The sequence below is a fragment of the Nicotiana sylvestris genome, chromosome 12 (genome assembly GCF_000393655.2).
Source record: "Nicotiana sylvestris chromosome 12, ASM39365v2, whole genome shotgun sequence".
NCBI classification, from domain to species: Eukaryota; Viridiplantae; Streptophyta; class Magnoliopsida; order Solanales; family Solanaceae; genus Nicotiana; species Nicotiana sylvestris.
In genome coordinates, this window is record NC_091068.1 from 96,743,695 (window position 1) to 96,815,783 (window position 72,089).

Here is a 72,089-nt window from a genome sequence, read left to right on the forward strand (position 1 = left end):
CTCGATTCGGGATTCAACCAGTGACTTGGGACACCATAAATCTCCCAAGTGGCGACTCTGAATCTTTTAACAATAAACCCCATTTCGATTGTCCTTTAATTGGAAAAACTCCTTTATATTATAGCCTTTTACAGGGTGTAGATGAAAAAAGGAGGTGTGACAGCTCTGGCGACTCTGCTGGGGATCGAACCCAGAATCTCTGGTTCAGGGTTCAAGAATTCGAGCTTAGAATAATTGTTATAGTTGGCTTTATCCATTATCTGATTTTGTTACATGATTTGAGCCTAATGTGCTAATTGATTGCTTTTACCGCTTTGATATTCCGTGAACTGTATATAAATTGTTGTGAAATCCCTCTTCTCTTTGAGTCTTCTAAATCATGAAGAATTGTGCACTTCGTGTGACTTCTTTTCTGTTAGAGTCATATTCCAAATTTAGAACGAGGTTCGGACAAGTTGCAAAACCGGCGAAACTTCTATATTCCCGGTATGCTGCCCCCTCCCCTCGGCTCGAACTGTCCGCTCGGGTAAGCCAGGTCTAGAATAATAAACCCAGGTTTTGAACCTAGAATAACTCAGCCTCATGTCGGATCCCTAGTAGGCACGTTTGTTGGCATCATGTGTATTTGACTTTGGGGACTCAACACAGGGGTTGGGTCCGTCTAGGACAGGTATACCCCAAAAATAAAAAACCATCCTGATGCATCTTATGTGCTACATGTTGCATTTATTCAAGGGTAAAAGGATCATTTGGCAGACCAATGATAGCTGAGGGTAAATGAAGAAATGAAAAAAAAACAATGAAAAAAAGAAAGAAGAAAAAAAAAAAAAAAGAGGTTGAAGTGTGAGGATGAAGCGAGTAGGGCCCAATTATATTTTTGTTATATTTTTGCATGTTTCATCATTTTTCAAGAAAAAGCAAGAAAAATGTGATTTCTATGAATTAGTGGTTTTTTTATTATTCTTGCCCGTATCCAATTTGCCCGAACTACGCGAACCTGATTCTCGTCTCTCGGGGCGGGATACGTAGGAAACCCACATAGGGTCCGGTCTTCCTAGTAAATCTTAAGTTCTTGGCTTTGCGGGGTCTTAGCCAAATTTTGCACTTCTAGCCATCTTTTGGCCAAATAAGTCATTTTACAAAAATAACCTCAATTATGTCTTGCATGTGTCTAATAGGGAGTGTTATTGTCTCACATAGTGTTGATTTAAAGTTTTTTCATGAGGTGTGGATTTATTTACAGAAGTTTGAACATGACAGATACCCCAGGATCACTACATTCAGGAGTTGCTCGAGCAGCCATTTTATGTTTTTGAGTAAATTCTTTTTGTTTTATTTTTCTAGTCCTGTATAGTAGTATTTAGTCTTTTAGGTGATATTAGAGTTTGTATTGTCTAGTTAAGTTTGTATAGTCTTTTGTTACTGTATTTCTTATTTTACATTTGGAAATGTGTTACAAGTAAAAATCCAAAAAAAAAAGATGTTGCATTTTATATTTCGTTATAAATTTTCTTTAGAATACTAATTCTAGAAATGAAAAAAAATTCTTTTAGTACTTTTTTAAAAGCTTTCTTTAAGGTGTTAATTCCAAAATCCAAAAAGATTTTCTTTTGAGGTGATTCTTCGGGAAATTAGTGAAAAATGAAAAAAAAATCTTTTATTTTCATTAGAACTTTAGGATATTGTACATAAAAAAATACTTTATCTTTTGTTTATCATTGGAATTTTTCCTTTAGGCAATCAAAATTGAAATCCAAAAACATTCTGTTTTATCTTTTTCATTGCTTGCTTCGAGATCTTGCGTCGGGATATCAAATGAGGATTCAAAATGTCTTTCTGTGGTTTATTCCTTAGATTTCCTTCAAAAATAAAAAAGAACCAAAAAAATATTTTTTCTCTTTTAGGGTTTTTCCTTGATAATTTCTCATAGAGTACCTATTTTAAAAAAGAAAAGAAAAAAAAAGAAAGAAAAGAAAAGAAAAATGGAAACGTTAGTTTGTTTACTTTATTCCCGATCTTCCAGAACTACGCAAAAGATCTGATTCATGCGGCGTCATGATACGTAGGCAACCTACATAGGGTTCAATCGAATCATTTTTTTTACTGTTAAAAGAAAAGAAAAAAAGGAAAAAGGAAAAAAGAAGGAAACAAAAAAAAGGTGAAATTGTGGGATGTGAGATATGAAAGAAAGAAAAGAGCGATGATAAAAAAAAGAAATGAAGGAAAATGGGCAAGCCAAGAGGTGCTAGAAAGGCAAAGAAAAGAAAGGATTGAAATGAATAAATTGGGATGATGTCAACTAACCGTTGTACCCTCGAAGTCATTTTAGAACCGATAACTGTGGCTAGGTGCATTGCACATAAAGTGAGATTATCTTATGTTAAATGCCATAACGCTAACGTGATGGCTTCATTTTGTTATATTCATCACAGAAGGGTGGTTGGTTTGTGGTTTTAAAGTGGTAACTCTTCTCTACAACACAAAGTCAAAAGGCACTGGCAGACAACAACAGAACTGAGTTGGTTGATACCGGGGCCCGAAAGCAGTTGGTTGAACAGGACAATGGGTTTGTTGAAGAGGTAAAGATGTTAAGACAACACATGGCGGACATGTATCAAGCTTGGATGACTGGGAAGGCACCACCCCCGTCACCACCTAGCTTCCTAAATACTACCCTTACCCAAACACCGGTCACAGTGCCAGATGATCCTCCATACTCTCCAAATCCACCCGCTTATCATGGATTTCCCAACCACCCTAGTAGCTCCATCACTCATCTTCCAATTACCTTTCCCAAAAATTGCCCTCCGGTCTTATCCACCATCCCCAACAATGAACACCCACTCAAAGCTCATGATGCCCAATATTACCCCTCAAAGGTTGCCCACAAGGTTCCTAACTCATACAAGCAGGGCCCGCGGGATGAACCTCATGTTGAAAATGAAAAGTTCACAGGAAGAAAAGGACGAGATGGGATACCCAGGAGGCCAAAAGGCATAGAACAGTCCTTAAAGAACAAGCAAGGAATGGGAGACTAGGGTAGCATGTCTTACAAAGAATTGTCTATGTCCCCCGACGTTCGTCTGTCTGCGGGGTTTAAAGTGCCAAAGTGTAACTTATATGATGGGTGTGGGGATCTGGTAGCCCATTTGAGGGATTATTACAGTAAAATGAGAAGTGTCCGCGAGAAAGATGATTTGTTGATGGCGTACTTCAGTGAGAGCCTGACTGGAGCAGCTTTGGAATGGCATAATTGTCAAGATGTTGGTAAGTGGCCTACATTGGGTGACATGGCTCAAGATTTTGTTCGATACTTTCAATACAGATCAGATGTTGTCCCAGACCGCTCCTCTCTATCTCAAATGGAAAAGAAACCCAAGAAAAGTTTTAGGGATTTTTGGCTCAGATGGAACGAACAAATTGCTCGGGATAGTCCTCCCATTGATAGAAAAGATGTTGGTGAGCCCCGCCGACGACAGGGCCCAGTGGTCATTCTTGCTAAACGTTTTCAGCCTCAATGTCGACCTCGTGGATATGCTTGTAATCCTCCCCAATGCTACTTCTCCCCACAGAACTCCCAAAGTCGTACATCACTTTCCTAGTACCCTGTCCACAATGCACCACCATATTCTCCACACCCACAAGGCCCCCGATGGCCCACACCACTTCCCCAAATGTCTTACCTGCCCCCATGAGCCTGCCAAAAACTCCCTGGATCAGGTTTTCGGCCCAATCAAGCATTTAAGAATGAGAGGTTGCTGAAAAAAGAAAAGGCCTTCACCCCATTGGGAGTGTCATACGCCAGTTTGTTCCAAAAGTTGAAGCAATTAGACATGTTGAAGCCGATCCAGATAAAAATGCCAAACCCTCTTCCAAAGAAGTTTGATTTTTCTCAAAGGTGCGCATATTGCTCAGATGCCCCGGGGCATGACATAGAGAAGTGTTGGAATCTGAAGAAAGCAATTCAGAAACTTATTGATGTAGGTGACATTGTCGTGCAAAATCCAGATGCAGCAGACACTAGCCAAAGTCCATCGCCTGAGACGCATATGGTGAGTATGATTTGTTTTGAAAAGGAATATGAAAATTCTTTTGAGATCCTCGAAGGCCCACGCACTGCAAAGTTTCAGTGCTATCAGAGGTTGATCTTAAGAACGAGCCAGCAAAGGGAACCCAAAAGTAATTTGTTAAGAACAATGTGATGGAAGTTTGTGAAGGTCCTAGTAATGTTGATGCAGAATTCAGTGGCTAAGATGCCGAGCTTGGAAATTGGAAAGACGCTCCTGTCTTGGTTAGCCAGGGAGGAGTTTTGGTGGTTTATTTTGTTGTCATTTCTGTTGTCCGAATTATTTCAGGGTTGTAATCCAGATATTGTCTTGTGACTCAAACCCTTCTATCCTCTTATTTTGCCTAGTTTGTTTAGTCTAGTAGCCTGTTTAGTGTTGTCTAGGTTTGTTCTAGGTTTGTAGCCCCAGTTTAGTTTGTTTGTTTTGTTGTCCAAACCCGGTCACCATCTGTCTAATGCAATTTTCTTTTTTCTGTGATTTCTAGTCATTTTCGTTTAGTTCTCTTTTCTTTTATAGTTCTTTTCCTGTTGACTCTAGTGATGTGACATGTACGCGTAATTCTCAGCCTGGTTTTAAAAGTCAGTTTAATCACAAAGCAATGAAATAATGTTGAAGATGTAGGGTTATTGGAGGGAAATAAGTGAAGGCATTTTGAGATCACTTCAAGCCCGAATTGTGTGAAATTGGGGCAAGTAGAACATAAAAAATACACTATTGAAATGCATCATGCTGCATCGGGTGAAGATAATGGAAAGTTTGCCCCAAATATGTAGGGGCGTTCGTGGTAATGAGAGTGAGAGTCTTGTCTAATGGTGCTTTGTATGTAACAGATGTAGAAGGCAAATGTGTGGATATGGTCATCAAGTCTAGCGCAATCAAAAGATGTTACGAATGTTTTTCTTGGTTTGTTTAATTATGTTGTTTGTACTTGGCATGTTTTGAATATTGGAATGACGAAGGCATTTTGTTCTGCTTCTAAACGCCTTATCCTTCGTTACCCCTTTGAGCTTTGTTTATTTTCTTTCATACCCCCTTTCGGGATCAGTAGCAAAGATCAGAAACACAAATGTGAAAGATAAGTAAAGGAAAAGGAGAAAAGAATAGAACGAAAAGGGGAGAAGAAAAATGAAAATTGAACAAAAAAAAGAAGAGAAAAGAAGAAAAGAAAAAAAAAAGAGGAAAAAGAAGAAAGAAAAAACAACAAAACAACAAAAAGAGAAAAAGGAAGAAAGAAAACAAAAGAAAAATCACAACAACAGAGCAATTCCTATGTCATGAATTACGTTCGACCTAATTCCGTTTAAGGATACGTAGGCAGCCTCACGGTTTGGTCTCATCAAAATAAAAATCCAAAAGTCCCCAAGCAAGAAACTGGGGCAGAAGTTGTGGTTGTTGTAAGAAATCTGATTCCGAAAGTTGTAATTTTGAACCCATGAGAATTGTTTTTGAGCCTTTGACATCCTTTCTTTTTAACCCTATCCAAAAGCCCGCGTTACGGTCCAAAGAAAGACCTTCCGATCAGTCTTCGAGAGATGCTAAGTTAAGCAAGAGGAGGTAATTCATATCAGGGGCAATACTCTAGCCCAAGTAGAAAAATAATGAAAATGAGAGAGTCTTATTGGTGAAAACCCTCACGGGCACCGTAGGGCGACAGGAGCTGAGAGAAATCCAAAAATGAGAGAGTCTTATCGGTGAAAACCCTCGCGGGCATAGTAAGGCGATGGTAAGTTGAGAGAAAGAATAGAATGAGAGAGGCTTGATGGTGGAAATCCTTCGGGCACTACAAGTCGAATAAGGATTGTGAATCAGATCGGATAATCGGAGCATTGAAGTCCAGTTTCATGGTTCAGGGGTATAACAAGAGTCGAACATCAGAATTGTTTGACAGATTAGGCCACTTAATCAACATGTGCATGTCATGGTCATTAGAGTTGGTATCCACATCTGATAGGTTTCTACTTTGTAGTTTTCTTGTTAGGAATCATCTCTTTCCCTTGTCCTTTACTCTCTTCCTTTTATCTTGTTTACCTCCGCATTCCGAGTCTGTTTGGTCAGAACAAATGAGAAATGACTTCAAAATTCGCCACCAGCTTTTCAATTGCACAAAACGGGATCTGGCCAGTACATCAAAGTGTCATAAGTCAAGAAAGAACAACAAGCGCATTGAGCTGGTAATAATCAACATGCTTTGGGATCCTTATGAAATACAAAGGTTTGGTACACATAAATTCAGGAACAATGCAACAAATGGAGGGTGTTAGGTGAACGGATCAAAGGTATTTTCGGTGAAACACGACGGTTTGGTACATATCAATTCATAAACCATGCAACAAGATGTAGGGGTTTGGTGAATGGATCAAAGGTATTTTCTGTGGTAAGATCGACAAAAGGTGTTTAATCAGTGACAAGCGAGGTCCTCCGAGAAAAAATCAAAGTTATCGTGGCAAGTGAAGGAGCAACAGACCTCAAGGCCAGGGCTAGTGGTTTAAGTCAAGAAAAAACAACATGCGCGATGAGTGGGTGGCAATTGTCGTGCTTTGAGATTCATGAGAAACACAAAGGTTTAGTACATGTCAATGCAAGAGCACAATGCAATAGATGAAGGGTATTTGGCTTTGAACGGAGAAGGGGTATTTTCTGTGATAAGGATGACAGAGAAAGTGGTTAGTCCATAAGCAAGCAAGGTCCTCGAGTGGAAATCAGTTATCATGGGAAGTGAAGGAGCAATCGCCCTCAAAGTCAAGGCCACAAACCAACCACCACATTTTAAACTGACAAAATTTTTCTTTGATTAAAACAGGGGTAAGAAATTTCGGTTGTTTCGGAGAAACCCTCCGTGGAGAAAGGCAGTCACCAAACAGATTTGATTTTTGATTTTCAGGACCCTCCTAGAAAATGGGACCTAGTTTAAAGTTCAGAAATAGCATAATCTAGCATAAATGTATCCCAAAGGAATATAAGTTGGTTTAGAAGTTTGCATGTTCGAGATAGGATTCAATTAGGAGTTTCTAGGACCCTCCTGAATAATGGGACTTAGCTTTAAGATTTCGATTAGATAACTACATTTAGCGTAAACTCTGATGTAGGGTAGTATAATTCAGACATGAAAGTTGTCACCCTTAAGATAAAATTTGACCTTTGATTTTCAGGACCCTCCTGGATATTGGGGAGTAGTTTAAAGATTCTCTTAGATAGCAAGATTTAGCAGAAGTCACACCTATAGAAGATATAACTTAGATTTAAAATTGTCGTTCAGTTAAGAGTTGTCAAGAACCCCTCTGCATAATGAGACTTAGCTTTCAAATTCTTAGTAATATTTGGTAATATGATTCAGTTTAACACTCACATATGTGCCCAGTTACCAAACTGGGGTAGGAAAATTTTCTTTGTTTTTGTCTATTTTGTTGAAATCAGGTACCCGCTTGGAGAATAGGGAGAAGACATCCAAGTTCAGCAGTCAGGAGCCCGCCTGGAGAACAAGGGAGTACAATTTAAGTTTTAGCTTTCAAATTCTTTGTTTTGTCTATGTTGAAGTCAGGATCCCGCCTGGAGAGCAGGGAATACATTTCAAGTTGAAGTCAGGAGCCCGCCTAGAGAGCAGGGAATACATTTCTAGTTGAAGTCAGGAGCCCGCCTGGAGAGCAGGGAATACTTTCAAGCGAAGCAGTCAGGAGCCCGCCTGGAGAACAAGGGAGTACAATTTAAAGTTTTAGTTTTCAAATTCTTTGCTTTGTTTATTTTGAAGTCAGGAGCCCACCTGGAGAGCAGGGAATACATTTCAAGTTGAAGTCAGGAGCCCGCCTGGAGAGCAGGGAATACTTTCAAACGCAGCAGTCAGGACCCCGCCTGGAGAACAAGGGAGTACAATTTAAGTTTTAGCTTTCAAACTCTTTGTTTTGTCTATGTTGAAGTCAGGAGCCCGCCTGGAGAGCAGGGAAGACATTTCAAGTTGAAGTCAGGAGCCCGCCTGGAGAGCAGGGAATACTCTCAAGCATAGCAGTCAGGGCCTGCCTGGAGAACAAGGGAGTACAATTTAAATTTTAGCTTTCAAATTCTTTGTTTTGTCTATCTTGAAGTCAGGAGCCCGCCTAGAGAGCAGGGAATACATTTCAAGTTAGAAGTCAGGAGCCCCCTGGAGAGCAGGGAATACAGTTCAAGTCCAGTAATCAGGAGCGGGAATACATTTCAAGTCAGCAGTCAGGAGCCCGCCTGAAGAGCAGGGAATACATTTCACGTCAGCAGTCAGGAGCTCGCCTGGAGAGCAGGGAATACATTTCGCAGTCAGGGAGCCCCGCCTGGAGAATAGGGTCAGTTTTTACTTTAGTCAAGCTTAGTTTATAGTTCTCCTAGTCTATTTTTTAGTTTACTTTCATCAGTGCATCGATAGTACAAGTGGTTTACAATTTGCTAACAACTCACAAATCTTCCTAGTGCAAACTGGGGCAAAAATATTTCTTTGTGTTGTCTGTTTTGTTGTAATCAGGTGCCCACCTGGAGAACAAGGGGAGACAACTCAAATTTTTAGGGAAAGCAGTGTCGAAGGAAGACAACTCGAGTTTCAAGGGAAAGCAGTTTCGAAGGAAGACAGTTCAAGTTTCAGGGGAAAATGGTTCGAGGTGCAAGGGAAAACAGTGTCAAGTAACAAGAGAAGACGGTTCGAGTTCAACAGTCAGGCGTCCACCTGAAGAAAAGGAAAAGCATCTCAGATTGTAATTCAAGTCAGCAACCAAAGAATCTCGCGGCAAGAATGCGAGTCAACAGTCCGAGGTTATCAACAGAAGTTAGTCACAATAAAGAAAAAGAGAGAAAGGCAAGAAGTGAATCCAAATACAGAAGTTGATGAAAGATGTGAACTGCTTAAGTCATGATGGAAGTCACAAGCACTACATGTCCGGTCTTGGTCCGAAAATCTGAAGAAGAACAAGCTAGCACCTGCAACTAGCAAGCGTTAAGGTTCAAATCTAAAGTCTTCATGAAGAACCACTCAAGACTCAAGATCAAGCTTCAGAAGACTTATAGATAGGAATCTTGTAACTCGTAGTTGATAGGCTTAGCTAGTCTTTTTCATGTTTTGATTTTGATGTAATAGCAGGACTGTGGACCGGAACCTCGATGGAACGGCACCTCGACCGGATCTCCACCTTGGCATACTCCGTCATCTCACTCATTTCTGAACTACACGTGGCCTGATTCCTTTATAGCCAAGGATATGTAGGCATCCCAGATACCAGGGCTCGGTCACATTCCCTTTCTCTCTCAATTTTAGTCTCTCCAAATAAGGATCGGATCAAAAAACCTATCTAGTCAGTCTTTGTCTAAAAACTCTGTACGTTTCCAGTCAAAGAGGGGCAGCTGTAAACATGTGATTTTTGACCCTCCCCAAGATTTTTCATATTTTACCGCGTACATATTTAATTTAGGCATAATATAGATATTTTAAGTAATTTTGACACTTTTACTTTATTTTATTACAAGAACAAAAATCACAAAAATAGGTTCATTAATGCTTTGTAGTCATTTTAATCCTAAAAAAAATCTTAAAAAAATATATAAAAATAGTATCGTATTTTTATTTTAATATGATATTTGAAAATGCCAAAAATAGGTTTGTTTTAATGGTTAACCTTATTTTAATAATTATTTGAATAGTAGGAATAATTAACAAATGGGCCCGTATTTTTAATCTCATTCGCAGCGAAAGAATAGAGCTTGGGCTCGAGCAACCCAAAAAAACCTAGACTATAAATAAAAGGAACGAAAAAAGAATTAAAAAAACCAACAAAAAAAGGCTAAAAAGAAAAAAGCTGCGCACAGCCCCCCCCCCCCGGATCGGATCTCTTTCTTCATCAACAAAGAAAGCTTCTTCGTTAAACAAGCTGGAACGAAAAGCAGCAAAAAGCTGCGCATGAGAAGAACGAAGAAGGCTGGACAAAAAAAATACGCAGAAGCTGCGCATAACAGACCCCCCCCCCACCCACCCCCTTTCATGCCTTCTTCTTCAACCTCCCCCTTTCTGAAACTTCTCCAACGAACAAGACGACCAACCCCCCCCCCAGCTTCATCTTCTTCATGACCTGGACACGAGAAAACCCCATAAACCCAACGAATGAACCATTGCTGAAGTCAAAACTCTTCTTCGCTCGCTGGATCTGGTAGCCGGCGGTGGCTTGGCAACGACGATCTCCGAGAGGCCATGAAAACTGGTCAAAATTTTCGATAAAAGCTCAAAAATCCAGCTCTTTTGACCAACCACTCACCTTCAAACAGCATCTGAAATAGCTAAAGTGTCTTAATCGAGTCGAGTTTCTCGTTGGTTCAAAGTCGAGTTGAATCTGTTCAGGTCGCCGTGTCCGATCCGTCAAGTTTTTTGTTGATATGTTGTCCGAGCTTCCATCTGTTTTGAGTTCCTGTCGAGGCCGAAGAGTCGAGTTTATTTCGTTGAGGTTCCCGGTCAGGTCTGTCCGTGTTTAGCTTCATAGGCTTGAGTTTCTTTGTAAACGGGCAACATGTTCTTACAAATTCGAAGGTAATTCACGCCCTTGTGCATGGATATTCTGGTTTGTTTTAAGCGTGTATGTGTTCTATGTTTTGGTTGATTTGCGTGCCAAGCCACATTGTTTACCTAGAGTCGTCGTGTTGTTCGATGAAATTCCTGTAAAGAACACTGCTGTGAATTGCTTGACAATGCAAAACCATTTGTAAAGCTTTGTTAAAGAGTATGTCAGCAGTGAGCGAGGGAAAGAGATAGGTTCTAGAACTGGATTCGAGTTCGACTGGGGTGAGATTTATTGAGGCGTTCGAGTCCGAGTTTCCGGTGCTAATTCGAATCCCGTCCACGGCTCGTCACATTTTTGAGTTCAAAATAATGAACCGGCTATATTGAGGTTCACCTCTTTCACCCTCTATTCATTTTATGCAAGTTTGGTATTAATTATTTGTTTAATGACATGATCCCGTTGATTCTGTAATTGATCTCCGTGGTTTTGAATTTGCTCGCTCGGTTATCTGCTAGTGTTTACTTGAATTGGTTATAGCTGAACGTGATTTTGTCATAGTATAGAAACTGGATTGCTGAACTATGTCAATTAGATTAAATGGGCTCGGGTGTGCATTTCATGTGACCCTTCCATAATTTCGAATAATAATAATGAAATAAGCATGTTAAAATCCAGAGGTGCATTTCATGTGACCCGGTTCTAATTTCCAACAAGGTTAAATAGAGTGTGTCGTGAATCACGGGTGCATTTCCTGTGGTGTGGCTTGCGATATGTTTTAAATGACCTTGAATTAATTCTTTAAATAAGTTAAAAGTGGTTAAAAGGCTAAATTTGCACATAGGTTCAAAATGTTCTAAAATCAGATTATTAAGCCGAATATAACAGTTGAGCGACCATGCTAGAACCACGGAACTCGGGAGTGCCTAACACCTTATCCCGGGTTAATAGAATTCCTTACCCGGATTTTTGGTTCATGGACTGTTAAACAGAGTCAGTGTTTTCCTCGATTCGGGATTCAACCGGTGACTTGGGATACCATAAATCTCCCAAGTAGTGACTCTGAATCTTTTAACAATAAATCCTGTTTCGATTGTCCTTTAATTGGAAAAACTCCTTTATATTATAGCCCTTTATGGGGTGTAGATGAAAAAAGGAGGTGTGACAACAGTCATCCTGTTGTTTTACATTTCTCTACTTCCAATTTGAACCTCTATATTTCCTCAAAATTCATGAAAACACTTGACCACTTGAACTCCCACTAACACCTTATTTCTCGTTTTGAATCATGCTATTTCTGGTATGCTTTCACCGTATTTTGCTTTGTGTAATTGAAAGTTGCTAATAAGCTTTGAAATCTTTTCTTGCTTGCTTAATAAGGCTAACATTGAAAAAGACTTAGAGAAGTAGAGCCAAAAGAAAACAAAGCAAAGGTGACTTCGAGAAATAAAAACAAAGAGGAAATTTTAGATAGAGATGACTATTTGAGGTGGAGTGGAAAAGAGACTTATCTGAGTGAAGCAGCTAGCTCCAATGATCATGACATGCATTTCGGATTAATCAGCCCAGACCGTTCACCTAATCCTATTTCCTTTTGTGCCCCATCTTCATATTTCGAAACCGGGATTTTCCATAATCCAATCTCTCTGCAAAGTCACGAACCTCATTCGGCTTGTAGTGCCCTGGTGGATTTTCACCAACAAGCCTCTCTAATTTGTTCATCTCTCAACTCACTATCTCCTTACGGTGCCCGCGAGGGTTTTCACCAATAAGACTCTCTCATTTTAGTTTTCTCTCAGCTTTCCATCGCCTTACGATGCCCGTGAGGGTTTTCACCAATAAGACTCTCTTATTTATTCATTTTTCCTTGTGCTCCTGAACAAAAGTGATATCCATGATGTGACTCATACCTCTAGCTCGCTTGACTCGGCATTTTATTGATCGGAAGGTCTTTCTTTGGACCGTAGTGTAGGCTTTTTGATAGGGTTAGAAAGAAAAGGCGGCATGCAGGCTCAAAACAACTTTAACAAAAAATGAAAGGGTTCAGAGTTACAACTTTTGGAATCAGATTTTTTACAAAACCACAACTTCTGCCGTAGTTTCTTTGAGTCTGGGAAATTTTGAATTTTTATTTTGATGGGACTGAACCGTGAGGCTGCCTACGTATCCTTAAAAAGGAATCAAGTCGGACATAGTTCATGACATAGGAATTGCTTTGTTTTTGTTACTTTTCTCTTTTTTCTTTTCTTTTTTTTCTTTTCTTTTCTTTTATTTCTTTTCTTTTTCTTTTCCTTCTTTTGCTTTACTCTTTTTCCATTTTTATCTTTCTCTTTTTCTCTTCTATTTTTCCTCATTTCTCTTTTTTTATTTATATTTTCTGTATCTGTATTTCTAAACTCTGCTTCTGATTTTAAAAGAGGGGTATGAAAGAAAATAAATAAGGCTCAAAAGGGGTAACAAAGGATAAAGTGTTTAGATAGAAGAATAAAATGTCTTCGTCATTCCAATCTTCAAAACATGCCAAGTACAAACAACATAATTAGACAAACCAAAGAAATCATACATAATATCTTTTGACTGCATCAGAAACGATAGCCATATATACACATTTGCCTTTTATATCTGTTAAATACAAAGCATCATTGGACAACACTCTTGTTACAACGAACGGCCCCTGGCAATTTGGGGCAAACTTTCCTTTAGCTCCATCCTCATGTGGAAGGATGCGTTTCAATACTTGCTGACCCGCTTCAAATTTTTGGGGACGCACCTTTTTATTATATGCTCTTACCATTCTCTTTTGATACAATTAACCATGACATACTGGCGCCAGTCTTTTCTCATCGATCAGATTTAACTGCTCCAAATGAGTTTTGACCCACTCATCATCATCAAATTCAGCTTCAACAACAATCCAAAGGGATGGAATTTCAACTTTCGCGAGTATAACTGCTTCAGTACCATATACCAACAAATAAGGAGTTGTATCTACTAAAGTGCGAATAGTAGTGCGGTAACACAACAACGCAAAAGGCAACTTTTTATGTCATTGTCTAGAACCTTGCACCATCTTTTGAAGTATCTTCTTTATGTTCTTGTTAGCCGCCTCAACATCTCCATTTTCCTTGGAGCGATACGGAGTGGAATTTCGATGCATAATCTTGAACTGTTGGCATACTTCTTTCATCAGATGGCTGTTAAGATTAGCACCATTGTCCGTGATGATTACCTTGGGGATTCCAAACTGGCAAATAAGGTTTGAATGAACAAAATTGACCACTGCCTTCTTGGTCACAGATTTGAAAGTCATGGCTTTAACCCACTTAGTGAATAGTCGATGGCTACCAGGATAAACCCGTGCCCATTTGATGTCGCTGGCTCAATTGGTCCAATGACATCCATTCCCCAAGCAACAAAGGGCAAAGGTGCAGACATTATATGTAACTCAGATGGCGGAGAATGAATCAAATCACCGTGTACCTGGCATTGATGACACTTGTGCATAAAGCTGATGCAATCTCGTTCCATAGTGAGCCAATAATACCCTACTCGAAGAATTTTCTTTGCCAAAACATACCCACTCATATGCGGCCTGCAAACTCCGGAATGCACTTTGGTCATGATAGTTGTGGCTTGTTTAGCATCTATGCACCTCAGAGATCTGGAGTTCTCTTGTACAAAATTCCCCCGCTTAAGAAAAATCCACTAGCCAAACGTCGAATTGTTCTTTTGATCACCTGTGTCCTGTATCGGATACACCCCCATCTTGATGTATTCCCGGATATCATGGAACTATAGTTCACCATCAAGTTCCTCCTCAACCACATTACAGTAGGCATGCTGATCACGAACTTGAATATACATAGGTTCAACATAAGCCCTATCCGGATGGTGTAACATTGACGCCAAGGTAGCCAAGGCATTGGCAGCCTCATTATGGATCCTAGGTATATACCTGAACTATACTGATCTGAATCGTTGACAAAGATCATGCAAACATTGTCGATACGGTATGAGCTTTAAATCCCGAGTCTCCCATTCTCCCTGAATCTGGTGCAACAACAGATTCGAATCTCCCAAGACAAGACTTCCTGGACTCCCATATCTACAGCTAACCTCAAACCTAGAATGCATGCCTCGTACTCAGCCATGTTGTTGGTACAATAGAAACGCAGTTACGCTGTAACAGGGTAGTGGCGCCCTATTTCAGAAATGAGCACAACCCCTATTCCAACACCTTTCATATTAGCAGCTCCGTCAAAGAGAAGTTTCCAACTTGGCTTTTCATCCTACTCCACTTTGTCAATATGCATCACCTATTCATCAGGAAAATAAGTCATCAATGGCTCATACTCTTCATCCACCGGGTTTTCAGCCAAATGATCGGCCAATGCTTGGGCTTTCATTGCAGTCCGAGTCACATAGATGATGTCAAACTCTGTGAGCAAAATCTGCCACTTTACATGTCTTCCTGTGGGCGTAGGCTTCTGAAAGATATACTTTAGAGGGTTCAGGCGAGAAATAAGGTAAGTAGTGTAGGAAGACAAATAATGCTTCAACTTTTGTACCACCTAAGTCGGGGTGCAACATGTCCTTTCAAGGGGACAATACTTAACCTCATAGGATGTAAACTTCTTGCTGAGATAATAGATGGCTTGCTCCTTCCTGCCAGTGATGTCATGTTGACCCAACACACAACCAAATGAATTATCCAGGACTATCAAATAGAGAATTGAAGGTCTCCTAGGTTCCGGCGGGACCAACACAGGTGGGTTTGACCGGTACCCCTTGATCTTATCAAATGCCTCCTGGCACTCGTCAGTCCATTTGACCGCAGCATCCTTCTTCAGCAACTTAAAGATGGGCTCACAAGTTGTTGTGAGTTGAGCAATAAACCTGCTGATGTAGTTTAAATGCCCGAGCAAACTCATCACCTCAGTCTTATTCCTTAGCATAGGCAATTCTTGGATAGCTTTGATCTTTGACGGATCTAACTCAATGCCTCACCGATTGACTATGAACCCCAACAGTTTCCCAGACGGAACACCAAATGCACACTTTGCAGGGTTGAGCTTAAGATTGTACCTGCGGAGCCTTTGGAAAAACTTCCTCAAGTCTCTGACATGGTCGGACTGCTGTTTTGACTTTATGATCACATCATCTACATAAATTTCAATCTCCTTATGTATCATGTCATGAAACACAGTAGGCATTGCCCTCATGTAAGTTTCCCCAACATTTTTCAAACCAAATGGCATTACCCGATAGCAGTATGTTCCCTATGGTGTGATGAACGTTGTCTTTTCTACATCTTCCTCATCCATCAATATCTAGTGGTACCCCATATAGCAATCCATAAAAGACCCGGTAATCAACGCACACCCTGGTCTTACCATCCTTCTTTGGTACTGGCACAACATTAGCTAACCAAGTGGGGTATCGCGTGACTCGAATGACCTTTGCATCTAACTATTTTGTGATTTCTTCCTTGATCTTCACACTCATGTCAGTCTTCAACTTCTTTAACTTCTGTTTGACAGGAGGGAATGCTGGATCAATTGGCAATTTGTGAACTATCAAGTCAGTACTCAAACTCGGCATGTCGCCATATAACCATGCAAAAATGTCTTTATATTCAAACAGTGCTTTGATTATTTATTCCTTCATTTTTTGTTCCAAGTGTACACTTATCTTGGTTTCCCAGATATTATTTGGATCCCCTAAATTGATTGTTTTCGTTTCATTCAAATTAGGCTTGGGTTTCTCTTCAAAATGATTTAGTTCTTTACTAATTTCCTCAAATGCTGCTTCTTTATCATATTTTGTTTCATCATCACACTCTATTTCTTGGATTATTATTTCAGAGTTAGATTGGTTTTTAAGACTTGGCCGAGGATTCCTCATGCAGGTCATGTCATTGAAACCAACATAAAAAGAACTGTACAAAGAAAGACAAAAATGACACTATCAGGAGTAATGGAAAAAGGGAAATTGCATTTTATTGAAAATAAAGGATAGAAGGGTTTGTGCATCAAAACAAGCGAAAAATAAAAATCTAGATTACAACTCTAGAATAATCCAGATAACAGAAAGGAAAACAAAGCAACTACCAAAACTCCTTTCGAGTAGGGAGAGGAGTAGCATTCCAATTGTTAAGCTTCACTTTTGGCCCAATAAACTGCACGTCTGCTTTGCTGGAACCTTCCCCAATTTCTACCATATTCACCTCATCAAATAGACTCTGGAACCTTTCAATCAACTCTTCATCAAAGTCAACCACAGGCTTTGGAACCGCTGACACCGGATGCTTCACGACCCCTGACTTGACGAAAGACATGGAGAGGTGTGGGACAAGCTTAGGGAGCGACCATGCCTTCTTTTTCAACTTTTTAGCCTTCTTCACATCATACCTTGTGGGCTTGAACCCCAAACCAAACGTACCCAGATTTTCACGTAGAGACACTGGTTGCACGATACCTTGCAAAGATGCGCCCAGACCCTTGCCCGGCATAAAACCATTCTTTAACATTTCATTTGCTACCATGATGGTCACAAAAGCTAGATTTGGACTTAGAATACACTCCACTTCTGGAACCTTCTCAACTGACATTGTTTTGGAAACTTGGTACACCCAAGGCCAATTATCATCTTCTGCTTCAATAAATGGGACGGACGTATCATTGTAAGCACATAAGTTCTCGTCACCATCCACACCAATTTCCTGTCTGTCATACTCGAACTTTACCATCTGGTGCAAAGAAGACGGGATTGCTTTGGCAACATGTATCTAGGGCCTACCCAATAGCAGATTGTAAGAGACGGCCACATCTAGTACCTAGAACTCCATGGTAAATTCAACTGGTCATATTGTCAGTTCGAGCACGATATCGCCAACAGAGTCTTTTCCCCCTCCGTCAAAACTTCGGACGCATATACTATTCTTGTGGATCCTCTTAGCATCAATTTGCAGCGTGTGCAGAGTGGAGAGAGGACAAATGTTTGCACTGGAACCATTGTCCACTAGCACCCTAGTGACCACAGAATCTTCGCATTTCACTGTGAATAAAGAGCTCGATTATGTTCCGTACCCTCCAGAGACAGCTCATTATCCGAGAAGGTGATCATGTCTACCTTGAATATCTTGTTGGAAATCTTCTCCAAATGGTTCACTGTGATCTTATCAGGGACATGAGCTTCATTCATAATCTTCATGAGGGCCCAGTGGTGCTCGTCCGAATGTATCAACAATGATAGAAGAGAAATCTAAGCGGGTGTCTTCCTCAACTGTTCCATGATGGAGTAATCTTGCACCTTCATTTTTCTCAAAAATTCTTCTGTCTCCTCTTCGGTGACTGGTTTCTTCACTAGAATTGGACTATCTTTCGATGGCTTAGCTTTCCTTAATTTCTCTAGGGCAAAGCATCTTCCCGAATGAGTCAAACCCTGGGTTTCATTAACTTCCTCTTCCACTTCCTTCCCTTTATAACTTACTATCACTCGCTTGTAATTTCATGGAATAGCCTTGGTGTTATCTATCGGCAGCTGGGTCACAGGTTTAATAATAACAGGGGCAATGCGAGCCCCTTCCACGATAATGACGGGCTTACTTGCTACCCCCGGCAAGACCACTTTCGGTTTTCCTTGCTTTGTTTTAACATCATCTGGGAACCCCTTCACGACTACCACAGGCGGCTTATCATTGGGTATGCTTAGCTTGTCTGTCAGCCCTTCAGCTATCAAAGATGTTGCCTTTGTAACAATTGGAGTTTTGACTGGCTTACTTTCACTGGCACGGATTATCATAACAGACTTTGAAGGCTTCTTGGGTTCCCCCTCCTTATGCACTATCTCAATCATGTGCATTTCGGCATGGGCTAGCAATGGATTTTGATTGATATTTGGTGGTTTCAGGCTCTGGACCATAATTTGGTTTGTATCAATAAGCTCCTGGATGGCACTCTTCAAATGCCAACACTTTTCTATGTCATGCCCCGGAGCATCAGAGCAATATGCACATCTGAGGGAATAATCCAAGTTTTTTAGAGGGGGATTTGGTAATTTCGACTCAATCGGCCTTAGGACGCCTAATTGCCTCAACCTCTGGAACAGTCTAGCGTAAGATTCTCCAAGCGGGGTGAAAGTTTATTTCTACTGCTGCCTTTCCCTTTTGTACTCCGGCCTGGGTCTAAAGCTGGGACCAATAGGTTTTTGATATGTTTGTAGATGTGGGTAAGGGTTTTGTGGAGCTGGGGCACGCCATTGCGAGTAAGGAGGGGGTTGAGCATATGATTGTGCGTGATCGACATGGTATTGGGGTGGCCTGACTGAATACTAAGGTTCTGGTGATGGGAAGAAGTGTTGGGGTGGATTATATGGAGTTTGGGTATAGGTTTTAGGCTGGGGTCGAGGCTGGGTGTAATGGTGAGGGGAGCCTCTTAGGCCATGCCTCAATCCTGAGACGACCATAGCAACATCTTCTTTCTTCTTTTTCCCTAAAAAGCCCCCAGTACCATTCTGGATTGCTTGTGTAGTTGCTTTGAAGGTAGAGTAACTCATGATATTGCTTGATTTGAGTCATTCCTCCCATTTTTACCACTTCATCGAAAGACCTACCTATGGCCGAGATCAGATGACCAAAGTAAGTAGGTTCCAAGGCTTGAAGAAAGTACTCTGCCATTTCATCTTCCTCAATTGGAGGGTTAACTCGTGCCACCTATTCTCTCCATCGGAAACCATACTCCCTGAAACTCTCACTGGGTTTTTTCTCTATTTTAGTCAAAGACAAGCGATCTGGGGCAATCTCTACGTTGTGCTGGAAATGTCGCGCGAAAGCCTGGGCCAGATCATCCCAAGTGTACCACCTGTTGTTGTCCTGGCGGGTGTACCACTCCAATGTTGCACCACTCAGACTTTGGCTAAAATATGCCATCAACAGTTCATCTTTCCCATCGGCTCCCCTCATTTTGCTACAAAATCCTCTCAAGTGGACCACGGGGTCTCCGTGCCGTCATACAAGTCAAACTTGGGCATTTTGAATCCGCCAAGTAGCTGGACATCAAGAAACAAGCATAGATCCTTATAAGCCACACTCACTTGGCCCCCTAACCCTTGCATATTTCTCAGTGACTGCTCCAAGCTATTTACCTTCCTAATTATCTCCTCTTGCTCCGTGTTTTTGGGTGTCTTCTCAGTTTCGATAGGAAGTTCGAAGTGGAAAGTGTAGGAGTAGTGATGTGGGACTTTGAAGGTGGGCTCTGAGGCATAGTACTAATTATCTTGGGCTTGGAATACCGGCTCACTGGAAGATCGATGGATTGTAGCTGGTAGAGGTGCTACGAAGACAGGGGTAGCTGGCGGAGGGGGGTATGTGGTTGTTTTGGCTGGTGGAGCTTGGATGGTTTGGGAAGTGGTGACATGATAGTGGTGGTAAGGGGTGAAGCTTGGTGCATGTTGTGGGGATAAATAAATAGTGGGGGGCTCTTGAGATTGAGCCAGTGGTGGGACGAAAGCAGGGTTGGCGGGTTATGATGGTGGAGGATGCCCTTTCATCCATGCCTGGTACATTTCGGCCATTTGGTGCTTCAGCTTATGCAACTCCTTGTTCAAACCAAGCTTAGATTCATCCTCCTCTCTCGGCGGGTCAATAACACTCGCGTCCAATTCTTTGCTAGCCATGATCGCCTTGTGTTTAGACCTGGTATTATACGGGTGACTTGCCAGAATACCAAAAAAACTAACCACCTTCCTGTACTCAATGCTAACAGCAAATTTGTTAGTGTTTAAGATTTTAATAGATAGGCAACCGCACGTTTGGGATGCAATGCACCTGAACAATTAGAAGTTTCTACTATGTATTTGAACGGTTGCATGTTTCCTCCCGGCTTTAACTAACTCTTTTCACTTTGCACTTTCTCTTCTCTCTTTTTCCTTTATTTTTCACTCCTGCCTTTCTTTAGTCACTACTGATTTTCCCATTGGGTTCTTGTCACTCCCCTTTATTTTTGCAATCGCTTTTGTTCTCTCGTTTTGCCATTTTTTCTTTCCACTCAATTTTTCTCCTCTTTTCATTTTATGGTTATGATCGAATCCTATGGGGATTACCTACGTATCATGACGCCACATGAATCAGATCATTACGTAGTTCAGAGGATAAATGCAAAATAAAAGAAATATTTTTTTGGGTTTTGAAATTTTCATTAAATAAAACATTCTGATTTTCCTCTATTACAACGACTCTGTTCTACAGACTTAAGCATTAAAAACTAAAAACAAGACTCAAAGTGGACTAACAGACTCTAAAAGAAACTGAAATACAGACTCGAAAATAAAATCAAGAATACATAAGTTCCTCCAATACTGCTCCAGGGGACCGCGGGACATCAGTCGGTCTCGTCACGGGCCTACGTGCCATATATTCTTGGAGGCGATATAGGTCGTCCATTATCTGACGGACAAAAATCATAACTGCAGCAAAGAACATGGACCTGGTCATGTCCTCGCATTCGTTGCACTTCATCACAATATACTCAGCAATCCTCCTAATCCTATCCCTGATGACGCCCTTCTCTTGTAGCAGACGTCCAATTTGTTGAGATCTATCCTCCAAAACTTGTGTGGCCGTATCATTTTGCTCTTGAAATTGTTGCAGGTCATCTTCTAGTTGTACATCAATGCATATCAGAGCTCTCTTTCTTCTTTGAAGTACTTTACTTGCTTGGTCATTTCACTCTCAAGGGTATTGAGCTCTTTCTTTAGACCCGTGATTCCTTTATCGTACTTTTCCTTCAACCGCCGAACGAAACTTGCCCGCTCTTCCGCATTCCTGTCCAACTTTGCTCAGGCCTTTGCTAGTGCGCCCTCAGTCGTTTCCAAGTCAGGCCCCAAGTCACACACTTTTCGCCTAAGACCATTTTTATGTTTTTCATCTGTTATGCTCCTGACCAGATTCTCAGCTGCTATTGTCATTTTCTGGATTTGGGCTCGGATGGCTTCATTTTCTTTCGCCAATCTTTTCTTTTCACCCTCATCCGCAGCGGCTTGCAAACCACTATCAAATTGAAGACCTCTGACTTGCTTTTCCAACTTGCTTATGGTGTCCCCTGTATTCATTTTCCTTGGTTAACCAAGCCCATTGTTCCTGCGACGCTTCAACAAATTCTTGGATGTGAGGCCTTTTGTTTGGCCTTTTAGGTTCATCCCTTGCAGTGACTTTCTTTCTATACCAAGCAAGATAACCAAGCGAGACCTCGCCTCTGGACAAGTCACGTACTCGGGTGTTTGCCGTCAAATATTGGTACTCATTCCAAATATGATGCACTACTTCTTCATGAAATTGGCCATCAGAGCAGACTTCAACTGCATGAACACTAAGATCTTCATCTTGGGGAACTACCTGGCATCTTCCCAATTGTCTCAAAACCCAGTATGGGGCATAGGGTTGCTTCGAAGACCCATTAGGAGGAAGTAAGGATCAGTGGCAGGCATGTACACAATTTCCTTAACAGGAAGCCAACCCAGTGTCCACTCTATCTGCCCTGCATCTATGGAACAAAGGTGGGATATCCAATCTCCGACCCCTTCTGGCATTGTGAACCCCGAGACCCTTGTGCCAAACTCCTCAATGCAGCTTTTCCCTGTAAATCTGTAATTCATATATCGAGGATGATGACATAAGTGCTCAATCATCCACATTTGTAGTAACAAATTGCACCCTTCGAAACAATCTTCTCCGGTTTTGCAAGCTGTGAGAGCTTGGAATATCTCAGATACTATCATAGGGGCGAGGGTGCTCTTGGCATTGGTAATTAAAACATTGACGACTCCAGCTACCTGTAGATCAATATTCCTATCCTTCTGGGGAAACACTAGGAGACCTAATAATGGTACCATGAAAGCGAAGCACCTATGCTCTTCCCACTTTGATCGGTTCCTTTTGCTACAGATTCCACTTTCCGGGTTGTCAAATCCTATTACATGCCCGTACCGCTGGTATATGAAGTGTAGAGTGGAAAACCCAGCTGCCAAATCTGCATACTGGACCTGCCTGCTTATTTTTAGCAAATGTTTTTTTCTTTGATTTTTCTTACCTAATCAAGAAGTCGGTCAACATGCAAGCCTAAACAAATGAATGCACAGGTAGCATATAAAAATGCATCGGGTTGATATTTTTGTTTACGGGTATACCTGTCCTAGACGGACCCAACCCCTATGTTGAGTCCCTAAAGTCAAATGCACATGATGTAAACAAACGTTCCTACTATGGATCCGACCCTCTAGAAATGTGAAGTGAACTGAGGGCCTCTATCTGATATGATGGAAACGGGCATATTGTGCAACCGAACTATCTCTCGAATATAAATCTGGGCCAACTTCTCTGAAGTATACGTAGTCACAACCAGAATGAAGTGTGTCGACTTGGTCAACCTGTCGACAATGACCCAAACTGCATCAAACTTCCGCAAAGTTCGCGGCAACTCAACTACGAATTCCATAGAATGCGCTCCCATTTCCACTCAGGTATAGTCATCTGCTGAAGTAGGCCACCTATCCTCTGGTGCTCATACTTGACCTGCTAGCAGTTAGGCACCTAGCTACATGCTCCACTATGTCTTTCTTCATCCGCCGCCACCAATAATGTTGTCTCAGGTCATGATACATCTTTGTAGCACCTGGATGAATAGAATACTGTGAACTATGTGCCTCTTCTAGAATCCTCTCCCTCACGCCATCGATATTAGGAACACATAAGCGACCCTGGAGTCACAGAACACCATCTTCTCCAATAGAAACCTCTTTGGCACCACCCTGTAGTGTCGTCTCTCTAAGAACTGCCAAATACGGATCATCACACTATCGAGCCTTGATCTACCCCAATAATAAAGACTGGGCAACAACACATGCAAGAACTTGGCTTGGCTCGAAAATATCCAACTTTACAAGTCTGTTAGCCAAGGACTGAATGTCCAAAGCTAGTGGCCTCTCCTCTGCTGAAATGAATGTCAAGCTACCCATACTCTCTACCTTCTTGCTTAAGGCATACGCGACCACATTTTCCTTGCCCGGATAATAAAGAATGGCGATGTCACAATCCTTTAGTAACTCAAGCCATCTACGCTACCTAAAATTGAGATCTATTTGCTTGAACAAATGATATAAGTTGCAATGATCAGTGTAAAACTCACATGACACCCCATAAAGGTAATGCCTCCAGATCTTAAGAGTATGAACAATCGCGGCTAACTCTAAATCGTGTACAGGGTAATTCTTCTCATGAATTTTTAGCTGATGTGAAGCATATGCAATAACTCGCCCCTCCTGCATCAATACACAACCCAAGCCAACGCGTGAAGCGTCGCAATACACCATATACATCCCCGAACCGAAAGGAAACACTAGAACCGGTGTTATAGTCAAAACTGTCTTTAGCTTCTGAAAGCTCGCCTCACAATCATCAAACCAATGGAACGGAGCACCCTTCTGGGTCACTCTAGTCAAAGGTGATTCAATAGATGAAAAACCCTGAACAAACCGACGATAATAACCTGGTAACCCCAGGAAACTCCTGATCTCAATCACCAAAGTGGGACGTGGCCAACACTGAACTGCCTCAATCTTCTTAGGATACACCTTAATACCCTCTCCTAATACAACATGCCCCAAGAATGCCATAGATTCTAGCCAAAACTCACACTTGGAGAACTTAGCATATAGCTTCTATTCTCGCAACGTCTGAAGCACTACTCTCAAATGTTGCTCGTGCTCCCCCAGGCTACGTAAGTAAATCAAGATGTCATCAATGAAGATGATAACAAAAAAATCAATATAAGGCCTAAACACTCGGTTCATCAAATCCATAAATGCCGCTACAGCATTAGTCAAACTGAAGGACATCACTAGAAACTCATAATGGTCATATCTAGTACGGAAAGCAGTCTTCGGAACATCTGAGTCCCAAATCTTCAACTGATGGTACCCCGATCTCAAGTCGATCTTAGAAAACACCCTAGCACCCTACAACTGGTCAAACAAATCATCGATACGCGGGAATGGGTGCTTGTTCTTGATGGTAACTTTGTTCAACTGGCAGTAATCAATGCTCATCCGCATAGTCCCATCTTTCTTGTTCACAAATAACACTGGTGCACCCCAAGTTGATACATTTGGTCTGACAAACCCCTTTGTTACTAACTCCTCAAGCTGCTCCTGTCACACCTCCTTTTTCTACCCGGAAGGGGGTACAAGGGAGTTTTTCCAATTAAAGTGACAAAAACCGAAACGGGATTGTTTATATCAAATTCAGAGTCGCCAATTGGGATAATTTATGGTTTCCCAAGTCACCGGTTTAAAATCCCGAATCGAGGAAGGTTGAATCTGTTTTATAGTCCACAAAACACAGAAATCCGGGTAAGGAATTATGTTAACCCGGGAGAAGGTGTTAGGCACTCTCGGGTTCTGTAATTTTAGCACGATCGCTCAACTATTATTAATGGCATATTTATCTGATTAATTACATATTTTTTATACATATTGTACATTTTTAACCTTTGACTACTTGTAATTATTTATGGAATTATTCTGGAACAAGTTATGATTGTCGTACACTTGTTTGTTTGGTACACATTGCAAATTATGTCACGGGAACTGTACCCACAATCTACAACATGTTTAATTTTATTCACATTATTAGAAGTTGTGGTCGGGTCACATAAATGTATCCCCGGATTTGGAAAATTATGTATCACAACTACGTCACGGGAACCGTACTCGTAGCTATGATAATTTGTTATAACACGCGTAAAGCAAGCTACAAATACTCAAGTTTAATCTAAGTTAAAGTTCAATCAAAAGCTACTGATTGTAAAACATACGTTGGATAATACATTAGGCTCTTAATTATTTGAGAAAAAATGGGCCAGCAATAGGCCCAGCACCTTATCTAAGAAATTTTTAAAGACAAAACAAGGCTGGTGGAACTGGGCTCAAAATTGAGCCCAAGAATGCGGGTAAGAGGACAAACAGCCTGGTATGACCTGGCAGTTTCGATTGGGCCAATACCAGGCCCAGCTTTCCACGGTAAACCTCCAGTATTAGAAACTCATTTCTATTATACCAAACAAAAAAACTTAATGAATTAAAATTGTTGAATGTAACAGGGCTCGAAATTGAGCTCAAAAAGAGAAAGAAAACAAGAACAACATACGTTGAACCTAGTTTCAACCAGGCTACCTCATTTGGGCCAAAGTTAGGCCCAATTGCTTCTAACAGGAAGGCCTTCAATATTAATGCCCTCTTAGGCTTGGTTCCAAATAACAAACATTACATAAATTCTGAAAGAATCAAAGTGTTGAACAAACATATTATGGGCCTTAATTTATCACCACCATTAGCACTAACAATAAAAGATTGAACCCTAAACTTATTCATGAATCATCTTGAACTAAAATATACAAATGCTTTAACAGCTGCTAGAATTTGAGATGCTATAACACTATCACTTATAGTACACATCCACCCCCAAACGTTTCTAGCAAGAATGCCTTCAACATTAAGACCCTAATGAGGTCCGTCTCCCTCTAATTCACATATGGCAAAACAATACATAAATTCTGAAAATCAAGGTACATAAACAACTACATTATAAACTTTACTTCACTGTCCTACTATTAGTAATAACAGTATGAACCTAGATTTTAAACTACTCATTGATCATACTAATTTTACATATGTAACTACTCTAACAATGTTGAGATACTAAACAATTAAGCTGAATGTATTCAGCAGCCAGACAATGCCTCTTCGAACATGTATGATACATAAGTCAACATTCTTTAACACAAATAAGCTACTAGAGTTGTCTACCAACTTGAAATTCTGAACAGTTCATGAAAAGATGAACTAATTTGAACATTCATATATGAAATTCCCCCACTAAGCTATTGACTATCAAACAGATCCCAAAACAATTATAATAAAAAAAAAGCTAAGGAAACTAAACTAACAAAAAGCTATATAACTCAGAAGAAACACATGTAAAAAAAACTGAAATTCAACATTTCAAATATTAACTTCATATTTCAAATACATATTTTAAAAGAAAAGGCATGCTTGCACTTCAATGATCAACATAGTCCAAGAGATACCTGGTGACAAATAGCAAAACAAAGCAGTAAGTTGAAATCGACAGAGAACAACAATCAGAAAATGGAATCAACAGCAAGGACACAACAGTAGCACAGCTCCAAACTTAAACCATGTTTAAACCTTTGAAAAATCAGAAATTCCAAGAGAACTTGTTCTAATTTTAGTGAAAATCAGATAAATAGATCAGCTACTAATGGAATAGTAGAGCTGAACCTTTTGGATATTTTTTAAGGTCTGAAATCTCTATATGCGGTTGTGAGTGAATATCCAACCATTTTTCTTTTTTTTATCTCTTAGACCTCTACCCCAGGAATGAGGGAAATGAGCCTCTTATAGAAAGATTCTAGGTTCATTCACTATTACCTCTCTTCAATTCCCTTTTATTCGCTTCAATCCCAAAGCTTTAAACCCATTTGTTAATCCACCCATTTCCCACTATCCTAGAACCTTCCCAGATAGTTAGGAAAGATTCCTCCCATTCAAATCTCCTAACTACCCCTTAAAAGATTGGCTAATTACTTTTCGACTACACCAAGCATTTGAGCCAATATGCCCAATATTTCTTTGGGCTTCTGCACTAGCAAGCTTCAGTATTCTCTTTGGGCCTTTGCACTAACAAACCCAATTTTGAATCTAAACCAAACAAATTCACAAGAAATCTAAACAAACAAGGCTCTGAACAACTGAAAACAAACCTTCCAAAGAAGAAAAGATAGAAAAAGAAAAAGGAACAAAAGGAAAAGAAAATGAAAAGATGTCAGTGCATTAACATAGGCAATTAATCGTACTACTAAGCTATTATTGCTGACTTAGTCAACTATGAACTACACATACTTTATACCTAAATGTGAGATGAATAGTTGTAAAAAGAGGAAGAGAGTTATACCAGTTGGTCTAACAAAGAGATCGATGACCAGCGAGTTGATATCCAGTGAAAATATTTCAGCTAATGGTGGGAATTGTAACATGAGCACTGGCCGGAATTTCTTCAACGGCTAGTGCTCCATGTCACAATCCTCAACACATACCAAGAAGAAGATGAAGCAGAAGCTCATAGTATTGGCTCATCAATGGTTGTTTAACCAAAAATCGGTTACCATGAAACGAATCAAAATCACAGCCAATTGACTAGCCAATTCACGCATGTTATTATCAAGAAGAGGCCAGATTAGGAGGAAGCCAGGAAAAGGACTTTATTGTTTTTTTGGATGTCTAATTCAATGAGGATGAGTGATTTTTGGAATGGAATAATGATGGATTTGGAGTGGAGAGACGATGGGGATTCTGTGGTCAAAATTTGAGGGGATTCGGAGAAGTGGCCGCCGGCCGGTAGGGGTAAGGATTTAGGGGAGGCTAGGGTTAAGATGGTGGTGAAGGAGATGAAAACAAACAATGGTCTCTATGGTTGAAGAGAGATTCAGACAGATATAAGGAGGATAGAGGTTAGTTCCCAGCCGTTGGATCACACAAGATCAACGGCTGGGATTCAATTAAAAGAAACGGTGTCGTTTTGTGCCTAAGGGGAAACTGGACCGGGTAAAGGGGATTGGGCCTGGCAGGTGGGGGAAAGAAAATTTGGGCTCAGGGTGAAATCGAGCCCAAACACTAATACAGCCCCCTTTTTCTGTTTATTGATTTATTTAAAAACTTCTAAGATTAAACTAAATCCTAAATAAAATCTAACATGTAAAATTTAAAATAATTATCTATTTTCAGCACTAAATAATTAATTAACCTAAAATTAATGAAAGAAAAAAAAATTAATTGTAATTAAACTAAAGTGTAAGAATAAACCCATATTTTTTTATTTTTGTTTATATATTAAATGCAATTGAGACCTAAAATGCAATGCATGTTGTATTTTTTGTATTTTTATTGGGGTATTTTCTATGCTTTTAATATATGCAAAAATGTAACTAAAGTGCAAACATTTAAGCAAACATTCCTAAAAATTCTATAAAATTGAAATGAACTACAAAAATCTATCATGTTGTTTTGTAGGAGTATTTTGGGTCGCGCAAAAATCACGTGCTTACAGCTCCTTCAGCTCTTTCGGAGCCATATGATACAGTAGGATAGATATAGGCTGGGTAACTAGAGCCAAATCAATACAGAAGTCAATATCACGATCTGGTGGCATGCTTGGAATGATAGAAGGAAACACATCGGCGAACTCCCAGACAACTGGCACTGTATCAATCGTCGGAGACTTTACGGTGGTGTCGCGAACATAATCTAGATAAGCCAAACAACCCTTCTCAACCATATGTCGAGCCTTCAGAAAAGAGATAACCTGACTAGATGTACTAATAGAGGAACCCTTCCACTCCAATCACAGCAACTTTGGCATAGCTAAAGTAACAGTCTTGGCATGGCAATCAAGGATGGCGTGATATGGGGATAACCAGTCCATGCCCAGGATGACCTCAAAGTCGATCATATCAAGTAACAGAAGGTCAGCTATAGTCTTGTAACCATAAGATGTAACCATACAGGACCGGTAGATCTGATCCATAACCACAGAATCGCCCATAGGAGTGGACACATAAATAGGTGTACCCAAAGACTCACGAGGAATATCCAAAAAATGAGCAAACAGAGATAACACATATGAATAGGTAAACCCTGGATCAAATAATATCAAAGTATCTCTACCGCAGATAGAAATAATACTTGTGATCACGACATCTGAGGCCACTGCATCTGGTCTGGAGCGTCGGCTGGCTGGCCTCCGCCTTGCTGAACAATAGTTGACTGGCCTCTCCCTACCTGGCCTCCACCTCTAGGATGGCCCCTACTAGCCTATCCTCCGCCTCTGGGCGGCTAGACAGCTGGTGTTATAATCATGGGTTGTTGGCCCTGCTGCACTACCTTGCCCTGAAGTCTGGGGCAGGTCATCTTCATGTGACTCGGATCTCCACACTCATAGCAACCTCTCGGTACCATAGACTGTTGTCTCGAAGTCTGACCCTGATAGCCTGAATACCCACTAAAAGAACCCTGAATGGCTGGTGGGTGGTATGAACTCTCTAGTATAGCACTGAAATAGACACTGGAAGAACCTTGATGAACTGGTGGGCGATAAGACCTCTCTGGCATGACGCAAAAGTGGGGTCACACTGGAGCATCCCGAGGAGGTGGTGGTGCTAAATAAATGGGCCTGTTAGGATGACCCCTCCCAAGCTGACCTCTGCCCCTAAACGGGGCACCTCTAAACTCTCTAAAGAAACGGGCCCTCTTTTCCTGCTGCATCTGCTCTCTACCCTTTTAACGGTAGCCCTCAATCCTTCGAGCAATCTCCACTACCAACTGATAAGAAGTCCCTATATCAACCTCTCGGGCCATATTGGCCCTAATACCAGAGTGCATCCCCGCAACAAACCTCTGCACTCTCTCTGCGTTAGTGGAAGTATCATGAGTGCATAACGAGACAACTCAGAAAACCATGCCTCATAGTCGGTCACTGACATCTGACCTTGCTCAAACTGATACCGCAACTCTTCCCTCTTGAAGGGTGGAATATACCTATCCAAGAAAAGTTGTGTGAACTGGCCCCAAGTCATGGGAGGAAAACCCGTTGGTCTGTCAAGAATATAAGACTGCCACCATCTACGGGCCCTACCCTCCAGCTGGAAAGTAGTGAAGTCACCCCCATGAGACTCCAATATCCTCATATTGTGCAGTCTGTCCCTGTACCTATCAATGAAATCTTGGCATCCTCATGACACTCGCCTCCGAAGACAAGAGGGTGCAGCCTAGTCCATCTGTCCAATAACCTCTATGGATCACCGTCCGCAGCTGGTCTAGGCTCAGGTGCCACTGCTGCAATTGGCTGGGGCCCATTCGTAGGTAGTGCACCCGAAGTCTGATACACTGTAGCTGCATTCCCAGGAGTCTGGGCAGCCCCTCCCGCTTGAGATGTGGCTGGGTCTGCTGGAAATAAACCAGCCTGGATAATAGAGTCCATGAACCATAGCATACGGCCCATGACCTCCTGAAAGCCCGATTCTGTTATGAAATCCGCCAGGGCAGGCTTTGCTATGGGCACCTCAATGATGGGATCCTCTACCAGATCAGCTGGCGGTGCAACTGGGGAAACTCTGGGATGTCCTCATCCCTTACCTCGGGTCGGTGCCCTCCTCTGGCCTCTGCCTCGGCCTCTAGCAATGGGGTGAGCAGCTCCTCCCGGGTCCAAAACGTTGACAGCGCGCATTCTCACCATCTGTGAGGGAATAAAATAGGGAATTTAGTATACCATCAACTTCACGATAGAAGATGAATAAAGAGTATTTTCCTAACAACCCATTGCCTCTCAAAGATAAGTACAGACGTCTCTGTACCGATTCGCAAGGCTCTATTAGGTCTGCACATCACTGGTGAGACCTACGTGAACGTAGAGCTTTGATACCATGTTATCACGGCCTAACTCCATGTCAGGTCATGATGGCGTCCAGCACTATTGCTAGACAAGCCACAGTGAACAACTTAGTGATTTCCTATTTATTAAGCAGTCCCAACATTTAACTGTACTTAAATTTAAAGAATTTGATAAATAACGGATTTTTAAACAACAAAACAGAAGCAACTAAAAGAAATGATAATTATAGTGATACAACCATAAAAAATCAAAGTCTATTGATATGTGCCTAGACCTAGTGTCACAAGTGTGTGGGCAACTAGTAGAATATATAAAAGATGACCACCCTACTATCTGAAATAAAGTAGACAGATACAAGAAAAAGAGAAACTCTGGTATACTGCTGAATATCTAGTGTGGGGGAAGCTCACCGTAAGTCTCAGTCCGAATCAAGTATGCACGCCTGGTGAATAACCAGATGCACCTGCCTCAGATCCTGTACAATTAAGTACATAAGCGTAGTGTGAGTACATAAACAATATGTACCCAGTAAGTATTCAGTCTAACCTCGAAGAAGTAGTGACGAGGGGTCGACTTGACACTTACTAGGGCCAACAATAATATAATTAAAGTGTTATGCTAAGCATGGATATCATGAATAATACCGACAGTTAACAACAGAAAGTGACACGTTCTTCTTTCATAAATAGAATTTCAAATTCCATCATATCATTTAACAATTTACATTTCAAGGCATTAAAGCAGTACAAATCATTGAAAATTCCAAATAAATAACATGCACAAATTATGTCGAGGTCGTACGGTCCGATCCAACATAATATTAAAATGTGCATTGTTGGAGGGTCGAACTGCACGAACCATAGATGCATCTATTCACCCCGCTCACGAATCATTCATGCGACGCAGTCAAATAAAATTTAATCATTTAAATCAATTTTTTTCTTAAATTCTTTTCTTTAAAAGAAAAAGGCAATTCAACTTGAAGCTTTAAATCCTTAGAAATTCTCAAATTAATTCCATTTATTACAATTAGCAAGTACCATCAAATAACGGTGTTCACAAAGCATGGTGTAAACCTAAACTACCCGGACATACAGGAATAGCAGCTATGTACGGACTTTCGTCACTTCGTGCGTATGTAGCCCCCAAAAATACTAACATTTTTTAATAGAATTCACCTATGGGGAGATTTCCCTCTTACAAGGTTAGAAAGGAGACTTACCTTGTCCCAAAGCCTACTTCCCAATTCAAGAATGCACTCAAACCTCCAAAGTTGACGCTAAACGACTCGAAGCTAGTCAAACATTATATAAACTAATCAATCTATGCTCAAAAGTTCATAATTCCACCATTCAAGTGATTACCATCCTAAATTGCAAGATTCCTAAAATTCACCCTCGGGCCCACATGCTCGGATTCCGAAAATTTTTAAAGAAAATTATTACCCATAACTTTAGGAACATAAATATATAATTTCTACTAAATTCTATAACAAATTTCATCATCAAACCTCATTTTATCAAAACCTTAGGTTTTCACCTAAACCCATGATTTTCATTAATTTGCATGTTATAATCTACCCATATTAAACTCAAATTATGTGGAAATTACTTACCTCAAAGTGCTAAGTGAAATCCCCTCTCTAAGAGCTCCAACAATCGCACCACAATGGAAGAAATGAGCTAAAATGGCCTAAGTCCCGTTTTTAAAAGTCACTGCCCAGATCTGCCTTCTTCGCGATCGCGGAAGAGGCCTTGCGATCGCGAAGGCAAACGGTCCAGGCCCAGGGAGGGTTACTCTATGCGAATGCGACAGGAGCCTCGTGAATGTGAAGGCTCACATGGCCTACCCTACGTGAACACGAGGGCTACTTCACGAACGCGAAGAGTCAACAACGGCCACCAGCTCAGCCCCTTCTACATGAACGCGAGCCAGGCCATGCGAATGCGAAGGATAGAGGGCCTAGACCTCTGTGAACGCGATCCTTAGCACGCGAACGCGAAGGGCAAAAACTTCCCTGCCCACAGCACCCCAAATCCTTCATCATGAATGCGAAGGTGCCACCGCGTTCGCGAAGAAGGAAACTAGAAGCAGAAAATCTAGTGTGCTCAACTCAACTCTGGACGGTCCGAAACGCACCCGAGCCCCTCGGGACATCTTCCGACTACTCCAACAAGTCTATAAACATAATATGTACTTGCTCGAATTCTCGAAATGCGAAAAACAACAATGAAACCAAGAATCATGCCCCAAAACCAAATTGAATCAAACTTTAAACTTCAAGTTTTCCAAATTCTCTGAATGCGCCGAATCATACTTAGATTACTCGAAATGACACTAAATTTTGCGTGCAAGTCTTAAATGACATTATGGAACTATTCCCAGTCTCGAATTTCAATTCGGACCTCGATATTACCAAATCCCGCTCCAAACCAAACTTCAAATAACTTTAAAGTTCTTCAAAAACCAATTTTCCCTATTAGGTGCCAAAAAGCTCCCGGGTTATCCAAAATCCAATCCGGATATATGCCTAAGTCTGAAATCATCATACGAACCTATTGGAACAGTCAAATCTCGATTCTGAGGTCGTTTACTCAAAACGTTGACTGAAGTCAAACTTGGCCTTTTAAGCCAACCTTAAGGAACCAAGTGTTTCGATTTTAACCCAAACTCTTCCAAATCCCAAACCAACCATCCCCACAAATCATAAATCAGTAAAAGCAAGTACAGGAAGTTTTATTTAGGGGAATGGGGTTCTAGAAGGCAATACGACCGGTCGGGTCGTTACACACTCCATTGGACCTTATATTGAAGAAGATATGTTGGTTTCAATAATTGGAAATAGTGCACATTTTTAAATACGAAGTCCATGGAAATTTCATAATTAATCTAAAAAATCTAGCAACCTAATTATTTATAAAATGACCATAAACTCCTCATCTGATGTCTAAATTCAATGATTCTTTTTGCTATGGCTCCGTAATTACGATACAGATCTAATGTTTCAATAAAAATAGAAATTGGAGCTCATTTGCTTAATGTAGTACCATTTATGCTTGAAGAAATAACGTCGAAACATTAAAAAAACGAGCGCAATATAATCCAAACCTATCTGAAACTCACCCGAGCCCCTCGGGACCACATCCAAACATACCAACAAGTCCCAATAACATAACACGAACTTACTCAAGGCCTCAAAACACACATAACAACATTAAAACGACAAATCAAACCTTAATCCAAAAATCAATGAACTTGAAACTTCAAACTTCCACAACCGATGTCGAAACCCATCAAACACGTCCGATTGACCTCAAATTTTGCACACAAGTCACATTTGATATTATGGGCCTATTTCAACTTTCAGAATTGAAATTTGACCCCGATATCAAAAAGTTAACTCTCGGTCAAACTTTCCAAAAAATCTAACTATCGCCATTTCGAGCCAAATTCAACTACAGACTTCCATATCACAATCTGGACATGCTTTTAAGTCCAAAATCACCCAACGGAGCTAACGGAACCATCAAAATTCCAATCTGAGGTTAAATACTAAAAATTCAAACTCGGTAAACTCTTTCAAATTTAAAGCTCCCTAGTTGAGAATTATTCTTCCAAATCAGTCCTGAATAACCTGAAAAACAAAATTGTCTATTCACATAATTCAAAGTACATCATACAGAGCTACTCACACCCATAAACTACCGAGCGAAGTGCAAATGCTCAAAACGACCAGTCGGGTTGTTACAATTAACTCCAACAAATTCAATGGTAGAAGAAGGTCACGCCGAAGTAAACTTGACAAGTTTGACTTGGGATTGGAGAAAAAAATACATAGACTACCTGATGATAGGAAAATTTCCATCAAATCCCAAAGAATCGAGAGCCTTGCGCCCCAAAGCTACCAGATTTAGCTTAAACGAAGGGGCATTGTTCAGAAGATCTTTCTTTGCCCACTGGCTAAATGCTTAGGTCCGGGAGAGATTGAATATGCCATGCAGGAAGTCCACGAGGGCACTTGTGGGAATCTTTTGGGGGTAGAGTCGTTAGTTCGGAAGCTAATCAGAGTCGACTGGAATGAAATAGAGAAAGATACAAAAGACGCGTACGGAAATACGACGAATGCCAAAGACACACCCCGATGATTCATCAACCGGGAGAGATGCTCTACCCAGCCTTATCACCATGGTTGTTTATGAAGTAAGGAATGGATATCATTAGTCCGCTACCATGGGTTCCCGGTAAGGCCCAATACATACTATTTATGACCGATTATTTTTCCAAACGGGTCGAGACCTGGGCGTTCGAGAAGGTCTAGGAGAAAGAAGTCATCGACTTCATCTGGGATCATATAATATGTCGTTTTGGGATACAAGCCAAGATCATTTGCGATAATGGAAAACAATTTATCGGCAGCAAGGTAAGTAAGTTTTTCGAAGAACAAGTTTTTCTGAAGACCACAAGATCAAGAAGATATTATCAATGCCTTACCACCCTAGTGGGAACGGGCATGTGGATCGACAAACAAAACTATACTCCAAAACTTAAAAAAGATATTGACTGGTTCGAAGGGAAAGTGGAAGGAAATCTTGCCCGAAGTCTTGTGGGCATACCATACGACTTTGAAGTGGAGTACTAGCGTGACCCAATTCTCTATAGTATACGGAGCAGAAGCCTTAATACCAGTCGAGGTAGGGGAACCGAGCCTCAGGTTCCAGTATTGTCATGCCCCGAATCTGACGAGGCATGGACAGCACCATGTGCCGTACTCGGCCCGAGTATACCACTCTGTAACTATAAACTCTGGATGGGTAACCCTCAACTTAGGCCGATGAGACCATATTCTGAATCATATGAAAATATCGTCTCTCTTATCTAAGGGATAAACATACCCAAAAGCTCATATATATATATATATATATATATAACTGTGGAGGCTGACAAGGCCACCATGAATATCTACTGATATACAAACTATACAGGACTCGTCTACAAGACTCTAGAGATAACTGAACTGTACTATGGTCGGGACAGGGCCTCGACCTATCCATCAAATCTATATATATAAAATGGACTCCAAGGTCTAGACCTAGTAACTTTGAGGAAGTGGAGCTTACAAACTAAGTTGATGTTTGACTCTGTCTACTGGGAGAGTCTGTCCAATTGTCAATGAGGACCTGCAGACATGAAATGCAGCATCCCCAGCAAAAGGGATGTCAGTACGAAATAATGTATCGAGTATGTAAGGCAACAGAATAACTGAAAGTTGAAATAGAACTGATAATATAATAATTGAAAATAATTGGGATTCAAAGATAATCTGAAGATATACTTACCTGCTGGTACTGACTCAACTCTCTTAATATAGTAAGTAAAATAGTTATCCGGCCTTATAAGGCTCGGTGTGTGTAACTGCTCTATCGTAGTAAGCTCACTCATAGGTGCTCGGCCACACTAAGCTCTGTATCTCGACCATTCTGGGCTCCCTAATAAGCACTCGGCCACAATAGGCTCGGTATATAACTCACCATCTGATCAAAGGTTGCCCAGTAGGGGCCTGCCCATCGATTATAGCTCGATGTAGTGAAAATACTATAATACTGTATTTATATAGACTCTCTTCTCTCTTGGCTAAAACAAGACAAAACTAAACTAAATATGAAGTTCCAATAAGGGAGAATGTTGTAACTTATGAGACTAGGAAAATGTACATAAATTCAGGAATATGAACTTCTCTTTATGTCTCGTTATCAAACACATGTAGTTACTGGATCATGACAAAATAAAGGAAAGGTTTAGCCTTAACATACCTTAACTTTGTTGAGTCCTTGATACCTTCCAAGAAATTCTTCACACAACTTAACTCAATCTACTACAGCATAAGGAGATCGAAAATCAGTGCTGAGTAAAGGCTAAGTTCAGAACTTAAACTAATAGCTCGTTTAGGTAAATTTTGGCAGCCTCTCCTCTGTAATAAGGCCCTCCTCCAATGCCATATACCAATAACAACAAGAACACAACAATAAAAACATGTATGAATCATTTTCCAACCTTATCTCCATCAAAATATACTACAAAACAGCCCACACCCCTAATCCTGAGGCCTTGAGTAAGTTCGTGTTATGTTATTGAGACTTGTTGGTATGTTTGGACATGGTTCCCAGGGGCTCGGGTGAGTTTCAGATAGGTTTGGATTATATTGCGCTCATTTTTTTAATGTTTTGACGTTGTTTCTTCAAGCATAAATGGTACTACATTAAACAAATGAGCTCCAATTTCTGTTTTTATTGAAACATTAGATCTGTATCGTAATTACGCAGCCATAGCAAAAAGAATCATTGAATTTGGATGAAGTGATTAGGGGTGTGGCTGTTTTGTGGTATATTGTGATGGAGATAAGCCTACACCAGTAATCCTGAGGCCTTGAGTAAGTCCATGTTATGTTATTGGGACTTGTTGGTATGTTTGGACATGGTCCCGAGGGGCTCGGGTGAGTTTCGGATAGGTTTGGATTATATTGCGCTCGTTTTTTTAATATTTCGACGTTATTTATTCAAGAATAAATGGTACTACATTAAGCAAATGAGCTCTAATTTCTATTTTATTGATACATTAGATCTGTATCGTAATTACGGAGCCATAGCAAAAAGAATCGTTGAATTTGGATGAAGTGATTAGGGGTGTGGGCTGTTTTGTGGTATATTGTGATGGAGATAAGGTTGGAAAATGATTCATACATATTGTTATTGTTGTGTTCTTGTTGTTATTGGTATATGGTATTGGATGAGGGCCTTGTTATAGGGGAGATGCTGCCAAAATTTACGTAAACGAGCTACTAGTTTAAGTTCTGAACTTAGCCTTTACTCAGCACTGATTTTGAATCTCCTTATGTTGTAGTAGATTGAGTTGAGTTGTGTGAAAAATTGCTTGGAAGGTATCAAGAACTCAATATAGTTAAGGTATGTTAAGGCTAAACCTTTCCTTCATTTTGGCATGACCCAGAAACTACATGTGTTTGATAACGAGACATAAAGAGAAGTTCATATTCCTGAATTTATGTACATTTTCATAGTCTCTTAAGTTACAGCATTCTCCATTATTGGGACATCATATTCAGTTTAGTTTTATCTTCTTTTAGCCAAGAGAGCAGAGAGTCTATATAAATATAGTATTACAGTATTTTCACTACCATCGAGCTATAGCGATGGGCAGGCCCCTATTGGGAAACCTCTGATCAGATGGTGAGTTATAAACCGAGCCTACTGTGGCCGGGCGCCTATGAGCGAGCCCAGAATAGCCGAGATACAGAGCCTAGTGCGGCTGAGCGCCTATGAGCGATCCTACTACGGCAGAGTAGTTACACATACCGAGCCTTATAAGGACGGACAGTTATTTTACTTACTATATTGAGAGAGTTGAGTCAGTACCAGCAGGTAAGCATATCTCCAGATTATCTTTGACCCAGTTACTTTCAGTTATTATATTATCAATTCAGTTTCAGCTTTCAGTTATTTTGTTGCCTTACATACTCGGTGCATTATTTCGTACTGACGTCCCTTTTACCGGGGATGTTGCATTTCACGTCTGCAGGTCCTCATTGACAGTTGGACAGACCCTCCCAGTAGACAGAGTCAAACATCAGCTTAGTTGGTAAGCTCCACTTCCTCGGACTTACTAGGTAGACCTTGGAGTCCATTTTATATATACAAATTTGATGGGTAGGTCAAGGCTCTGTCCCGACCATGGTACAGTTCAGTTATCTCTAGAGGCTTGTAGACGAGTCCTGTATAGTTTGTATATCAGTAGATGGTCATGGCGGCTTCGTCAGCCTCCATAGTTATATATATGAGCTTTTGGGTATGTTTACCCCTCAGATAAGAGAGACAATATTTTCATATGATTCAGAATATGGCCTCATCGACCTAAGTTGAGGGTTACCCCTCCTGAGTTTACAGTTACAGAGTGGTACCCTCGGGCCGAGTATGCCACAAGGTGTCGACCATGCCTCATAATATTCGGGGCATGACAAGTATGATACCAAATTATTGAAAAGCGAGGCCATGACCACGAGCCTGGAATTATTGGATGAAAGGCAGGAAGCCACCCTAGTCTAGTTGGCCATCCAGAAGCAGCGAGTAGGGAGTTACTATAACCGAAGAGCCAACCTTCGACATTTTCAAGTCGGGGACTTGGTATTGAGAAAAGTAACACTACACACCAGTAACCCAAACAACGGAAAATTGGGCCCAAATTGGGAAGGACCATATAAAATTGCCGATATAATGGGCAAAGGAGAAATGGTGTACAACTACCGAACAACTGGAAAGTGGCACACTTAAAGCTGTACTAATGCTGAGGTATGAACTCAATTCCCTTTTTAATGTTGTTACATTACGGACTAACCTATGCAGGTACTCGGCCAAGGGCAAATATGACTATTAGGTCTGAAAGCACGTATTGTACTTTTTTTCCCGTGAACCGATTTTGTCCCGAAGTGGGTTTTTCGGCAAGGTTTTTAATGAGGCAACAGTAAAACGTGCTACCTTAGTTTTGAAGATTGGCCTTAAATCGAAAATGTTGATTGTTTGCACTGAACCAACAGTATCCGAGCCCTCACAAGTTCTGCCTCAAATACTAGGGGCCATTACCCCTAGGTTAAGGTCTTTAGAAAGGGAAATATTTATATGTCAAAAGCCAAGGCTTGGTGATTTGGATTCATTGTAAGGGTCAAATGGTCAAACGAACCATGCCCATGTAGCCCGTTCTAGCCATGGCACGAGGCTTAGGCGCCTCCAATTATGTACCCTACATATAAAAAAAATAAAAAAGTCTTTGCTTCCCTCATACTTTATTACTACGCATATCACATCGTCGATGCCTCACAACGGATCCGAGATCCTAAAGCCCACGGGCTACCCCAACTGGGGGACTATTGTCTGACAAAAAATCGGATGGCTTGGGCTATCAAACCCCGGAGGCACCGAGCCTATTAGGCAGTTCCCGAATATGAAAGGCTACGGCCACCCTAAAATGGCTTGGAGACGTCCGAAGCCCGTACTCAAAAAGTAAGGTCCTTACGTATAATCAAAACCTATTAAAGGGTAACCCTCGGCAAAAACATCGTCTTATATGACTGAAACACTTAAGCATCTTAAAGGCTTTTGATTTTATCAAAATTTTGAAACCACAAGTAATCTGGAGTTGCCATCAAGATCGGGCCCAATTCGTACCTCCGAAGAACGGATGCTCTATATTACGTTTGATTTTATGCTAAGGCATTAGGAACGACATGCAAATAAAATGACAAACAAATGCTGAAAAATAAAAATGCGATGTTTTCAAAGGGAAATTTTTTATATATCTCTCTCAAAAAATATATACAAAGGCATGATAAAATGGCCTCAAAATAAACAAGAAAGAAAAATATACAAAAGGGAAACAAAAAAGATGTCACGACCCCCCCCCCCTCCCCCGTGAACTGTCGTGAAAGCCTAACAATTTACAGAAAAAGAAACAAAAGATAATAACTAGCCAAAAAAACTGCGGAATAACCATAAATAAAACATTTAAGATGTCGCTCGACATATACAAGTATAAACTCCCAAACTAAATCAACTCCCAAAATTCGGAATCTCATGAAATCACAAGCTATGGAATAACTACAAGTGTTCTAACTCTAGAATGTCTAAGCAAAAGTAAATAAAGGAGAGCTAAAACTAGAGGGGAGAATAGGGAAGGACTCCTCGATCTGCGGACGCGGCAGATATATCTCGAAGTCTCTGAAGATTGCCTCGCCTCACTGATGGTATGGCTGAGCCGAAGAACCTGGATCTGCACACGAAAAACATGCGCAGGAAGGGCATGAGTACACCACAGCGGTACTCAGTAAGTGCCAAGTCTAACCACGGTTGGGTAGTGACAAGGAAGGTCAGGCCCTACTGACAAGGTAAAACAGTATAGAATACGACAACATAATTAAAGTACTAACAGTCTATAACGAATAAAAACACAGAAAGAATCTAACTCTATACATAGAAATAGCAACAAGGGATCTCCCGGGATACCGTACCGTAGTCCCAAATGTAAATGTCTAGAGGATCTTCGGTATATCGTCCAATAGTCCAAATCATAAAGGTGCAAGGGAAACTCCCGAAATACCAATCCGTAGTCCCAAAGTAAATAATCAATACGGGGAATCTACCGGGTGTTGTCCCGTAGTCCCAATCATAAATGTGTAGGGGGTCTACCGGAATACCGATCCGTAGTCCCAAAGTAAACAAGCAAGGGGATCTCCTGGGATACCATCCCGTAGTCCCACACACAACCATCTTAGAAGAATATACAGTTCTATTCAAGAATTAAACAGGAAATTTCTACTCTAACATGTTGCACAGAGTACAAGTAGGCAATTAAGGCAGGTAAGACAATTAAGTCACGTAAGCATGTTTTTCCTAATCTAAACAAGAGTCTTCAAGTACAAGTATTTGCTAAACTACAAGAACACATGGTATTAGCTTAAGGAAAATGGGATTTTCAACAATTAGCACGTGTACGCACTCGTCACCTCACGTACATGGCACTAATATAACAACAATACCAGATCCTAACGGGAGTTCCCCCACAAAAGGTTAGGCAAGACACTTACCTCGAACCAGCTCAATCAACTCGAAATCACATTCTTGCCATGAGTACCCGATTCCAAATGGCCCAAATCTATTCAAATCAATTGCATGATGTAAATATAACTTCAAGTAACTAATTCCACTAATTAATTCAAAGCTAACACGCGAAATTAAGAAAATTGACCAAAAAGTCCCCCAGGCCCACGTCTCGAAATCGGGTAAAAGTTATGGATTATGAAACCCCATTCACTCACGAGTTCACTCGTACAAAAATTATCCAAATCCGATGACAAATTCCCAATCAAAACTCAAAATCTTAGTTGAAGAACTCTATTCCATTTTTCCCAATTTTTTCACCCGAAATCCAAAATTAAATGATAAAATTAATGATAGATTAGTGGGATACAACCAAAATCAAGTGTAGAAGCATTACCCAATTGATATCTCTGAAAATCCCCCAAAATCTCGTTCAAATCCGAGCTCCCAAACTCTAGTTTTTGATAAAAATGGCTAAACCCTCGATTTTGAAACTTTATAATCTGCCCAGGTGATTCCTTCTTCGCTAACGCGGAAGGCTCATCGTGTTCGTGAAGCATAACTTGGCTTGGCCCAAAATTCCCTCATCACGAACGCGATGACCCTGTCACGAACACGGTTGCAATTCTCTCCCTCCTATGCGAGCACGGAATCTTCTTCGCGAACACGTAGGCATATGACCTCTCAGCTTCGTGAATGCGGGACCAATATCGCGAACGCAAAGCGTTAAGATTCCACCTGCCCCAGCTCCTCTTCGTGAACGTAAGACCCCACTCGCGAATGCGAAGAAGGAAACCAGAACTAGAGACCTGCTGCAATTTCTACAATTTTCCTCTTAAGTTTAAAGATCTGTTAACCACCGGAAACTCACCCGAGGCCCCTGGGACCTCCACCAAACATGCCAACCAATCCTAAAACATCATACGAACTTATTCCAACTCTCGAATCACATCAAACAGCACTAAAACCACATATTACTCTCCAATCCAAGCCTTATGAACTAGAAATCTCAAGAATCTTACATCCGATGATAAAACCAACCAAACCAAGTCCGATTGACCCCAAATTTTGCACACAAGTCACATTCAACACTACGGAGCTACTCCAACTCTCGGAATCGGATTCCGACCCCAATATCAAAATTTCGCTATCGAACCAGAAACTTCCAAATTTCAACTTTTGGCATTTCACGTCTAAATGAGCTACGGACCTCCAAAACACAATCTGAACACACCCATAAGCCTGAAATCACCCAACGGAGCTAACGGAATCGACGGAATTCCATTCCGAGGCCGTCTTGACACTGCTCTGACTACAGTCCAAATTTTAAAGCTTAAACTCTCATTTAGGGACTAAGTATCCCAAAACACTCCAAAACTCAAAACAAATCATCCTGGCAAACCAAAATAGCAGAAACAAACATGGGGAAAGCAGTTAATAGAATATCGAGGCATTAATTTTTAAAATGACCGGTCGGGTCGTTACATCCTCCCCCTTTTAAAACATTTGTTCTTCCTCGAACGAGCATAGAGACATACCTGAAGTGGTGAAAAGATGAGGGTAACAGCTGCGCATGTCCTGCTCGATCTCGCAGGTTGCCTCCTCGACCGGCTGACCCCGCCACTAAACCTTCACTGATGCAATGTTCTTTGACCTTAACTTCCGAACCTGCCTATCCAATATTGCCACTAACTCCTCAACATAAGATAGATCCTTGTCCAATTAGACTGAACTAAAATCCAATACGTGTGACGGATCGTCGTGATACTTCCGGAGCATCGAAACATGAAATACCGGATGAACTCCTACCAAGCTAGGAGGTAAGGCAAGCTCTTAAGCAACCTCCCCAACACGTCTCAATATCTCAAAAGGAACAATAAACCTCGTACTCAACTTCCCTTTCTTCCCAAATCTCATAACGCCCTTCATAGGCAAAACCCGAAGCAAGACCCGCTCTCTAACCATATAGGAAACATCACGAACCTTCCGGTCCGCTTAACTCTTTTGTCTGAACTGGTTGTACAGCATCTATCCTGAATCACCTTAACCTTCTCCAAAGCATCCTAAACCAAGTCTGTGCCCAATAATCTAGCCTCACTCGGATCAAACCAACCTACCGGGGATCTACACCGCCTACCATATAAAGCCTTATACAGTGCCATCTGAATGCTAGACTGATAACTGTTGTTGTAGGCAAACTCCGCCAGTGGCAAGAACTGATCCCAAGAAACTCCAAACTCCATCACACACGCACGGAGCATATCCTCAAGAATCTGAATAGTGTGATCGGACTGTCCGTCCGTCTAGGGGTGGAATGTTGTGCTTAACTCCACCCGAGTACCTAACTCATGCAGTATGGCCCTCCAGAACCGTAATGTGAACTGAGTACCTCTGTCTGAAATGATAGAAACTAGAATACCATGCAGACGAACAATCTCCCGGATATAAATATCTGTCAATCGCTCCGAAGAATAGGTAGTACATACGGGAATGAAGTGTGCAGACTTGGTCAGTCGATCCATAATCACCCAAATGGCATCGAACTTCCTCAAAGTCAGTGGGAGTCCAACTACGAAGTCCATGGTGATCCGCTCCCACTTCCACTCTAGAATCTCTATCTGCTGAAGCAATCCACCCGGCCTCTAGTGCTCATACTTTACTTGCTGACAGTTGAGGCACCGAGCTACAAATCTAACTATATCTTTCTTTATTCGTCTCCACCAATAGTGCTGCCTCAAATCCTGGTACATCTTCGTGGCACCTGGATGGATGGAATATCGCGAACTATGGGCCTCCTCTAGAATCAACTCCCGAAGCCCATCAACATTAGGTACACATACCCGACCCTGCATCCTCAATACCATCATCACCAATAGTCGCATCTCTTGCATCGCCGTGCAAAAACTTGTCCTTGAGGAAGAGCAAGTGAGGGTCATCATACTGACGCTCCCTGATACGATCAAATCAGGAAGACCGAGAGACCACGCAAGCTAGAAACTCACTAGGCTCCGAAAGATCCAATCTCATAAACTGGCTGGCTAAGGCCTGAACATCCATTGCCATGGGCCTCTCTGTTGCTGATAAATAAGCCAAACTCCCCAAACTCTCCGTCCAGCAACTTAGAGCATCGGCCACCACATTGGCCTTGCCCGAGTGATACAAGATAGTGATATCATGTCCTTCAGCAGATCTAACCATCTCCTCTGGCGCAAATTAAGATCTTTCTGCTAGAATTGATGCTGCAAACTTCAGTGATTAGTATAGATCTCACAAGGAATACCGTACAAATAATGATGCCAGGTCTTCAAGGCGTGAACAATAGCAGCTAACTCGAGATCATGGATAGGATAATTCTTCTCATGTACCTTTAACTGTCTGGATACGTAGGCAATCACCCTAGCGTCCCGCATCAATACCACTCCAAGGCCAATCCTCGAGGCATCACAATAGACAGTATAAGATCCTGAACCTGTAGGCAATATCAATATTGGGGTTGTAGTCAAAGCTGTCTTAAGCTTCTGAAAGATCGCCTCACACTCCTCCGTCCATTGGAACGGAGCACCCTTCTGGGTTAGCCTGGTCATAGGTGCTGCAATTGATGAAAACCCCTCAACAAATCAATGGTAGTAACCTGCCAAGCCAAGAAAACTGCGGATTTCTATAGCTGAGGATGGTCTGGGCCAAACCTGCACTGTTTCCACTTTCTTAGGATCCACCTATATGCCCTTACTCGATACCACATGGCCCAAGAATGCCACGGAATCCAACCAATACTCACATTTCGAGAACTTTGCATATAACTTCTTTTCCCTTAAAGTCTGAAGCATTATCCTCAGGTGCTGCACATGATCCTCCCGACTCCGAGAGTATACCAGAATATTATCAATAAAGACAATGACTAACGAGTCAAGATATGACTGGAACACACTATGAAACAAATGCATGAAGGTTGATGGGGCATTGGTCAGCCCAAAAAACATAACAAGGAACTCGTAATGACCATACCGAGTCCTGAAAGCAGTCTTTAGGATATCTGGCTCCCAAATCTTCAACTGATGGTAACCTGAATGCAAGTCAATCTTAGAAAACACTCGTGCACCCTGTAACTGGTCAAACAAATCATCAATACGAGGCAAAGGATACCGATTCTTTAGTGTAACTTTGTTCAACTGGCGATAATCAATGCACATACATATAGAACCATCATTTTTATTCACAAACAACACAGGAGCACCTCGAGGTGATACACTGGGCCAAATAAAACCCTTATCAAGCAATTCCTGTAACTAATCCTTCAACTCCTTCAAATCAGTAGGAGCCATACGATATGGAGGAATAGAAATGGGCTGAGTGCTCGGCAACAGATCAATGCCAAAATCAATATCTCTGTCGGGTGGTAAACCCAGAAGATCAGCTGGAAACACATCAGGGAAGTCCCGTACTACTGGCACTGAATTAATTGTAGGGGTATCAACACTAACATCTCTCACATAGGCCAGATACGCGTCACACCCTTTCTCAACCATTCATTGAGCTTTAAGAAAAGAAATAACTCTACTGGGAGTGTGATCTAAAGTACCCCTCCACTCTACTCACGGTACACCTGGCATAGCCAGCGTCACGATTTTGTCATGACAATCAAGAATAGCATAATGGGGAGACAACTAGTCCATGCCCAAGATAACATCGAAGTCTACCATATTGAGCAATAATAAATCTACTCTGGTCTCAAAACCACTAAGAGCAACCAAACACGACCGGTAGACGCGATCCACAACAAGAGAATCCCCCACAGGAGTAGAAACATAAACAGGGGAATTCAAAGAATCCCGAGATACGCCCAAATGCGGGCAAAATAAGAAGACACATAAGAATAAGTGGATCCTAGATCGAATAGAACCGGTGCATCTCTATGACAAACTAGAACAATACCTGTGATGACAAAATCGGAGGCGACAGCCTCAGTACGGGTAGGAAGGGCATAATATCTGGCCTGGCCTCCCCCTCTAGGGCGACCTTTACCTCTCTGGCCTCCACCTCTAGCTGTCTAGGCAGGTGGGGTAGCAACTGGTGCTAGAACCATAGCTTGGGAACTTTGCGGGGCACGTTGTGGCTGAGGGGTCTGTGGAGGTGCACCCCTCCTAAGTCTGGGGAAATCCCTCACCATATGGTATGTGTCACTATACTCAAAACAAGCTCTGGGAAGACGTAGTGGCTGTGACTAGCTCGGGCCAGATCTGCTGGACTAACCACTAAAAGCACCCCGCGAAAGAGGCGCACTAGATACTGGAGGTGCTAATAAGCTCCTGGGCCTAGGAGGAGCTGCAATACCACTGGTTGCTGAAAGAGCTGAATGAACGGGGCAACTCATACAACCCCTACCATGATGAACTGCAGCTGGAGCATGGGCACCAGAATAATGGCCCGACTCTCGAGACCTCTTGGCCTCCCTCTTCTCTCTATCTCGAGCATGCATACCCTCCACTCTCCTAGCAATTCTCACCACCTGCTGATAAGAAATATCCATCTCCAACTCACGAGCCATGCTAGACCTGATGCTGGGAATGAGCCACTTAATAAACCAGCAGACTCTCTTACGAACTGTAGCAACCAAGGCTGGTAGCCAAGTCAGTGAAACGGACAGCGTACTCCAAAAAAGTCATAGTGCCCTAGCGCAAATGCTCAAACTCTGCGTGCCATGCATCCCTGAGGCTCTGAGGAACAAACTCTCTCAGGAACATATCTGAAAATTGAGTCCAAGTAAGGGATGTTGCCTCAACTGGACTATCCAACTCAAAAGTACGCCACCACTAGTAGGCGGCTCCTCGAAGCTGGAGGGTAGTGAAAGAAACCCCACTTGATCGTAATATACCCATAGTGCGGAGGATATAGTGACACTTCTCTAGAAATCCCAGGGCTTCATTTGATGTTAAACCACTGAATACAAGAGGCTTATACTTCTTGAACCTCTCAAGCCTCTGCTGCTCATCCTCTGAAGCTGCTGCCCTGTCCTCGGGCTGATCTGGGACTGCAGGCGGTGCCTGTATAACCTATGGGATCAGATCAACCTGGACCCCGCTACTTAGGAGTGCGCGGCGGGAGTCTGTGCTCCTCCCCTGGCCTGGGATGTGGCTATAGTAAGGGGAATCAGCCCTGCCTGAGCTAGAGTGGTGTACATGCTCACGAACTATGCAAGAGTCTCTTGAAGAGCTAGAATAATAGTAGCAATAGGCGTATCAAGTGCCTGGACTCCGGTTGAAGCTGCTGGTGGCTCCTCTATGGCAGCTCGCACGGGTGTTATAGCTGCACCACGGGTGCGTCCTCAGCATTTACCCCGGCCCTGAACTTTGACGGCTCTAGTAGGGGGCGGGGTGCCTGGTCATCTTCGGTGGCACGTGTCCTTACCATCTGTAAGATAATAGAAGACAGAAGTTTAGAGTTGTGATACTAAAATCTCGCACGACAAGGAAATCAAATGAAGTGGAATTTTCTTAACAGTTACATAGCCTCTCGTAGATAAGTACAGACGTCTCTGTACCGATCCGTAACTCTAAAACCTGGCTTGTGATTCATGACTCCTATGAACCTAGAGCTTTATACCAACTTGTCACGACCCAAGTTCGCCCCCCCCCCCCCATGAACTGTCGTGATGGCACCTAGTCTCTACGACTAGGTAAGACTAATAATTTGCGGAAATAGAAATGAAAGATAATAACTAGCCAAAAAACTACGGAATAACTATAAATAAAACATTTAAGATGTCGCTCGGCATATACAAGTATAAACTCTCAAACTAAATCAACTCCCAAAATCCAGAATCTCATGAAATCACAAGTTGTGGAATAACTACAAGTGTTCTAACTCTAGAATGTTTAAGCAAAAAGTAAATAAAGGAGAGCTAAAACTAGAGGGGAGAATAGAGAGGGACTCCTCGGTCTACGGACGCGGCAGATATATCTTGAAGTCACTGAAGATTGTCTCGCCTCACTGATGGTATGGTTGAGCCGAAAAACCTAGATCTGCACATGAAAAACATGTGCAGGAAGGGCATGAGTACACCGTAGCGGTACTCAGTAAGTTCCAAGCCTAACCTCAGTCAGGTAGTGACGAGGAAGGTTAGGGCCCTACTGATTATAGATGAAAAACAAGGTAAAACAGTGTAGAATATGACAATATAATTAAAGTACTAACAGTATATAATGAATAAAACCATAGAAAGAATCTAACTCAGTACACAGAAATAGCAACAGGGGATCTCCCGGGATACCGTCCCGTAGTCTCTAATGTAAATGTCCAGATAATTTCTGGGGAAATCGTCCCGTAGTCCAAATCATAAAGGTGCAAGGGAAACTCTCGGAATACCAATCCGTAGTCCCAAAGTAAATATTCAGTACGTGGAATCTACCGGGTGTTGTCCCGTAGTCCCAATCATAAATATACAAGGAGATCTATCGGAATACCAATCCGTAGTCCCAAAGTAAACAAGCAAGGGGATATCCCCGGATACCATCCTGTAGTCCCACACACAACCATCTTATAAAAATATACAGTTCTATTCAAGAATTAAACAAGAAATTTCTACTCTAACATGCTGCATAGAGTACAGGTAGGCAATCAAGACAGGTAAGACAATTAAGTCACGTAAGCATGCTTTTCCTAATCTAAACAAGAGGCTTCAAGTACAAGTATTTGCTAAACTACAAGAACACGTGGTATTAGCTTAAGGAAAATGGGATTTTCAACAATTAGCATGTGTACGCACTCGTCACCTCACGTACACGGAACTCATATAACAACAATACCAAATCCTAAGGGGAGTTCCCCCACACAAGGTTAGGTAAGCCACTTACCTCGAACCAGCTCAATCAACTCGAAATCACGTTCTTGCCACGAGTACCCGACTCCAAATGGCCCAAATCTATTCAAATCAATTGCATAATGTAAATATAACTTCAAGTAACTAATTTCACTAATTAATGTGAAGCTAACACGCAAAATTAAGAAAATTGCCCAAAAAGTCCCCTCGGGCCCACGTCTCAAAATCAGGTAAAAATTACGGATTATGAACCCCCATTCACTCATGAGTTCACTCGTACAAAAATTATCCAAATCCGATGACAAATTCTCAATCAAAATGCGAAATCTTAGTTGAAGAACTCTATTCCATTTTTCTCAATTTTTCATCCCAAATCCGAAATTAAATGATAAATTAATGATAAATTAGTGGGATATAACCAAAATCACATGTAGAATCATTACCCAATTGATATCTCTGAAAATCCCCCAAAATCTCGTTCAAATCCGAGCTCCCAAACTCTAGTTTTGATAAAAATGGCTAAACCCTCGATTTTGAAATTTTATAATCTGCCCCGGTGATTCCTTCTTCGCGAACGTGGAAGGCCCATCGCGTTCGCGAAGCATAACTTGGCTTGGCCCAGAATTCCTTCATCGCGCACGCGATGACCCTGTCACGAACACGGTAGCAACTTTATCCCTTCTACGCGAACGCGGGACCTTCTTCGCGAACGCGTAGGCATATGACCTCTCAGCTTTGCGAACGCGGGACCAAGATCGCGAACGCGAAGCGTTAAGATTCCATCTACCCCAGCTCCTCTTTGCGAACGCGAGACCCCACTCGCGAATGCGAAGAAGGAAACCAGAACTGGAGACATGCTACAATTTCTGCTATTTTAATCTTGAGTCTAAAGGTTCGTTAACCACCCGAAACTCACCCGAGGCCCCCGAGACCTCCACCAAACATGCCAACCAATCCTAAAACATCATACGAACTTATTTCAACTCTCGAATCACATCAAACAATGCTAAAACCATATATCACTCTCCAATCCAAGCCTTATGAACTAGAAATCTCAAGAATCCTACATCCGATGATAAAACCAACCAAACCAAGTCCGATTGACCCCAAATTTTGCACACAAGTCATATTCAATACTATGAAGCTACTCCATCTCTCGGAATCGGATTCCGACCCCGATATCAAAATTTCACTATCGAACCGAAAACTTCCAAATTTAAACTTTTGGCATTTCACGTCTAAATGAGCTACGGACCTCCAAAACATAATCTGAACACGCCCCTTAGTCCGGAATCACCCAACAGAGCTAGCAAAACTGACGGAATTCCATTACAAGGCTGTCTTCTCACTGCTCCGACTACGGTCCAAATTCTAAAGCTTAAACTCTCATTTAGGGACTAAGTGTCCCAAAACACTCCGAAACTCAAAACAAATCATCCAGGCAAACCAAAATAACAAAAACAAACACAGGGAAAGTAGTTAATAGTTGATCGAGGCATTAATTCTTAAAACGACCGGCCGGGTCATTACAAAAGAACTAAGGCATTTACGCATGATCTTTACTGGGGCTTGACTCAGCATCGGAGCCTTCGAAACCATTGGGACCTTCGGGCTCATAGAGTTCCCTTGCCTTGTCCTTGAACCTCTTGGCTTCTTCGATATCACGACAAGTCAAAACCTCGGGCATGAATCTCCTCGAGGGTCTCCCTTTGGGATAGTCACTTTACATACTCAGTCTTTATCCTTAAGAGAGCCTCGGCAATCTCCATGTCAGCCTTAAACTGGGCCAGAATTTCCTCGAATTTGGAGGAATTAATGGAAGTGGCCTCAAACTTGGAATTCGTTGCAGTATACTTCTGGCCAAGGGCATCCCGTCCCGAGGCGGCTGAAGCCAGTTGTACCTGGAGTTTGTCATTTAGCCGAGACCATTTGACAGCCTTGTCTTTGTCCACTCAGAGCTAGTCGTTGACTGATGCCAGCTCCTCTTTTATGGCCTCTTTTCCTGAAGCCAACAGGTCCATCCTGCCCTTTAGAGCCTCGACCATGGTCTTGACCTCATCCATCTCTGCTCGAAGCTAGTCAATCAAGTTTATCTTCTCTTGGACCTACGAGGTTGCATCGTCAGTCATCACGAGTAGCTTCTCATTTTTAGCTTAAAAATCCTTACCTTCTCGACCAGATCGGCGTGCTCCCATTTCACGGATGGGGCCTCCTTTTGAGCCTTCTCCAGCACGGATGGGGCCTCCTTTTGAGCACCGAGGCCTAAAAAAAATAAGGTCATTAAAATATGCTAAAACGAAGCAAAATTCACAAAGGATGCAAGGAGTAGACACCTTACCCAGTTCAATGGTTGTTGTGCCTCGTTGAAGAGGCTCGATGTGCCTACTTCATTCATCTTTGCCTGGTCCTCCTCTGTCACCAGGCAACGAAGATAGCAAGCTACACCCACCGGAGCAGACAGCGCCCAAGCGTCTGCCAGGATAGTAAGAACGACCGTTCTTTTACGATTGGGATCCACACTCGGGGCAGGGAACTGCCTCACTAGCTTTGGGCTCGATCTCGGCTTGCCCGCTCCTGATGGAATGTCCTTTTTCAGGACCTCTAAGTGACCAAGCCCGAAATAGTCCTCCAACGCGCTCATGTCCACGTCGTCGAAGAACATATTGAGGACATCATCTGCGCCTTGTGCCGTCTCATTTGATTTTTCTTTATCGGCTTGAGCCTCTTCGAGCATGGACTTTATGTAGGATGGCATCTTCGCGATGTCGATGACACTGGCTACTTCCTTCGGGGCAAGAGCCACCTCTTGGGAGGCCATTATCACGACCCAAATTTTCCACCCTCGGGAGTCATGATGGTGCCTACTAATGTGAGCTAGGCAAGCCAATCCTTTAAACTAATTAATCCATTATCCAATTAATTCTTTTTAACAGATATAAAGCTATAACGTATAAATAGCAAAATATTTAATTAAGCGGAAGAAAAATAATAAAATATCTGATTCTATAGCTATTACAACTACTTAAGCCTTAATCACCCAAAACCTGGTGTCACAGTGTCACAGACGGTCTAAGATTGCTAAATACAAGGTCCGAGAATAGAAGACACATTGTTTCTGAAGCAAAAAAGGAAACAGGAAATAAAAGATAGAGGAAACGCCAGGGCCTGCGGATGCCTGCAGGTCTACCTTGGATCTCCGCGTGGACGGAAGGTAGCCTCCAACTACGGTCCAAAAGTTGCTCCGAGATCTGCACATAGTGCAGAGTGTAGTATCAGCACAACCGACCCCATGTGCTGGTAAGTGTCTAGCCTAATCTCGGAGAAGTAGTGACGAGGCTAGGACCAGACCACCAAATTAACCTGTGCAGTTATATAATATACAGCGGAAAGTAAAGCAGGAATAAACAAGTAAAGATGGGAGGGGGAAACATGCTTCGGGGAATAACAGGTAAAATAGAATATCAAGAGAACTATAAAGGAATCAAAATCCAACCACTAACAAGAATAAGGAAAACAAAGGCAGATTTCACTTTCTTTTCACATCTTGTTGCAGGCGTGCAACCCGATCCCATTTCTTGTATCTCGTGGCAGACGTGCCACCCGCTCCCATTTCATGTATCTCGTGGCAGGCGTTCCACCTGCTCCCATTTCATTTATCTCATGGTAGGCGTACCACCCGCTCCCATTCCATTACATCTTGTGGTAGGCGTACCACCCGCTCCCATTTCATTATATCTCTTGGTAGGCGTATCATCCGCTCCCATTTCACTATATCTTGTGGTAGGCATACCACCCGCTCCCATTTCACTATATCTTGTGGTAGGCGTACCACCTACTCCCATTTCATTATATCTTATGGTAGGCGTACCACCCGCTCCCAGTTACAAGCCAACACTAATCACAAGGAAGCCCGGCAAGGGAATAAGAGCAATGTGACAACTTCCCGGCAAGGGAACAATGATATATCAACAACATCCCCACAAGGGAACAATAATATCAAACAAATATCCCGGCAAGGGAACAATGGTGATAATAACATATGAAGTGCAATAAACCAAAACGGAGTCATAAGAATTATAATACAAGACTCACGGGCATGCTTGACACCAACGTATAGATACTCGTAACCATGTCTATACGTCGTACTCCACAATTAACATATAGCAAATAAGACACAACTCCTAATCCCTCAAGCTAAGGTTAGACCAAACGCTTACCTCGATGCCACGAACACAATTCACATTTCAATTATAGCTTTACCCCTTTATTCCACCACCAATTCGCTCGAATCTAGCCACAAGTTACTTAATTACATTCAATAAACGCTAAATGAATCAACCCCAATGCATGAAAATGAGTTTTCCAAAGTTTTACCCAAAAAGTCAAAAATCGCCCCCGGGCCCACATGGTCAAAACCCGAGGTTCGAACCAAAACCCGATTACACATCCCCCCACGAACCCAAATATATGATTTGTCTTTAAATCGGACCTCAAATCGAGGTCCAAATCCCCAATTTTTTTAAAAACCTAGGTTCTACCCAAAACACCCAATTTCCCCCATAAATATCATTGATTTTGAGTTGAAATCATGTTAAAAGATGTTAATGATTGAAGAAAATGAGTTAAAAATGACTTGCAATTAATTTGGAGAAGAAGAAGCCTTTGAAAAATCGCTCTAGTGTGTTTATGTTTTGAGAGGATATGAAAAATGGGTTTAAAATCGTCCAAGTATAAAAGTTGCAGGTCTCAGCTATAGGAATTGCGAACCCCGACCTCTGCTGGCTTGGGAATTGCAAACGCAAGTTGGGAAATGCGAACTGGGAATTGCGAAGGGAGGTTGGGAAATGCGAACTAGGAATTGCGAAGGGAGGTTGGGAAATGTGAAGCCTGCAGGCCTGCAATTCCTTAAGTCCAAAATTTCACCTCGCGGCCTATCCAAAACTCACCCGAGCCCTCGGAGCTCCAAACCAACCATGCACACTACCCTAAAAATATCATACGGACTCGCTCGTGTATTCAAATCACTAAAATAACATCAACAACTATGAATTAAATCTCAAAACCAATGAAATTTTCCCAAAACTTCTTTAAACATCAAATTTTGCATTTAAGGTCCAAATCACGTCAAATGGATTCCGTTTCTTACCAAACTTCACAGAATTATCTTAAATCATATATAAGACTTGTACCGGGCACCAGAACCAAAATACGGGTCTGATACCATCGAATTTTAACCAAAATTCATTTCCAAACCTTATAAACAATTTCAGAAAACAATTTTCTTCAAAAATTCATTTCTCGGGCTTGGGACCTCAGAATTCGATTCTAGGCATACGCTCAAGTCCCATATTTTCCTACGGAACCTCCAGGACCGTCAAATCATGGGTCCGGATCCGTTTACCCAAAATATTGACCCAAGTCAAATTAACTTATTTTATAGTCAAAATTTATCATTTTTCACAGATTTTCGCATATAGGCTTTCAGGCTATGCGCCCGGACTGCGCATGCAAATCGAGGTGATCCTAAAAGAGGTTTTTAAGGCCTCAGAATGCAGAATTTTATTTTAAAACAAGTGAGATTCCGATTCTCCTTCTGGTTCTCGAGCTAGAGGGGGATCGACCTCTTGGCCATCTTCTCTGGTTGCTACCTGCTCTCCCTCGTTGATGGTCGACCCGTGAGCAATGAACTCAAGGTCGTCGTCCTTAGGGTAATCCTTAAGCCGGAAGAGGGAGTCGGGGTCCGGAACCCTGGCTTTGGTGTTCTTTTTGTTGCTTTTTCGGTCCCGAACAACAACCCTCTTTTTCTTCACCTCGGCGTCTGGAGAGCCAGAGGATTTCCTCTTTTTCTTCTTTTTCTCCTCATTTTCGGCAGCTTTGGGTTGTCTCGAAGCGGAGGGTTCAGCAAGCGAGGACGGGGCCTCGTCCTCATCCGATGGCCGAAGCTCAGTGGTCTTGGGCAAGCCTGTGAAAGGGAAAAAGACTTAGCAAAAATAAAAGTTATGTAAATGTAATTGTTCGGGCAGAAGACTCACCATGGGAACGGGCCTCCCACTTGCCCTTTCGAGAGCTTGCGCCATTCGCGCTCAAAGTAAGACATTTGTTTGCAAATCCCCTCGATCCACTCCTTGAAGCGGGAGACTATATTGGGAACTTGGGTGACCTCTGCACAACGGTAGACATATGCAATTAGAAAAATAACAAAAGGAAATAGCAAGCACTTGAGAAGGAGAAGACTAACGAGATGAGTTCCACTATTCAAGGAATGGTAGAAATTTGGGGTAATAAGGTGTTTAGTTTTCCCCCGAACGAACCTCCCCTGCCTACCCCAATCTCGATCTTCATCGATACTCGAGAATGGAGCTTTACTTGCTCGAGGAACGAGCTTGATCAGTCCCTCTCGGAAGATTCAGGGACTATAAAGATGAAGCAGGTGGTCGAGGGTGAACTGAGTTGCATCGGTGTTATTTATGAGACGGTTAAGGAGGATTACGATCCTCTAAAAGGATGGGTAAATCTGCCCTAGGCAGACCTCGTACCTTTTGCAGAAGTCGAGGACTATAGGGTCCACTGGGGCGAGGGTGAAGGGGTAAGTGTAAACACTTAGATACCCCTCCACGTGAGTGGTGATATCTTCGTTGGGCCTGGGGACGATCACCTCATTGCCCTCCCAGTTGCAGTCCACCCAAATTGTGGGGAGTGTGTTCTTAGTAACAGAGCATATGTACCTCTATACTCCTCGCCTCGGCCTTGTTGACTAGAGTCCTTCTCGACTTTGAAGTCATTCTCGATGGAGCAACCCCCGGGGATGAAACTCTTCAAGGGAGACTCTTGGGCCACCTCAGAGACAGCCACATTGGCATCCGTGGCCGGGTTGGAATATGAAAGGGCGGTTTGCTGAGGCATAGACTTAGAAGTTTTTGCCATCGGATTCTGAAAAATAAGAAGATTTGAAGAAAAATATGAAGGTTTGAAGAAGAGGATGAAGATTTGAAGATGGAGATGAAGGTACGAAGGTCTGGTTTGATGATTTAAAGAAGAAGTATGAGGGTATGAAGATATGAAGATCTAAGAAGTAATATATAAAGATTTGAAAAGGTTAGTTAGAATTCAAGGGTAAACCAACGAGCTCTGGAATCAGAAAGTGAAAAGGTGAAAAAGGGTCGGAACTTTTATAGAAGAAGGATAATCAATGTGTGACGTTTCGCATTCGGGGACAGTCAATAAATGGCTGACACGTGTCCGAAGTCATAACAACATGACTGATGGGATGTTTTGCTGATCCGTCAACCTGGTTGTAACATGCAAAGGAAGGAATCGGCGTTAATTTACCACTTCACGTCACTTTGATAAATCTACTCTCTTGAAAACGAGGGGACTATTTGTGTACGAGTAAAGTGGGGGGGCAGAGTTTTCCCCGATTCCCTGATGAGAGAACGAAGGGGAAGTAAGGATCAATGTAATTATAATTGAGGCCAGGAACCCTTCACATCGAGACCCGAAAAGAACGAACGATGTATCTAAGATCGAACATGGTAAAATGATGCACCTCGGACCAAGTATAGCTTCTGGACCTCGGGAAACCCGGTGAACGGTTATGCACTACGGATAGGGGGCCGTAATATTCGCTCTCAATTGGATATTACGGCATGAATCTCATTCAGTATCAATTATGGATCAACAATCACCGGAAAAAGAAGATTTTTACCTTTTTTAGACTTATACTAGGACTGAAATTCTCCTACTATATAAAGGGGAAGTTTTTCTTTAGTTTGACACATGGTAACACGTAATTCAAAGCAATAAAAGTTTACTTTTTTTCTTCTAGCTACTGTTAAAGGCATTACTCACTTGTTCTTTTCTTCATTCGCGACCGGGCTTGAACTGAGGGTCCAATCGAGGACGAGTTCCACTGTTCAATCTAAGATCATACTTAGTCATAACATTGCGATTGGTTTGATCATTTATTCTATCTGTAATTCATTTATCTGTTATTCTTAATTATTCGTATTGAATTAAATCACGTATTCTTTAAACCTCGTACAAATTTAATTGTTACCCAATTTTGGGATAAACAAGGTGTGTTTATTGATTGTTACGGTTTTGAAAAACTTCAATTCAGTATTCTCAGTATTCGTTTTGTTAAAAATTACTATATCAAAATTACTTAGTTAAATTCGATATAGTTTGAATTTTCTCTTTTTAAGTCGGTTTGTTTGATTTGAGTTTATATGATAATAAATAGGGTCTCCTATAATGCGGTAAAAATGTTGTAGTGTCGTTTAAATGCAACGGTGAATAATAAAGGTGGTATTAAGTTGAATATCATTGTCTATAGTCAGTAATAAATACAATTCGCATTCTTTTTTGTTGAGAAAGCCACATGAAAAGACATTACTTATGTTGAGGCGAAACGCGACATGAACATCGATTAGATGGCGGAACGCGACATGAACATAAATAAGATGACGGACATGGCGATATGGCATGATACATTGACATTACCTTATAGCGATGGTTTAGGTGATGTGACAATCATGTCAAGTACACATAGATGTCGAGATTTGGTAAATGTACAATGGTTTTTCAATTAGTCGTTTAATATTTTAAAATTTTATTCTTCGCATGTGTTAGATATTTGTTAATGATAATGATTTTCTAGCCAGTATATTTTGATTATATTTCTTTTTTTTTTATTTCGCTATCTTTTATAGGCAGGACATATTACAAAAGCTCCAATAAGGTCAAAGAAGTTATCCGATTTCATCTTTTTTAAATTATGCTAGACGAGTAATACTCCTGGAATTATAAATTTTTTATTATAAATAGGTATAAAGAGTTCACATCCCGAGTAGTACTATAAGAACCGGGAACATCTCACCTGTAATTATACAAGCTCTCACAACATTAACATATCTGGAAATCAATACCCGAGCTCCAGCGTCGCTTACGTTCTTCACTGGTGCTTGCAAGATGCATCACTCATCTTGCTCGTAAGGCATCTCGCTCCTAAGGTAAGGAGCATTCTTGTATATTATATTTTTTTACGAGAATGAATTGCATTTTTGGCTGACTTTTGAAATTAAGGTGACTAATAGTTTTGAAAATTTTCAATTTGGTATTTTGGTAATCGGTTGGAATACTATACCAAAACAAAACCTAGCTAAATACAGGCCTATACAATTTTCCTTTTATTCCGTTTCGTTCCAATTTGTTCGAGTCCATTTGGCTAAAAGAAAAGCATGTGAGTTTAAAATATAATTGTTATAGAGAAAGTAAGATGCACATACATGGACGTAGAGAAAACAAGACATGTATTCAAAATGATAGGAGAATTGTCGATGAGATTCATAAGATAGGATCCTATGTTTGGTTCATGAGCTAGTAGCTGGATTGAAGCTGGAGTTAAAAAAAAAAAAAATGTGAAAAATTATACATTTAGTTTATTTCACAAATCCACTTAAATGAGAATGGAAAAAAATTACTTCGTTGTGTTTACTGTTTACAAAAGGTGCTTACACCGCTACCGGCCGCTATTGTCGCCCATCAACTATTAAACCTTACTCGCTACCACTACTAGGTAGTACCATCAATCGCCACAATCAACCGTACCATTAGCCACCATTTAATATTATTACCACCAACCATTATTACCATAAACTACCACCAATTATCATCACTAACCACATCGCCACCATCATTAATTATCATCATCATCTACCATAATTATCTGTCATCATCACTAATTACCATCACCAACCACCACCATTAGCTATTAGTGTCAACCAGCATAAGTACAAGCTACTACTAACGACCATTACAATCACTAATCACCATTATCATTCAGCACCTACAACTACCATCGTTAGTCATTACCATCACTGACCATCATATAATTTTTGTATATTTTTACTAATATAGTTGTTACATCCCATGTTTTGTACGTAAGAGTACGCCGTAAGTTAACTGATGTAAGCTCATAAATGAGATTATATTTGAAAATACATAAAACAAGTTAATCATGTTACCTTGGAGGTTACAAATATTTAAGATCATAAATAACAAGTACCAAGAGGGTTGGAAAGCTTAGAAGCTAAACGAATTAAATAAAATAAGTTTCGTCGAAAGTCGACAAGTTTGGAATATTATAACATGTACTTTTGGGGTGAGACTAGGGTTCTTAACATAATAAGGAGGTTATGTTATGAGTTATTTTAGTTATATGATATTCATGTGTTACGTTTTGAAGTCAAGCGAGTTGTGGAACAAAAGTTGGCAAAGGTCATCATAAGTTACATTCATAATATGCTGAAAATTAGGTCAAATATAACTGAGCTTTTCTCCTAACATACTTAGAATTACGGGATGATATATATACCAAATTGAAGGTCTACAAGTCTTGTTTCCAACACATTAAACCGGTCGTCAATACGACATTGGAGTAGAGAGATATTCGCGTTTTCGCAAGACTGCACAAGCAGCTCCCATAAGACCTACTTAGGCAGTGGGTGATTCTCCAACCTTTAAAGATCGAAGCAAGGCTCATTTGGAGTCATTTTTTGACCCAACCGGACCCTATACTCTCCCAAAACACTCTCAATCAGTCTTCATGATTCTAGAGTAAAAACCAAAGATACAAATATGAATCCAACGCTAGAAATCTTGTGGTGCTTCCAAGATCGTAGTTCTTCATCTTGTGGCTGTTTTAGAGGATCCTTCAAAGTGATGTAATCTTAGATTTCGTGTTGTTATTGTTTATTAAGGTGATAACCAGTCCCTCGCTCATATATATTAGAGTTGTAAGGAGAAATACAAGTGTTTACGCACAACCTTGAATACAAAAGTTGGTTCAAGAAGAGAATACAACTCCCACAATGTTATGGTGTGATTGAAGGTTGTTGTGAGCTACACCATCTGGGGATTTCAAGTTGTATCTACTGCCTAAAGTAAGTAAATCATGGTCTTGGTTGTGCTTAAGGTTAATCATGTTTTGGTTGGGTTGTTTGAGTGAAAATCTACAAGATAGTAATTGACATGGCATAAGAAATCGTTGCCTTTTTTTGTGGGATGTGTTGAGGCTATATATATAGTTTGTTGTGGCTAGAAATTGTTATAAATAGTTTGATTATGTTGTGTCTGCTATTGTTAACCTTATCTATGTGCTAATTTAGTTGATTGAAGAAGATAACATGAAAAATAAGAGGTTGACGATAAAGGTTAAGGTGCTAGGCGTGTGGACTATTTTTGAAGATTATTCTTATGATGTTTTGGGCTGAAAATGATATGGTAAGCATAAGTATGATGTTATAGATATTGTAGGCATTGTAGGCGGATTCATGGAAAAGGAATTGGATTAAATTATATTTTGTTAATTGTAAATCGAGCTTGCCATTCAAAATGGTTGTTGAAGTAATTAGAGAGCTTATTGTGAATTATATTATTATTGTTTGGACTGTTTGGTGACTTTTAGTAACTTATGGGATGTAGTAAAAATATGGGAGATACTGTCCGTTTTTTTGTAAAATATTGATTTTGAAATATGAGAGTTACAATGCTTATATGACGACGAAGAAGTTGGTTTACTCATTGTAGACGTAAGAAGTTCATATTGAGCTTGGTTAACGATGGGACAAAAGATTGCAAAGGTATGTTAAGGCACTTCTTTCTTTATTTTGGTAAAATCTAAAGTGAAATGAATGTAAACGATACATTATTTCATATCGGATCTACTCTTAGCAACTATGGTTGTCCATATTGTTCTTTCCTTATAAAGTTATTCTAAGCAAGTATGTATGATCCTTGAATCCTATTGAGGTTCATATTGATGGTATGGAGGTCCATTATGTTAATCGAAGATGCGACGACCTTATGTCACTCCGAAAGGTTTAGAACGTGATTCCATGAGTCCAGCATTCATTATATATATGTATCTATTTTACTCTACCAAGTCGCGCTATAGTCGGTCGGGTACGGCACCTATTGTGCAACCACTAATCAGTTGGGTTTTATCGAGCTCCACATGACCGGATACGATTCTACCGAGCCTTATGATGGCCGGGTACATTTTACCGAGCCTATTATGGCCGGGTACGATATGATGATGCCCACATAGGCGTATGTTTATAAAATTTTATAAACATACATGTTGTATCTTATCTATCTCTTTTTCCATTATTGTTCTTATTTATGCTTTCCTACCTTACATACTTTGTACTTTATTCGTACTAATGTCCTTTTTGCCTGGGGACGCTGCGTTTCATGCATGTATATCCCCATAGACAGGTTGACAATCCTCCTAGTAGGCTATCAACTCAGTGGAAGGTATTGGTGCACTCCACTTGCTCTAGAGTTGCCTATTTGGTCAGTATGATTTGGACATGTATTGAGTGGTATGGGGGCCCTGTCCCGACCTTTATGATGTTTATGTACTCTTACAGGCTTGTAGACAGATGTCATGTATATGGATACTTGTATGGTCTTGTAGGCCTATGTTTTAAGTGTACAAATGATCATGTCGGCCTTATAGGCTCGTATGTCACATGTATAAGTTTGTATATCATGTTGGGTCGTCATATGTCGAGTATTCCTTTATGTTTTATTCTGGTTACCTCATGACGGCCTTTCCAGCTCATTTGCCCATGATAGTATGATAAGAAAGATACGTTATGTTGGTACTCGGTTAAGTAAGGCACCGAGTGCCATCGTGACTCTTCGATTTGGGTTGTGACAATAGTATTAAGTTTAATTAGTATTTTACGTAATTTCTTTTGTATTTTATGAATTTTTAATGAAGCCACACCTTTAAATACTGAGAAAACAAATAATCTTATGTAGTTTGGATTTTAATACAACATTTGATTATTCAGATTGGATATTTGAATTCAGACGTATTTAACTAAATAGACATTATAATATTCAAATGTCTTAATTTTTAAGGGAAAAAAAAACAACGGAGACTTAAATGAATTGTTTCAATCTATCTAAATTTTCATAGACAAAATTACTCCATAATTGTGCAAGTAAAAAGTAACATATATATTCTTATTTGCCAGAAGAAAAAGTGAGAGGACAAAAGAAACAAAAAAAGCTATATAACTAAGGTAAAAGTAATGACAAAAGTCAAGGGTGCGTTTGCAACCCTCTCTAATATCTAATATAGAAAAGAAACCAAAACTCATCCACTAATTAAAAACGTTCATCTACTCATTATAGTGACTGACAGTTAGTGATGGCTTGTGATGAAGGTGATTTCCGTGGTGACTAACTACTAAGGTGGTTAATGTTAGTTGTCATATGGGATGGTTATGTGGTTGTAATAGATAGAATATCTGAATAATTTTAATTTTTTGTGCAAAATCAAAGTGATTCAAACCTATTAAAACAAAAATAAATACTTACCTATCTATATATATCAATATCTATATTATCTATTTACCTATTTATATCTATATCTCTATTATTATAAAAGCACGAATATTTCATATTAAATGTTGAACGACGAAAATATCCTTAAAATATTAATCGACTTTTATACCCTTAAATATTTTGTCAAAAAAAAATAGTTCTATAATGGATAAAATAGTACAATCTAATACTAACTAGTGAAGGTTGGCACGTGCTGAGCACGGGCCCAATAACTATATTATGCGATGGGAGATTTTTTTTCTATTTGCCTATACGTTAAATAATTTATCCAATTTAAAGATTATTAGTACGTTTTATAATTTAATATATGTTCGAGAGATATTAACATATGCAAGACTGCAAGTAGTCTTTTATCAAGGTATGACTTTCTGTTTTAGTATCAAAACACCCTAATAATCATAAAATCAAAAGCTTAATATAGATCATGGGGGCATTTGAATTTTTAATTAAAGTTGTGTAAAAGCATCTGTTATATTATAATTGACCTTCCTTTTGTATCTTATGTTAATTATTTTGGGATCTTTATACATACAAGTGAAAGATGTAAAAAAAAATAGAACGGACATATAAATTTGTTGTTCCGTTGCATGGTCAAGGTTCTAGTGAAAAGTATTAGAGTAAAATAATTAATAAAAATCTCAAAAAGTCATGCATAATTTTAAAAAAAAATTGAAAAGTTAATCACATAGAAACTTCCAAATTGCATAACAACATTAGTGTTTTTTTGGGTTCAATCTAAATCCTCTCTCTTAATTTCTTATGTAATTTTTTTTTTCTAAATTTTGCCTTATAATTTTATGGACTTGTTTATTTAAATGTCCTAAAAATGTTGTGTTGTCGTCTCTCATCTTCTATAGTATTAGGAAATTCAACTACCACAAATTAAATGCTTTATCCTAATAAAAAATCTCTCATTTATTTTAAAAATTAATCTAATTAACCTTGAGATAAATTTTGATAATCAATCAATAAGCGAATCCTTGTCAGCACTTTCTTGGTCTTATTTTACATGAACGAGATATTGGACGATCGTAAATTAATATATTTAAGTTGTCACGACCCAATTTAGGATCATGACTGGCGCTTAGGAACAAGTGCTCTCAAGTAAGCCTCGTCGGTAATCTACAGAAAATCGGACAGAGTTTCCCCTGTTTTAGGACTATATCCAAAAATAAACATGTCTTAGAAATCAACAACACAACCAACCTATATCGACCAAACAAGTTATAATCCTCATTCACGAAGTATTTTCAATACAATAATACTAACTTCATCTCCAAGTATACGATAGGAAAGTCTAATACGAGTCACAAGTCTATACTAATAAAAGAATACTTACGACACTCATAAAAATGAATATGGAGCGACTTTAAGAGTTTCAAGAAAGAGACTATAACAAATAAATAACAATCTTTGCCCACACGAATAAATGTGGGGCTCACTAGCAGATGCCAACTCGTGTACTCTAATTAACGAAATTCTTGTCCGCGTCTATTGGTGTCTCTGTAAAAATAATAGCGGGAAGTGAGTCGCTAGCTCAGTGAGTAATAATATTTAACCACAACCATTTTTAATAGGGGACAAGTCAGAAAACATGTTTGTATAATAATCACAAAATCAAATGCCCTTTTTAAAACGGTAATAATAATCAGTCTCATCATGTGCTTCCTCTAACAAAATCAATTTAACAATTCAGTAATAAATTTGGTAAGTACTGTGTCATAGCAAATCTTTATATTTAAGAGGTTTCAAAAAAGGATCATGTAATCTGTATTACTGTGCGGACCCCTTCGTAAAATGAGTCAAATATAATTGTAGGCCCCTACTCGAGGGAAAACTATAATTGTATGCTAGTTCTACCTTCCCACTAGCGAGGGTTCTAACTGTACTCGGTAATCGGTAAATACAAGGTGCACCAAATCTAACGAACCCGCCGTTAGCTACGGGATCCTTTAAAGCCTTCTCCCTTTTATACTTTTCTTTGTAAACAGTAAATCTTCACATGGAAACATTTTCAAAACAGTACAGGGCATTTTACATTTTTTATCAAATCATGTAATCCAATTTCGGTAACAGTAATCATATCTCTAGTAATAGTATAACATGCCTAGTAACAGTGAGAATATTTTAAATAATTGTAACTATCTCAAGTAAACTATTCAATACCATATCAAGTAAAGGACTTGTCCCACATGCAATTTCAAATATTCGGTAACACATTTTATTTTCAAAATAATGTATAAACCATGCAGGTTATGAAAATATAAATTGCGGTAAGATTACTACTCACAGTTCTCGTGTCGAAATACCAAACTCGTCACCTCGAGCGTCTGTACGACTTTCTTCAATCAATCTATAATTACATCAATATCGATCTTGTGTTAATTTCTTTATTTAAGCTAATTCATAGCTAAATTTAGATTCCAAATCCTTAGAGTTTTATGTTATACCATCAATTCGCAGAATTATATTTATCCATGCTATGAGTAATTTAACTAGTCTATAATATATCAATTTCTAGTTACTCGTATATTTATTTATTTTTCAATTTTCTTTTTACCCAAATTATGCGAACTATGTGTATATATCTAAATCATATAGGATCACTATCAACAATGCTTTCTTTCATACCTAACAAAATTTTATACACCTAGAAGATAAACTTAAGCAAGTGAAGTAAGAAAGTTTATCCTTTGAATTAAAAGAATGCCTTTAACAAATTGCCTTTGTTTCTATGTATATTCCCATATTTAATTCATATTGTAAGCACGTGATTTTTGCTTCACGAGCAATCACTCCAAAAGAAAATAAAAATAGTGACAAATGGTTTCGCTGTACAATTTTTCGATCTTTCCGTAACATGTGTTGTTGGTCATTTGTGGGTCTGTCCATTTTGCATCTAGTCATTATCAAACAAAAATACAAAAATGCCTGTCGTTAAAAGAAAATTCAAAAAAAAATATATGTATGTGTGCATCGTTCGTTCTAAGCTATGATCTAACCATTTTTATTTTATTTTATTTTTATTTTTCATTTATGTGTGTTTATCGTTGTGGGTGCCACTCAATATGTGTGCAGGTTTATTTTTTTTACATTGTTTTAGGAATTTTTGTTTAATTTGAAAAAAAAAAAAAAAAAAGAGGGGAAAAGGAAAATCTGATTTGGGCCCCGAAACAAGGCCCAAAACCAAAGTACTGATCCAGTCCAAGACGAGCCTGCCCAAACACGGACTCAAACGACGCCGTATCGGCGTCCCTACCAAAGCCGTTGATCTGATTCAAACGAACGGTCCAGATCAGGCTGTTCAACTCGCCTCAACGACGTCGTTTCAGGCAAGATGATCTAAGCCGTCCAACCCCATTGATCCAACGGATCCAGGCCCTCCTCTAAACCCGTCAACATGACCCGATCCAATCCCCTACCCGGTCTTAACCCACTATCATCTCCCGAACGACGTCGTCTCTCCTCAATGAGTAGATCCTGGCCCTTGATCTCAATTGATCCAATGGCCAGGATCTAAACCCTCAATACATATATAAACCTAACCCCTTACCCCCACGCCCCAAGCCACACCCCCCCTTCAGCCACTGTTCACCATCTTCCCCAGGACCTCTTTCCTCTCAAACCTTAGCAGCCTAGGTTTTCCCCCGTGAGCCCGGTAACCACAGTTCCGATGACCACCAAAATAACATCCCCGATGCACCCAACCATCCTGAACATGAATCCGTTAACCTTTCACCTCGAATCAACCCGTAGCTTCTCGAATCTTCCAACGAAGATTCGAGTAAAAACCAGATCTACACCGATTGACCCCAAACTCACACCACGGCCCCTCCTGACCTCCCTCACCCCCTGAATGGCTTAGGTTCCGTTCGAATCTGACTGGAATTGAACGGTTCCCAAATCGAACCTCAAGAGCCCTAGGATTCAGATCTATGGGTTTTTGTCCGAATCAGTGTCAGGATCAGGGCCTAGCAGACTTTTACCGAAGTGTTCTCAGTTGAGAACGCTTCGGTTAAAGTCCATTAGACCCCAAAATCACCTGGCCCGAGTTCGAGCATTGAGTCAGTCTTAGTTTCAGGTCCCGGAGGTATTTTTCCTTTTATTTTGTCATCTTAAACTCTATCTGTCATACATGTTCTGGTTTGTTTTGGTTTCTGACTCGTCTATCCCTGTGTGTACATTTTGAGTTTAAAGTTGATTTGTTTGTTGATTTTGTTGGTTGTTCGATGTATATTATAGTTCGCGTAGTCGTTTAAATAAGCATCGTCAACTAAATTCACTTGAAAGATTAGAAAATCAGGAGTTGCATTTCAGTATTGATTACTATGCCTGTTTCTTGTTGGTGTTACTTGTATCGGCATGACCAACTTGTACCCTTTAATTGGCACCCACGTTTGATTAAATTGGAATCATTGGTTTGAATTTAGGCTGAAAATTGATTGTTAACTGTGGAAAGCTAACAGATTCACCTGAAGGCAGCATTGAGTTTAAGTTAAGTAGTCAGTAGTTAGCTGAAATCAAAGAGGTTTATATACTAATTATTAAGAGTTATGGTAATACAGTGACATGCAAGGTTAAGGGTAGTTTTGGCATAAGACAAAGTCTGATTAGGGGGTTTAACTTAAGAATATGTCAAGTGTTAATTAAAATACTATTAACCTAATAACAATGGGGAACAAAACATAAGAGCATGGGTTCAAATGAATACTTTATTGCACCCATAATCCTTGATTAGAGCAATAGGACAAAGCATGGGGGGCTGATTAAGTTTACCGAGAAAGATGCCTTTAGGCATGGGGAGTTAAGGGGTATGGGCAGATTGCAACTGGCAGGATCCAGGCAGCTTGACTGCACTGGGTTGTTGGCTTATAAATAAGCTGTTGCAGAACTAAAAAAGGGCTGGACATTTTTCTTAGTCTTCAGAAAAGAAAAACAAGAAACATAAAGTCTCGGAATATTGTAACCAAACACTGTCTGAAAATTACATAAGAGTTTATGTTGGTTTAGCTGTCTTGGCCAATTACTGTTGTTTGCCTGTTTGAGCCACTTGTAGTTATTGAATTGCTGGGGTGTTTACATTGAATACTCTGCTGTCTCTGTTGGTTCCTACTCTGTTTCTGGGATTTGTTGTTTGTTGCTCGACTACTCGGGAGCTTCATCTTTGTTGGTTGATTTTGTTGCTGTGTTGTTGCTGTCTGTCTGCTGCTGCTGTATTCGTGCATACTACTCAACTGATCACTTTCTTTCTTCCTTTCCTTCCTATACCAGGTACACACCCAATACACTGTCAGATGTAGCTGGAAATTTGAGCATGAATGTAAATGAAAGACCTGAAGAATTTTGTTTATATACATAGTTTGCCCTTTTAAATATCATGTAATGTAGGAAATTTTATGCCTGTTTTGGATGTTGGAGATAGCCTTCAGGCCCGATAACTATCAATGAATGTTAGTTGAATGTTAGATTGTGTATATAGGATGGTGATAAGAGTATGCTTAAGGCAACCGGTTGTATCTCAGATTTAGTGCAATAGTGTAGTATAAGCATGTAATGCATGCCAAGCCTAAAATTCGTACACTAAATGAGTTCTTTCCTTTCCAGTAAATTGCTATATATAACTCTTAAAACCATGTCTTAAGATCAGGAACACAAATTCAGGGCCTCAACCTCACAAGGGTCGAGTTCAGGCCAAAACAGGCCAAGCCAGCCTGCTTCGAACAAGCAGTGGTCCAGGTCTGGCCAATCACACTGGGCTGGATTTGGGCCTGTGATTACTTGTTCGGACAGCCTCGTTTCTGATTTTAGGCATTTCTGAATGTTGTTACAAACAACTTGCAAGCATGTAATTAATTAGGACTATCTACTGTTTTCAATTGATAAGGACAAACGCGATAAGAAACGTAGTTGCTATAGGATATCCTTTTAAAATAAGAACGAGATGAGCCTCGATGAAAATAAACAAAACGTGCAAATGCGGGGCCCTTGTTAAATGTATATTATTGAAGCATTTAGTTTCCAGGACGGGTTGCTTAGCAAATCTCACAACCCTCCTAAAATAACAACACGTTAGTCTCTTTAGGATACGCTTTAATAAACCTTACCTTCTTAAACTCGGGTGCACATTTATGTGACCCAAATCCAAATCTCGACGGATTCGAAATGTATTTCTAATCACGGGTACATTGATTGTGACGTGATCCGAGAGGCATATCCATGACGTCGCGAATTCCTTTTAAAAGTAGAACGAGACGAGCCTCGTCAAATAAAATATACACAGCTGCGAGGCCCTCTAACTGTATATACATTAAAACACTTAGAATTCGGGACAGGCCATTTAGCGAATTTTTCGGCCTTACCCAAAACAACAACACGCTAGTTGCTTTAGGCACGTCTTAATAATTTATTCTCCTTAATTCGGGTGCACATTCATGTGACCCAAATCCAAATCTCAACCGTGTCGAAACATGTCAACAACCATGGGTGCATTGATGTAACGTGGTTCGAGATATGTTTTCACAACGTTGCAATTCTTGATAAAAACAGTAAAATGATAAAAGCGGTTAAAAGTTAAATCTTGCACATAAGTTTACACTTGTATAAAATCAGATAATCAAGCCGAATATAACAGTTGAGCGACCGTGCTAGAACCACGGAACTCGGGAATGCCTAACACCTTCTCCCGGGTTAACAGAATTCCTTATCCGGATTTCTGGTACGCAGACTGTAATATAGAGTCATGCTTTTCCTCGATTCGGGATTAAAATTGGTGACTTGGGACACCCTAAATCTCCCAAGTGGCGACTCTGAAATAAACAAATAAATCCCCTTTCGATTGTCCTTTAATTGGAAAAAAACTCCTTGTACCCTCTCGGGTGCGGAAAAAGGAGGTGTGACAGCTCTGGCGACTCTGCTGGGGATTGGCACCCAGAACCACTGGTTCAGGGTTAAGAATTCGAGCTTAGAATAATTGTTACTATTTGGTTTTATTTATTATCTGATTTTATTACATGTTTTGAGCCTAATGTGCTAAGTGTTGCTTTTACCGCCTTGATATTATTTGGACTGTATATATAAACTGTGCTGAAACCCTTCTCTTCTCTCTTGAGGAGCGCACGCTGGTCGTGGCTTCTTTCTGTTAGTGTCATATGCCAAAATAGAACGAGGATTCGGAGGAGTTGCAAAGTCGGATGGCCTTTTGGTTACCGGTACACAGCTCCCATCCTCGGCTCGAGTTGTCCGCTCGGGTAAGCCAGGTCTAGAACAAGCACCTAGGTTTTACAGCTTAGCATAACATAACTTCATGCCGGATCCCTAGTAGGAACGCTTATTTGCATCATGTTCATTTGACTTAGGGGACTCAGCACAGGGGCTGGGTCCGTCTAGGACAGGCAACCTGAGAATAAAGACCATCCTGCTACATCCTGTTTGCTTTATGCATTTACTTGTTTCAAGGCTTGCATGCTGACCGGTTTCTGAATATCGGGAATGTTTGGAAAAGGAAGAGGAATAATGGTTAAGGGGTTACTTATTTATTCTTGAAAAGTCACAAAAATGGTCAAAGCTCTGCCAGAATTTTGAAAAAAATGTGTGTCTTATTAATTTGTTTTAAAAAAGAAAAAAAAGGAGTCTTTGATTCATTTTTAAGAGAAAAATAGGGTGTCCCCAAAATTCGATTTATGCCCAAACTACGTCAGTTTGATTCTCGCATGGTGCGGGATACGTAGGCAACCCCCATCGGGCTCAACTTGTTTTTCAAAATATAGGTACAATCCAAAGAACGAAAGTTCTTAAGGTAACATCATGCTTTTTTGAAAAACAACCAAATTTCATTTTTTCTTTTAGAAGTGTGTCAATTTGGTATTTGAGTCTAATGAGTCTGGATCTTTGCTTAATCACCCCAATGCTCATGCAGAATGAGTATGAGTCCAAGTTTGCCGGTAACAGTTAGAAGCAAAATCCCCCTGGAAGTGCGATTATGGTGGGAGGATTTGGAAAGGTCAGAGCAAGACAAGATCAAACTGCACCTGGGAGGTTTGGTTGATTTGTTGAAAGTTAGGCCTCGGTGCGACATCATAAAGGCTTTAGTTACATTTTGGGATCCAGCCCACAATGTGTTCCGTTTCTCAGATTTTGAACTCACCCCAACCTTAGAAGAAATGGCGGGTTACATGGACGTCACTGAAGGTTTGAGACACAAATACCTGATCGCTCCAAGGGCTGTGAATTCACACAAATTCATGGATCTGTTGAAGATAAGCAAAGGAGTCCCATACGCTGAACTGGATAGAGGTTTTTCTACCCTACAATTCATATACCAGAGGTACGGGAGCAAAGGAGGATTTAATGATCCAGAAAGTGGTATTTGTAGCAGGGGAAATCTGGTAAAATGGAATGAGCATAGGCGGTTCGCTTTTATGGTGGCATTTTTGGGCCTTGTGGTGTTTCCCCGAAAAGATAGAAATATCGATCTAAAGGTGGCTGGAATCGTCAAAATCTTGATTACCAACGATAAAAGCATCCTTGCTCCCATGATAATGTCAGAAATATACCGAGCCCTCACAGCTTGTAAAGCTGGAGCAGACTTCTTCGAAGGGTGCAACTTGTTGTTACAGATGTGGATGATCGAACACTTGTGTCACCATCCTCAGTATATGCACTACATGTCTACAAATGGGGGCTGCATCGAGGGTTATAGCCTAAGGGTTTCAGGTTTTCGATCACCGGGAGGGTTTGAAGAATGGATATCCTATCTCCGGATCATCACCGCAGACCAAGTAAACTGGACTTTGGGTTGGCTTTCTGTGGAAGAAATCATATACATGCCCGCCACTGGTCCTCACTTCCTCTTGATGGGACTCAGGGGTATTCAACCTTATGCCCCTTACAGGGTAATGAGACAGTTGGGAAGATGTCAAGTACTACACCCGGACGAAGATCTCAGCACTTATGCAGTCGAGGTCAGCAGTGACGGCCAATTTCCTGAAAAGACAGTTCGTTGCATATGGAGTGAATGCCAGTACTTAACGGCAAATACCCGGGTAAATGATGTGTCTAGAGGTGAAGTCTCGCCGGCCTATCTCACTTGGCAGAACAAGAAGAGCATCGTGAAAC